The sequence below is a fragment of the Nothobranchius furzeri genome, chromosome 19, assembly GCF_043380555.1.
Source record: "Nothobranchius furzeri strain GRZ-AD chromosome 19, NfurGRZ-RIMD1, whole genome shotgun sequence".
NCBI lineage: Eukaryota > Metazoa > Chordata > Actinopteri > Cyprinodontiformes > Nothobranchiidae > Nothobranchius > Nothobranchius furzeri.
In genome coordinates this window covers 5,614,983-5,687,071 of record NC_091759.1, presented here as the reverse complement: position 1 = coordinate 5,687,071, position 72,089 = coordinate 5,614,983, and the positions used below count along the sequence as shown (strand labels likewise).

General features: G+C 42.0%; 2 protein-coding genes across 11 annotated transcripts; both read right to left on the bottom strand.

Annotated features, from left to right (window-relative positions):
• Positions 1-9,555: 9,555 nt before the first annotated feature.
• On the bottom strand, positions 9,556-11,587 carry LOC107394600 (cyclin-dependent kinases regulatory subunit 1). Its single transcript, XM_015973595.3, has 4 exons — positions 11,452-11,587; positions 11,200-11,270; positions 10,911-11,038; positions 9,556-10,258 (listed from the first exon to the last, which is right to left on the bottom strand). The coding sequence occupies exons 2-4, from the start codon at positions 11,256-11,258 to the stop codon at positions 10,209-10,211; spliced, it is 237 nt and encodes a 78-aa protein (XP_015829081.1). The 5' UTR covers positions 11,259-11,270; positions 11,452-11,587; the 3' UTR covers positions 9,556-10,208.
• Positions 11,588-16,489: 4,902 nt separating this feature from the next.
• Positions 16,490-69,953, bottom strand: ptk2aa (protein tyrosine kinase 2aa). Of its 10 annotated transcripts, XM_070547483.1 has the most exons (35): positions 69,634-69,953; positions 66,555-66,799; positions 65,093-65,262; positions 63,577-63,664; positions 61,826-61,905; positions 61,694-61,756; positions 54,422-54,476; positions 48,862-49,002; positions 48,652-48,729; positions 48,454-48,561; positions 48,109-48,226; positions 43,779-43,809; positions 43,000-43,064; positions 42,700-42,786; positions 40,366-40,383; positions 36,901-36,957; positions 35,733-35,753; positions 32,740-32,837; positions 31,614-31,698; positions 31,415-31,515; positions 31,214-31,329; positions 30,519-30,619; positions 30,219-30,308; positions 29,833-30,037; positions 29,645-29,756; positions 29,496-29,570; positions 28,552-28,629; positions 27,225-27,329; positions 25,904-25,966; positions 23,581-23,620; positions 23,397-23,491; positions 20,763-20,918; positions 20,598-20,678; positions 17,275-17,360; positions 16,490-17,199 (listed from the first exon to the last, which is right to left on the bottom strand). In XM_070547483.1, the coding sequence occupies exons 1-35, from the start codon at positions 69,755-69,757 to the stop codon at positions 17,073-17,075; spliced, it is 3,363 nt and encodes a 1,120-aa protein (XP_070403584.1). In that variant the 5' UTR covers positions 69,758-69,953; the 3' UTR covers positions 16,490-17,072. The 10 variants fall into 10 exon arrangements, with proteins under 10 accessions (XP_070403584.1, XP_054601083.1, XP_054601084.1 ...); XM_054745108.2 differs by lacking the exon at positions 42,700-42,786; XM_054745109.2 differs by lacking the exons at positions 35,733-35,753; positions 42,700-42,786.
• Between the last annotated feature and the right edge of the window lie 2,136 nt (positions 69,954-72,089).

The following is a 72,089-nucleotide window of genomic DNA, read 5'->3' as shown; positions in this document are numbered from 1 at the left end:
CATTTTGACCGTGTCACAGGTTCCATCAAACCTAGACAATTCCAAAAAAGGGAAAAGAGGTGGAGCTGAGGGTGGGGCTGTAAGGTTGGGATCAAATGACGACACCCGTCGAACTGAAGCAATGTAGCTACAAGCTAACCCAAAGCTAATGCGGAGGTGGGAGCTAAGCTAACAGATGTAGCTACCTAGCTACAACCGGAGCTAACTGTGTACAACACCGGAGCTTCTGAGTCAGAGATGAGCTGGGCTGACTGCTGGGTAAAACCGGGTGGAACACAGAGGTCTCCCGAGACCTCCACAAGCCGGCAGCCACGCAGCAGACAGGCGCCGCTGCAATCAGAGATGCGTCGAGCTGCCGCTGAGGGGAGGGGACCAGACCGTTAGTCGGAACCCAGCTCCACCAACATGTTATTTTTCAACCCATTTTCTAGAATGTAGCGTTATGTTAAATTCACTGGGTTTTACCCTATTACATTTAAATTTCATGGTTAAACAGTACATGTTAAAATCTCAGCTCAGCTAGTGCAAGAGCAGCAGTGACCTAAAATACATAAATATAATTTTACTTACCGAAAAAATGAAGTGGAGACTCCTTGGACGCTCTATTAGTGCAATTAACACCACAGCAAGTCATTTTGTCCAACAATTGCACAAATAAAATCCAAAAAGAACGCACAAACGCTACAACTAATGGTCTAAGTTGAGAGACTGAAAATCGCGGAACAGTTTTCAGGCGAGGCCGAGGCTCAGACTGATGCCTTTCCCCGGAGCTAGCTCTGTGGTCACGTGGGTCTGATGCTCATTAATTATTCAGAATTTTAGGCTTTTAATACACTTAAACAGAAGAGTGAGAAACAAATTCACCCCCCTCAGAGTTGTCATGAGTGTAAACTTGATCTATTAAACCAAAAACATGTTTTGGTACCAGGCTGTAAACATGTTTATTTCTGCTGTGAAATTGGTATTTTTAACATGGGAGTCAATGAGGATTTGCTCGCTTCTGACACCAGCCCCTAGTGGATGAGGGTGGAACTGCAATTTTTTCAACTTCCGTTTTGGCTTCATTTTCAGACCCTAATTAAGGGGGCTTGGTTTAAACTCAAATCTTCTGATTTAAGCAGCTTCTGCTTAGAGTTAGTTGAAATTTATGCCATATATATGTATTTCCTTAGCCAAGGGCGACTGCTGAAATCCAACTGCTGTTAACGGTTAACAATGAAAGATTCACCATTAAATATTCCGTATTTGTGTTTGCATTCTGTTTTGCTGCAATCACAGGGGCAAAAAATGTAATTAGTGTAGATTTCAAATGTCAGATCACACACAGGAGGCATCAGGCCTTATTAAACGTACCCACTAATTAGGTTATAAAAGGGTTCCTTTAATTTAGTCTGAAAATGTTCACAACATTCAAGCTTCACTAGGATTCTGCTTTAGGGGTAAAAGACAAATCTAAATGTTTTTACATGGATTTTCGTCACAGATCAGTGTTCTCCATTTATGTCTTCTTTGGAGGTTTAATTCTAATGTTTTCTGTGATTTTCTCTCATCAGAAAAGCTCAATATGAGATTCATTTAAAAAGGAATAATAAAAAAATACAACTGAATCAATGGTGTTGAGTAACGGATTTGGGGCGGATGTATAATTTAAGTGTCTGACTCTCATTTCACATTTCATGTTGTCATTTTTCCCCTTCGCAGGATTCATCTGGAACAAATTGCTAAATTATGTTAACTAAATTAAACATTAAGTTGGATGTGTTCATCAAGGAGCTGACAGCTTGTTGTTTTGCAGAATATTAACTTTTGCACTTTGAATGATTGGTACGATAAATTATTTATGCTGTTCTAAAATTCAATTTTAGAACACGATCCTCTAACGGAACAATTTTGTGCTCAAAGTTCTATTAGCTGCCTTTTTTAATATCGTTGTCTTCTTACTGTGCTGGAAGTGCAGACATAAACATGCTATCTAAACCAAAGCGCTTGTACTTCCTCTTTTGATCTTCGTTCTTCTTCCTTTAGACGATATTCTCGTCCCTATTTCTCCCACATCATCCCCAGCTTGGCTGTGTCTCTTTGTGCTTTGCCTTATTTATTTCTTCCTATCTCAGCCTAAAAGCTCACCTCCTCCTGTTTTCCTTTCTTTCTTTTAAAGGAGCACATCTTTACACCCTTTTCGATCACTGTTTATCTTTTAAATTATTCACAAACCTTTGCTAAACCTAATAACATTCTGGCGTTCTTTTGGACGTTTTTGTTGCTGAAGGAGGCACGCTGTTGGGATCTATTGGTCTCTGGCAGGGTAACGCCTTATTTGCACAGAGCTCCGTGAGTTAAGCAGCCTTTAATTCCCAAGAAAACCTCTGGAATCTGTTTAAAGAAAATCTTACCTGCAGATGTTTTGTTAAACCAAACTGTCTGGAAAATGGCTATTTTTAAAAAAAGGAACCAAAATGAAGCATTAGAGTAAATAAATGTAGGCCACTGTGCTTGAGGCTTTTGCTGCACAGATTAGTCCAAATGTTAAGTTCAGAACTGAGAAAATTTGATTTTTTATCATTTTTTAAGTTGTAGTTTAGTGAATGTGTAATATTTGTACTTGTTTACTATCGAATTCTGTGTAGCAGTTCACAAAATTGTCCTTTTTCATTTATGTTTCTCACCAAAGTCTATTCTAAATATTTCTATGAGTTTGAAATTTGACATATTTATTTATATGAACTCTGGTTGATGCTCCATACTCATTCACCATCTTGAAATACCGTAGCTGTTTAGGGACATAAAGGATATAATGCTGTAACGTCCAGAAAGGGTCAGTTTTCACCTATATATTGACCTACACAGTGACCAGTCATCTGCTGAGATAATTCCACTTTCTAGGAGGATTTTGTATTGTGTCTTCTAAAGCCCAGAAGATCCTGCAGTGCTTGTTGGCGTTCCATGAAGATAAAGATTGTCAGCCTGTGTCTCCAAACAAAGCTTTCCTCTGATAAGACTGCAGGATTCCACACGCTGCATGAAAAGTGAACTTTTACAACTCATAAGTTAAATAATCATTAAATAATCATATGGTTGAATGAACAGATGTTAAATGAATAATAATAATAATAATGTTTAAATAATCTGTGCCTAAATCAATGAAGGTAAAATGAATATTGTTCTGAAAATGATATTACATATTTTGATCAGTGCTGTGTGTACAACAAGTTACTCATTAGATATAAATTACGGTTAAGGTCACATCTCACATAAGTTTAAAGATTATTTATCCACAGAGTTAGAACATTTTTGTATCTGATGACGGTGTGGTTTCTGAGGGATGTTTGATAAACTTACAAACATGTCAAATTCTGATTCACCAGAGTCATAACATGGTGGATTAATAAAACAGGATTTACTTCCAGATTAACTCAGTTTCCAGCTGACTCCTCGATTCGGACAAATCGGAAAAGAAGCCTTTCTGAAACAACCTCCTTTGTCCTTAAGTCAAAACCTTGCCACGGAGCTGCAAGTGATTACAGACACGACAGCTTGTTCCAGAGCTACTGCAACCTCAGACTTCCTCTTGGATGCCTAATCTGCAGACCCGGGTTGTATCTCATGGAAGTTGAACTCAGAGGAAGCTGCTAATCTCTGAGGATCGTGGTTTCGACGTCCGGTGACCTCACCATTCTGACCGAAAACCTCCGGACCGCCAGGAGCAACTCATAAAAGGGTATCGTAGACCTGCACACTGGTGTCTGATGCTGTTTTATTAATAATCAACTCTAGTTTATAGCAGACCACAAAATTCTTTTACACCCACAATTCACAATCTCTTTCAGATACAAAGGTTCTGATAAACATCTACTTTGAACTCCTGGGGCAGAAGTAGCTCAGGTGGTAGAGCGGGTTGCCTCATGATCGGAGGGTCATGGGTTCGATTCCAGACCAGACCAGGCAGATGCCAGGCCAGGCAAGACACTTCACCCAACTTGCCTGTGTTAGTGGTGGTCAGAGGGGCCGACGACACCAAATGGCAGCCTCGCCTCTGTCAGACCTCCCCAGGGCGGCTGTGGCTACAAGTAGCTTACCATCACTAGCAGTGTGTGAATGTGAGTGTGTGAAAGCGTCTTTGGGTGTCTAGAAAAGCGCTATATAAGTTCAATGCATTATTATTATTATTATTATTACTTTACACCAGCATCACACATGCTTATTCATAGCTTGTCATGTATTATAATTAGTCTAGAAAATAAAGTTTATTTTAATCATATACGTGACTCAGTCTGAATTAATACGAAGTGTGTTTATGGTCACTGAATAAGCAAAAAATCCTAAATTCTTCTGGTTAAACATCCAAAGATCAATCAGATTGATATTTCATATCTATGTAGAATCATCACATCTTATTGGTCATAATTTAACCCCCAAATCTTATTGCACTACAATGCTTTCCTCTCTCTTATCCCCGGCTTTCTACTGCACACATGGACGTAATTTTGGGGGGGGGGACAGGGGGGACATGTCCCCCCCAATTTTTCCAAAGTCAAGTTTTGACCCCTGCACTTTTTACCATCCAAAAACAATATTACGCTATATTAAATTGACACTGGTTGAGCTCTAGGACCAAGCAGAAAACAACCGTTTGTGTTGAAGCCGGTTTCCCATTAGAGAATACTGTAAAGACCCCCCCCCCCACCACCACCACCACCACCACCGTGTCCCCCCCACTTCTAAAGTGAAAATTGCGTCCATGACTGCACATCAAAGCTTCATAGAACATACTACGCTGCAATTAGCCGCGGTTAGAGTGGATGAGTTCCTTTCCACCGGCAGCTAAGCGTGATGCTAAGCGCGCGCCCCAGAAGTGAGGGCACGCCATTATGCCTCGAGTCTATTTTGACGGGCTACGCTTCCCAAACGCGTCAAACTCCACAGTTAAAACTGAGTCAGACAGGAAGTTAAACACAAAAACAGTGTAGAACTTCTGGAATCTTTCGAAATAAATGTCACGCGCAGTACGTCATTTCCTGTGAACTAATGTAACCGATGTAAACAAAACAGGAAATAACCCACAGACATTTTTTCCTGCATGCTGCTGTCTTTCTTCTTGTTTATTATTGTGTGAGGCAGGGGCGCCTCCAGAAAATTGTGATGGGGTGGCCAGATGGGGCCAAAGAAATTTTTGGGGTGGCACCCTAAATTTTTCCTTGTGGAAACTCTGGGAGAATTTAGCCTGTGGCGATGTACTGCATTGCACCTTTATTCATTTTTATTTAAATAACAGTATGTGTCTAAAAAATTTAACTTAAATTTTACAAACGCAAATATTTTAGAAAAATACATTTCAGTTATTTAAAATGTTACCCCAATTTCAATTTAACATTTTATTTTTTTAAGGTTTATTCACCTGTCTTGCTGTGTTCACAAAAAAAACTATGGAGATAAAAACTTTTTTAAAATGGTGAACAACAGAAACATATGTGTATTTTTTTCTGATTATTTCTTTACTCATTAATTGTAATATTTGTATTTTGTTTTACAATTCTGTCTTGAATAAACAAGATTAATATATGGTTTGACTGAACATTTATGTGATTTGTTAATACTGGCTTTTCCTGGGGGGGGGGGGGGGGGCAGCAATTTTCCAGGGGTGACCATGGCCACCCCTGGCCACCCCTTGGGGGCGCCCTTGGTATGAGGACATCTGGAATTACATATGGTGTTGCAATTCTGCTGTGATTACGTGACATCACGGGATCAGCTGCGAGGAACACTTACGCTCCTGTTTCGCATCAGAATTGCTCCCATTTGGGAATAAGCTCACTGGTAGAACGCCGCTATTATGTTGCGCGACCACTTTCACGGCCAGTGGAACGCCGGGGTAACGCTGTGCGAATGTGGTGCCAGCTCTGTCCGCGGCAGCCTTGTTGGTTTGGGGAAATTCTGCTCGTTCCCCTTGGGTTGCATGCCCTGCTCTAAAGCCATGTGATCACTGGACTGAAAGCTGGATGTCATTAATAACTGTGGCGGTGCGCACAGCTGCGGGGGAGAGGGAGACAGTTGATGCAGCTATCACGTAAGGTGCAGCAGACGTGCGGCAGAAGTAGCAGCACCGGGGCGAGAAGACAGCAGCAGAGCTTTTTCTTTCAGAGAAAACAACAAACAAGGCATCCATTCATTCTAGAGACCACACTAGTTATTAAAATAACTGGTGAATGCCCTCTTTAACCAAAACCACGATGGGCAAAAGCAACAGTCACATGTCTGATGACAAATGAGGTTTCAGGATGAGGATGCATCCCCTACTGGTACACTTTGCACATGGATTTGCCTCACTGATTTACAGGTGCAACTAAAAAAATGTCAACTTTTGTCGCTCATTTACTGTACAGATTTATCATATATGACACAGGGAAATATAACGGCTGTATTTCTTGTAACTATGATGATTATGGCCTAAAGATAAGAAAACCCCAAATTCTCTGTCTCAAAACATGTCAAAACTCGGGTCAAGTCAGCTAATTAACTCAAAACATTTGCTAAGGTTTCCTGAACATCTGAATCAGGGTTCTCCAACCCTGGTGTTCAAGGGGCTCCTGTTAACCACCACTGATTCAAATCAGGTTTCTTAAAGCACAGAAATCTTAGCTGTTTCCACACACCTGTTTCACTGCATCTGGAGTTTTCAAACGAGCCTTTAGCGCAGGGGTAGTCAACTCTCTTCCCCGAGGGCTGGTATCCTGCATGTTATTGTTGTTTCCTTGCTCCATCACGCTTGATTCTCCACTTCAGCAGCTCATCAACCTCTGCAGAAGCCTGTTAATCACTTGCTGAATAAAATCAGGTGTGCTGAATCAAGGTAGCAGGGACACCGGCCCTCAGGGAAGGAAGTTCAAAACCCCTTCAGCTTGAATATGCGTGTGTGTCTCTAGAATTTCAAGGATTTTCTGCTTCATCTCACTTGATTTGAATATGTGGTGATTAACAGGCTTCTGCAGAGATTGACCTGTTGAGCAGGTAATTTAATCACTGAATCAGGTGTGTTCAGTGTCTTTGTGGACGCTTTCATCCTCTCCTGCATTGAGAGGGAAGCAACTCTGAAACCGAACCTGCAGCACAAAAGACTCTAAAACAAAGACTAAAAGGAAAGTTACTACTGTGCATTTACAATGAAATGCTAATTAAATCATTGGGGGGGGGGGGGGGTCTACATCAGGCTTTTAGAAGCTTTTTAAAAAAAAGAGGTCATTTTGAAAGATCTTGATTTTTGTGATTCAACAAAAATAATAAAAGCTGCTAAAAGAAAATTTGGTCAAAGCAGTCCTTTCACAATCATTTCGAGCCATATTTTATTGTCTTTTTTTCTTTCGGCATCAATTATGTCCTTTTCAACTGACATGGTCATTAAAAAAGTGAATTTTTACACTTTCACACAAATGCACATTTAATGGGGTGCACTGGAAAGGATCCTCGTCTGTTCTTTCCTTCCCTGGAGAACCCGACAGATGATGCTAGCTCATATTTGATTTGCTTCTGAGTTCCTCTGTCGTATTAAGATGATGTATTTAATATTTTTGAGCATAATGCGACCCTAAATGTCAACATACACCACAACGGTCGATTAGCTGCTTCTCTGATGATCTTTTCTCATTACAAACGTTGGTCTAATTTCACAGGGAGAGGCAGAGAGAATGCAGCCACCCTTGTGACGTTTAATAAACTATGAGTCTTAATACTGAAACCCTGATGCCTAATCAATATTGGAACGTAATTTCTGATTAGCTGTAATTTCTCTCGCTTATCATCTTGGTGCTAAAGAGTTGAACTTCACCGTAAGGATCAATGGTCATGAACAGGAGCATTCTGACAGAGTGAATGTAATGTAACCTGAAATGTAAATCCATTTCAGGTTATTATTCACCTCTAAGATCCCAACAGGAACCCGTTTTCAGCCGATACCTCTGCTCAGGCTTTCTCCACCTCAAGATGTTTTTTTTTATTATTATTTTTTTTTTGTTCCCTACCCACCACAGATCTCAGAAGGAGGTTCAGATTGCTGACCACCACAGCCCGGTGATTACCTCGGGAGCATTTTTCAGAAATTGTCAAAAATCTTCCTGTGATTTGAAAAGCATCATTTCTCCCTTTTAGCTGCGAATTACAAAGTTGTGCCTTTACTACCCACGGTGTCAGACTGTCACAATGCCTGCTTGTTTCTGTAAACACATTTTCCAAAAGAGCTCCAACATTTCCAGATGTGATTCAGACACACTGGTGATGCAGATTAAGACTAAATGTGGCTTTAAATGGAAACATTGTTTTTTATGTTGAATTAATTACTGCATTCATGCAACAACAACAAAATTACACTTTCATTTAGGGAAATTATTTCTTTTTTGTTGTGTTGCACTGCCCCCTACAGGTCAAATTTTAAAATGCTGCAGATTGTGTTTCAGATTTGCAACTGTTTGAATTTATAGGTAGCTTTTGGTTTGAGTGCTGCAAAGAACAAGCTGGTAATGGAATGATTTTCCTTGTGATCGCAGGGGAACTTTCACATCAGTGCAGCTGGAATGTAAAACCACTTCAGGATTGTTTTTTGTTCCCATCTGTTAAGTGAATTAGGGACAGACCGATATGCCGGTTGGCCTGTTTTATAAATAATAGAGCTGATTTATGTGGCCTAGGTAATTTGAATTAAACGTATTTTTATGTTCATGAAAACAAACATCTGCTTAATAAGCACTCTAAATAGACTTTTTTCACCAGTTTACTTAAAAGTCTGATTTGAATACTGAACAGAGCCTCAAACTAAGAATCTGCTAAATACAGATAAACAGATTCAGGTTTCAAAATATTGTGCATCCACGTTTTAGCACGTGAATGAGGCGGAAAACATTGTCCATCGGCTACATGAAGACCAACATCGGTCGACCTCTGACCTGAACCCCTTCACACAAACGTGCACCCTTAACCGTTCCTAAAACTGCTTCTGCATTTGGCTCGTTGTCCTTTCAGTCTGCTGCTGCTAGACTGGAACGGCCTTCAAAACAACCAAAAACTGGACTCACTCATCTCAAAGGCAGCTTTCCAAGCTGGAATCACAGAGCATGTTAAGGATACCTGCTGTTGTCACTATTTATCTTCTTTTACCTTCATTTTTGTGTGTATTCGTGTTACTTTTTTTTTCTTATTTATGCTGCTTTAAACTATTTTCTGGTATAGTCCTCTCTCCTTTTCATTCAAAAGGCCACAGTTGCAAATAGGTCTGTTCTTAATCTGTTTTGCCTGGTTAAATAAGGTTAAATAAGAATAAAAAAATAAATTAATGTTGCGTAAAGATTAAGGAAGTGTGAGACGTCAACCAGATTTTGCTTCACATTTAAATAAAACTTTGTTTTGTTTACATCAGTTCTCATTCCGTTTTACAGCATTTCTCCGGAAACCATTAAGCTTTACTCAACACCTACAAAGTATAATCGCACATGCATGCCCTATTATTCACAGCGGCCCTAAACCATACTTTAGAGACTCTGAAATCCAAGAAAGAACCAGCCAATCCATGCCTTTCCAGATTAAAAAAAACGTCTATTTATTTCAGAAAGGGCAACATAAATACTGAGCAGCTCATTAGTGCCTCCAGATCCTATGACAACTCTTTCGAGATGAAAAACTGGTTTAACAGAAATTAAATTAGTTGAAAAAGGACTCGGATGCAGATTCTCGTGAGCATGACAATATCATTAAATGCCTATTTTTACAGTGTCATTTAAATCAAGCAGCAACATGTCACTCAAAACCGCAGAGCAATGTTCCAGAGTCAAACCAAATTCACGATCCTCTGGTTTCGTTCTGGCGCGATGCACTAGAAGATTAACTCGTGTAGAACTTTCACTTCTCACATTTTCTATCACTCTAAAAAGTTGGAATTTTTTCTTTTTTATACACAAGTTCAGCAAGTGTGACAGGTGGGTTTGATCAAAAGTTTCTGGCAGACATATTTCCACAGACGTCCTTGCACCAAGACAAGGGTGGTCATTTCCTCAACGCGTACAACTCCACAACCATTGTTCGTAAATGTTAAAGTCCAGTCTCCAAGTCCAGGATGATCAGTCCAACGATCCCGTCACTACACCTTTGTCTGGCAGCGGAACATCTTCTGTGGTCAGCGGATCCAGGGCACACAAGGACTGATCTTTGCAGGACCTAGAGAACCTCCTTTATGATTTTGGGTTGGGTAGAGGGCGTCGGAATAACAAAATGTGTGGTTCTGGATGGGAAAAGGAGCAGAAACCATGTTAAAATAGCTCAAGGTAACTGATACAAAAAAAAAAGTTTTAGTTTCCAATTACGGTAGTCTTTTTTGATCAAACTTCTCTGGTGCAGGTTTCTCCACATCACTCTTTTTAAATGCATTTGAAACTACTCAAACAGGTATGAGTAGTTCATATGCATGCTCTTTAGTAGCATTCAGTAGTAAAAAGCCGTTCATTTGCACCAACTAGCAAGAATGTTTGAGGAGATTCTAGTTTCACCTCAACATTCTTGACCGAACAAGAATGTCACAATAAACTGTGAACACATTTAGCAAATAAGTTACTCATTAGACTTGAAGACAATTGGGAACAGAAATTATGCCATTTAATTAAGTTATGAGTCGATTTTAATCTAAATATTTTACTTAAATAACAACTTAGAAATTCTCTGCTCACAGAGTTTTACAAGAATATGTAACCCATAGGACTTATGTGCCAAGTTGTCAAAAAGCTGTGATCAGTGAATTATTTTTCATTATTTACCGGAAGTTCTGGATGTGGTACATTAATATTTTCAAAATGAAATCAAGAAATCCAGTATTATTGCAAAATACGTCCAAAAAAAGCTTTACTGTTCTGTGCAAAGCAGAGGTATGATCATTATACCTGGCTGATGGATCATGTAATGAACCCATCCTTGACTCTGCTGGACCCCGAGGTTCCTCCACTCCGTCTCCGTCATCAGATGGGTCTTGGGCACACGCTTAGCGATCTCTTTTGGTAGCATTACATGTCTGTACCAAAAGAAAGTTTAAGATCACTTTAAAGGAAAGCCAATTTGTTCACAACGCTTCGTTTAACGAGGCTGACAAATTTTTAAACCCACGCTGAATGTATCGTTTCTACAGCGTACAGAAATGCTAACGGCAAGTCGAGCTGTAGAAATAACACCCACCTGTATTCGTATTTGTCATCGTCATATTTGTCAGAGTAGTATATCTGTTTATGAGACATGATGTCGTAAACCTGATGAAAGACGTGCAACAGTTGGTTGACAGCCAGAATGAGAAACAAGTCAAATTCAGTTCAGCAAGTTCATGTTAGCAAGGGTGGCTAGTAGCTTAGCCGGCAACTGCCGTAACTTCACTAAAACAAAACAAATATTTAATTTGTCATGTAGCGAATATTTTTTAAAGTTTAAATTTACCTCACAAAAGTGCCAGGATATTTGGAAATGAACTATAAACTTGTCCAAAAGCTCGCGACCAACAACAGCAAGATGTTTCCTGTCCCTTTGTTTCCCTCGCTAATGTTTTCCAACCCACTTTTCATCGTTCAAAAAGTCTTGGCCTCATCCTATTGGCCCATTTGGCAGAACGACTTGCTTTATATTGGTCGGTCCCGAAAAACGGAAATGACGAAATTGTAGCCAACTTCTTCATTGGTGCGCTTGCGCTTACGTAACCTTAAGAAGAAGAAGAAGAAGAAAATATTTCTATAGCGCCACACAAGATAAAAATCACGAGGCGCTTCACAACAACAAAAAATGCAAAAATATAAAAAGAATTTAGAAAATGGTTAAAAATATATTTAAAATGAGCAAAAAATAGGCAATTGTAATTAAAAAACAAAATGTTAAGAAAGAGAGAGAGTGAGTAGGAAAGAGGGAAATCAGTGGATCCTGAGGAAGGTGGAATAGGTGGGGAGAGCAGAATAAAGAGAGAGTGGTGAAGAAGGTCATACAAAAGCCAGCGAGTGAGTCTTCAGCTGCTTTTTAAAGGAGACCACTGAGTCCACTGATCTCAGGCTCAGGGGAAGAGAGTTCCAGAGTCTGGGGGCCACAGCAGCAAATGATCTGTCACCTTTGACCTTTAGCCTGGTGCTGCACAACCAGTAGGCTTTGATCACTGGACCTCAGGGACCTGCTGGGGGTGTGGGGACTAAAGCCGGGCGTACACTGTGCGACTTTTTCACTCGTAGCACTCAGCTTCAGCTCAAACTGTACGACTTCCTCGCAGGGCAGATCTCACGAGTCATGTGCTCACACTGCACGACCCAGTTCTCGGATGCAACCTGACTGCTCACACTGTACGTCTGGTAGCAACACGTCGGCCCTAAAAATATGCTAAAAATAGCAGTTTTTACTCAACACGTCAGACTTTTTTGTCTTGCCTGTCCTTCGGGAGTGCTGCAGGAGGACACACAGGGATTTATGGGGGTTGGATGAGTAAAACGAAATAAGGAAAGTAAATCTGTGTTTTGTGATAGTTTAATTTGACATGAACACGACAAACACGCTTTCTTGACAATCTTTGTGAGTAAAAAAACGTGTAGAAACAAAAACGAACAGCATGTGTTATTAGGGAAATAGCGAGCGGCGTTGATGCAGGATTGCGCATGCGCCGTGAGAGGTTCTGATACTTTTTGGGTCGCAGCTGCTCGCAGCGCCGCTTCAACAGTGCGATACCCTCACGAGGGACGAGCGAAATTTTAAACATGCCAGAAGTCCGTGCGACCTCACGAAAGCTGATCGGCAGCTGGTCACGTGGTGTTAATCGCCTCTCGTAACCCCCTGTACACTACACGACCGCTCGGCGCAAAACTCGCCCCGATGTCGTGGATTCTCGCACGACTGGAAAATCGGCTCAAAAAAGTGAAAAAGTCGCACAGTGTACGCCCGGCTTAAGAAGATCACCAATGTAAGATGGTGCTTGTCCATGTAAGGCCCTATAAACCAGAACCAGGATCTTGAAATGAATCCTGAAGTTGACTGGCAGCCAGTGAAGCTGGAGGAGAAGCGAGGTGATGTGGGTGTGTTTGGAGGACTTGGTCAGAAGCCGAGCACAGGCATTCTGAACCACCTGTAGACGGTTCAGGGAGCTTCTGCTCAGACACGTGAAAAGAGAGTTACAGTAGTCTAAGCGTGAGGAGATGAAGGAGTGGATAACTGTCTCAAGTTCAGAGCAGGACAGAATGGGACTCAGCTGTGTCTTCTTCCAGCTCTTGGAGGGTGCAGATGCTTTTTCTTCCCCTCTCCTCCATATCTTATCCTCAAGGCCTTTGTCTGTCTGTGTGTGCTGGGTGCACGGCTGCTTCTGCATTTTTTCTGGAAACTGGAAACTGAAATTCACTAAAATGGATCTCGTCAGTTGGTCACTCAACGCGGTTGATAAAATTTTTTCAACGATGAGAACGGGAGAAGGGGCTCCCGGATGCTCCTCCAGGACAGACCAGCTGTCTGTGGAGGACTCTGAAGATGTGTGGATATTCATGGTGTTGGTTTCGGGTTTCCTGCTGATCGGCATTGGAGGCTACCTGGCTTACCGGAAAATTAATGAGCTGTCGAGGAATATTGGCCGTGTAACGTGATGAAGGAGGCATTTCTACCCTAACAGCTGTTTCCTTTTGACACAGTGTCGGTGTGCATGAAACAGCCTCAAGGTCATGCATTCGCTTCTAAACTGTTTACATTCCAGCATGAAGACAGAAGAAAGAAGAATGAACTCTTTTCTTTTAATTAATCAAATAACTCTATTTTAATAAAGCTAATCCATCAAAGTGTTAGTCAATAATAAGATGTGACCGACCTGTGAAATTGAAATATTAATTATTTTATTATGATCTTAGAAAATAAGTCTGTAACCTTAAATGTTCCAACAGGACACATTTCACGTAGTGTTAAAATGACATAACACATTCTTTCACTGATCCAATCAGAATTTTACAGATCTGACGGAGGCGTGCTTCTGACGGTGTTTGGTAATTTTCATTCGACAATAAACCATAACATCCGAGGTATAAAACTGCCACGTCAGCTCTAACGCCAGTTCAAGCGTTCCAGAGCAAGCGTCAGAGTGGCCAATCCGACCTTTAACTCTTCAACCGAAAGAACCTTGACAAGCTGAGAAAATCCAGTCGCTATAGCAACAAGCAACAACAACAGCTCCTTTCAGAATAAAAGCTCCACCGACCCAACTGAAGATCAAGATCAGAGACAGCAAGGAGGCAAACAGGAAGAAGCTGGAGAACAAACTACAGAGGAACAATATCAGAGATGTCTGGTCAGGGATGAAGAAGATCACAGGATTCAAGCAGAGGAAAGATTGCACTGATGGCAGCCTGGACACAGTCAATGAACTGAACAAGTTCTTCAATAGGTTCAGTTCAGGAACAAACCCAGCATCCTCCTTGCCTGTCCCACGCCAATCAGACATCCCGTCCTCCTCTGATCCAACATTTTCCTGTCACACACCAGCTCTTTTGTCCTCTAACGCAGTCATGGACTCTTCTGGTTCTAGAAATCTGTCTTCAACCAAATCAGGAGATGCTGCTGCCCCATTTAGCTCCCCCTCCCACCTGTCTGTCTCTAGAAGTCAGGTGAAGAGGCAGCTGGAGAGACTGAACAGGAACAAGGCTGCAGGTCCAGATGGTCTCAGCCCCAGGGTACTGAAGGCCTGTGCAGAGCAGCTCTGTGGGATTCTGCAGCACCTCTTCAACCTCAGCCTGGTCCAGGAGAAGGTTCCAGTCCTGTGGAAGACATCCTGCCTTGTTCCAGTTCCAAAGAAAACTCGCCCATCAGTCAATGACGACTACAGACCGGTTGCCCTGACATCCCACATCATGAAGGTCCTGGAGAGACTCCTGTTGGTCCACCTGAATAAGCAAACTAGAACATATCAGGACCCGCTGCAGTTTGCTTATCGCCATGGAGTTGGAGTTGAAGATGCCATCATCCTGCTGCTTCAACCAGTCCACTGTCATCTGGACAAAGCAGGCAGCACTGTGAGGGTCATGTTCTTTGACTTCTCCAGTGCATTTAACACAATCCAGCCTGATGTACTTTGCCAGAAACTCCAGAAGACACAGGTGGGGGCCTCAACTATCGCCTGGATTAAAGACTACCTGATAAACAGACCAGTTTGTGAGGCTGAAGAACTGCACATCAAACCAGGCGGTCAGTAACATTGGAGCACCACAGGGGACTGTACTCTCACCATTCCCTTTCACTCCGTACACCAAAGACTTCCAGTACAAATCAGAGACCTGTCATCTACAGAAATACTCAGATGACTCTGCAGTTGTTGGGTGTATCAGAGATGTACAGAGAGCTGGTGGAGCGCTTTGTGGCATGGTGTGGAAACAATCATCTGACCTTGAACGTGAACAAAACAAAGGAGATGATTTTAGACTTCAGAAGTGGCTTGGGCAACTAGTTAGGATGCCTTGCTGATGACGCTGGAGGTACTCTATGTAAAAGGCACCAAATGTGTTGACTCACTCAGGCAACACAATGGAAGCTAAAAGATGTGCACCAGCATCGCCACATCTGTGGTTTAAAATCCAAATCATCTCTGCATCATATATGATGATTTGAATCAAAATCTGGCATCATTTTGGCAGTTCCAGGAAACAGAATGTAACAATGATCATCTTCACGTAAAACAAAACCAAGCCACTATTTGAACACTACTAATAGTCAGAATTAAGGGTGACCACAAAAAGATCAGATCGACCACCATCACTAAAATAACATCTTACAAAACTGCAGCTATAGCTTCTTATTAATAACAGTGTTTTATTTGCTTGGTTTAGCAACTATACAGGCGTCTCCTTCCTGAGTATCCGGCTCACCACAGAGGAGAGGGTAGAGAGGAAGAGGCGAGAAAACAGATAAACATAAGGTGCCAGAAATTGGAAACAGACTTACAAATATATAAATAACTCCAGTGAAGGTAGGTAGAGAAACGGGGTAGAAAAACATGGTGACCACATCAATTCAATTTTATATATTAAAAAAAAAACATCCAAATGACTGTCAAACACACCTAATGATAATAATGGAGACATTTTTTAAAATAATCCTTCTGGCGCAAATGTTCCTTTTTTCAAGGCAACAAATAAAAACATGCAGATTAAATTAGATCTATTCTCTAAAACATCTATTAATGAAAAATACCGACTCTCATGCTTACTAATATATATATATATATATATATATATATATATATATATATATATAATGTTGCGTAAATCATGATAAAATTGTTGGTTTGTATATACCAACAGGTCCTTTTAGTTAATTACCAGTTATTTATTACCGCGGTCTAATTTAAATCCAGTCCTCAGGATTCTATCCCCTCCAACGTCTGTTTATGTTAACAACTCAGAAATGTGTTAAATATAGTTTTTATGTTTTTTTTTTACTATATAAATTAACTTAAAAAGGTTTCATCTGGTTGTTTTTCTTTTTTCTCAATTCTAGAATTCATCTCCTTTTGGATTCTCTTGCATCCTGACACAGAAGCGATCGTTAAAGGAGAAAAATAACATGGCATTGTGTGAATCGTTCATTTATGTTTGAATAAAGTTCAAGAGGAAGACTGAGAATCTAAAACTGAAAATGTCAATGCACAAACATCAATGTTGAAGATAAAAAAAAGCACATTTAAAAAAATTGTAAAATGATCTTCATCGTCCTCTTCAAACTGGACTTTCACTTCCAGTTACCGCGATGAAGAGTTTATTAATCTGTCGTGTCCTTCGAACGTGCCTCCAAAACCTGATTTTATCTGCATTCTTCAGATTGAAACCGAAGTCATGGATGACTTTTAAAAAAGAGGAAGGGAGATGCATACATCAGTAATAAAGTAGAAAATACAATAAATGTTTCCAAAAAGAGGAAAGGAAGCTGTGATTGTAGAACAGAGGGCTGATCGTTTCAGTCCATGCTTTCATCACAGACATCCAACGCTACGTCCAGGCAGCCATCCGTTTAAACCCTCTGAACCTGCCCTGAAGCAGGAGTCTTTGGCTTGATTGGATCTTAGACTAATGTGGGTGGATCTGGTTGATCATCTTGAGTCGTGATTGGTCGATGACGTCCAGCAGGTTCTTGGCGTCGACCGCCAAAGCGTGAGCTGCCATTAGCATCTGTTTCTTGTAGTCCTTTTGTAAACTGTCACCGGAAACGGACACGGTTAGTAAAGTACAGCTTGATTTCTTGTAACGATTCCACGCACACCGACGTTACCTCGTCATGACGTATTGCTGCGCTAGCTTCATTTTCGCAATCAACTCCGCCAGATCAGAATTCAGCAGCTTCTGGGCCATTTCGATCTGTAAGAAATCAAAATGGTAAGTGCTTATTTCTAAAAGCATAAAGTTCAAGTTTATTTGTGAAGTCCCTTCCAACCGCCAGTCAAGCAGGCCCAAGGTGCTGAACATAATGTAAAAACAACTCACACACAATCAATCAGCTTTATAATTAAATACAGAAATAAAACATTCAAACTAGGGATGGACAATATATCGGCTTCAGTACAGGTGTCGGCCGATGTTAGTCATTTTTTAACATATCGGTATTGGTTCAATAAATAAAACCGAGCCCATATTAACAACCGATAGTTTTTCTAGGGATGTCCCGATCAGGTTTTTTTGCCCTTGAGTCTGAGTCATTTGATTTTGAGAATCTGCCGATACAGAGTCCCGATCCGATACTTTCAATACATAAAAAAATAATAAAAAAGAAAAAGAAAAGGAAGAAACAGTTCCAGAATGTTCCTTATTTTTTATGTAATTACCTTTTTATTTGAATTTTTAACAACAGATCACTTCTGTGATGTAGCTTGATCAAGTAATAAATAACATAAATTCTTCACTTTTGGACTTCATTGCAAATATAAAAAGTCTAATATAAAAACAGATGGCACTTCAACTTAAAATACCTGGCAGGGGTCCATTGTGCCTCGGCCCCCAAAATGCTTAGATACGCCCCTGGGCATGGGATGGAGTTTTGAAGATGATCTGAATTGTATAACTATATAAATACTACATGCTGATAAGTTACTGATTTATACAGGTACAAACGTGTAGTGGGATAAATCTACCTACATTTTATTTTTGAAAGAACTTAGTTTTTTTCTTGGTTTGTATTTTCCTGTCTTCCTGTCCCGTCTGCCTCTGATCTTCCTGCATCTCCCAGTCCTCCAGAAGAAATCCTGCCTGCTTCCTTCTTTTTCACCTCACAAGTAACTTTTTAACTAGCAGATCAAATTGATCTATTGACCGCAAAAAAAGCGGAGTGTGCGCCGCGCCGCCCGGCTGAGCCAGTGACGAGCGCTGCAGCGCGAGCGCGTCCACACATCATGCTCAAATACAGACAGAACTTACCAGAGAGAAAATGAACGGACATGAATCACTGTGTGTTAATTGTATATTTTTGGTGACGCCACTTAGAAACTTAGAAAATGTTACTGTGGCCGTGTGCAGAACGCAGCTGGAGTTCATGAATAATCAGCGGTCTGCCTGCTGCTCTGCTCTAAAGAATCCCCGCTACGCTGAGTCCATGTAAATAATATAATTTAGGTAGAAACTGGATCTTCTTTGTGCTCCTTCTGGGTGTGTAAGGTCAGGGCAACAGGGGAGACTGACAACCTTTAAGGAGAACCAAGTTGCTCTCCTGTAATTTGAACCCAGTATCTGAGTCCGGATCGGGAAGTAAACCCCGAGTCCCGATCAGTCTGAAACCACGTGATTGGGGCCGATTTCCGATCATGTGATCGGATCGGGACATCCCTAATTTTTTCCATCTTGTCTCCTTTTGTTTGCCTGTTTCAGAGCGTGAGGGGGTGATGTGTAATTGTTTAGTCATGTGAACAGTGAAAGAAATCATCTCACAACCGTAAGTGTGTGTGTTGTGTGTACATAATAATGTAAATTCAGCTTTAATAATTTTGATTCTATACAAAATCTGCTGATTTTAGAAGCATTAATGTCAGTATATCGGTACCGGCAAATATCGGTTATCGGCCATAACAGTGATCTTAATATCGGATATCGGCCCAAAAATTTTATATCGGTGCATCACTAATTCAAAGATAAGAGTTAAAAGCAACAAAACAACAATGAAGATAAAAACATTAAAACATGAGGAGAAAAACTAAGAAATACATCTAAGATACGCCTTAAGCCTAGCTTTATAAGTGGGCAGCGATGTGGACCGTCTTGTTTCTAGTGGCAGTCGGTTCAAAAGCCGAGGAACCAGAACTGAAAGGGCACGATCACCTCTGGTCTTACGTTTTGACCTCGGTACCACTAGGAGGTCACCCTGAGCCGAATGTAGCGATCTTGAAGGGACATAACGGGATTATAAACACATCAGAGAATTTCAAATAAATACGTAAAACTTTAAAGAGTTGTAGAATTCAAAACCACATCCAGCATGTTATTGAATATAGGTAGTGTTGGACGTCTAATGTAGTACACCAAAAAGTCTGTCGTCTCCGACGTGACTTTCAATGCATATTAGTCATTTTTTAATGTCCATGGAGAAACGATGTTCTGAGAAAAGCTGCAATAACAACGTCAGTAAATTTACATTTCTCAACCCACTTCAACCTTGGTAATATATAAATATTGGTGGCACTATTGCTAACCGCAGAACAATGCAAGCTTTTGTTAAAGCCAGACTGATCGACTGCTAATGCTAGCATGAGCTATTGCAACTGTCTGGTTTGACTAGAGGAAAGTGCTAAAGACGACGTTGGAGCACACACTTAACATTCCAGGATGTACCGGGAATAATTAGCTTGCTTGTTGAGTTAACGGGATACGGAACATGGCTGTACACAGTTTCAAGCTTCAGGCAGCATCATCAAGTCATCAAGGTGAACTGGCTAATCCGCACGCAGCTCGTTTAACTCATTCACTGCCCATGACGACTAAAGTTGTCATTTGCATTTTTTTACTGTAAGGGCATGGGAACGAGCCCCCACACCGTGAGAACAAACATCCCAGCTCTAAAGCCAATCTTAATCCGCATACGTCACATGATCAAGAAGCAGAAAATCCATGTGTTAGGAGATCGTTTTGGGCCGCTGCTGTAAAAAAAGTGAGGCGTGAACAGGAAAAGCTTCTGCCAATCACAATTCGACAACGGATTATGAAAGAACGGATGACGCTCAAAACGCATGGATTCTTCCTGATGTAAGAGGTGAGTCTCCTCTTTGTTTTGGTAGTTTTGGCGTTGACATCATCATAGAGCGCAATGTTCTGTGACTCTTAAAAAAACAGTAAAAATGCTGAAAAACGCTGGCAGCGAAGGGCTTTACTGATCAGGAAGCAGCCAGCAGTGAATGAGTTAATATTCACATGCCAGCCAAGTGGGCGGGGCAAACCAGTCTTTGTAGAGTTATGGGGCTTCATGACAACATTGTGTTTGGTCATTTGTCAGGACTCCTGGGCCATTTTGAGCCCCATCAAAGTTTGATATGTTATATAGAGGCTCGAGGTTGTAAACAAGTTGTTCTTGGAAACATTGAAAGCTGATTTTAATATTCAACTGTAAGAGATTACCTCTCTGTGTGTGCTGGCGGGCAGAACGGGGATTGTTTCATCTACTGTTGCCAGTAGAGTCCTCAGCGCCAGACCCACTTCCTACAAAATAAAACACAAATTCTAATTAAAATGTGCTTAAAAAACAGTTTGAAAGAGTCCTTTCTTTAAAACTCTGCCTGTTACCTTGACCATGGGGACGTACTCCTCAGGTGCAGCAGGCTGAATCCTGTTGGACATCTCAATCACAGATTTAACCAGCCCCGTCACGTTCTCGTACACTTTGTCGTTGGAGCGATCCAGGTTGGCTGTGGGCGGCGGGCTGATCTCCTGAGGCTGCAACTGAAATGAGTTGGTCACATTGTCAGGTAAATGCATTCAAGGTGGCATTCTACAAAAATATCACATTTTATTTGAAAAGAAAAAAATTAACTGGAAACTAAATAATGGTGTTAGGGTTATTGAATGACGCAGCAGTGTCAGATTCAACGCTAGGTGACAGCACATGCAAAGACAGGACAGCTAACCACAAGAACTCTTTTAAATGTTCATGTTCATTTGCATTAGTTGTTAATCCTAGATGGTTTTTCTACAATGAGTGATGAGTTCAATAGTTAGTTCATGAGGCTCTTCTGTCATTGATTCCAGAACTGCGCTGCTCTGGGTGGCTGCATGTTGGAGTAGATCTGTTGACTATATGTAAGTTTAGCCTTTTCTTGGACATTTTTTCTTCTAGTTTCTTATTTTTCTGGACATTTTACTTTTCTGTTTCTGGTGCTGTGAAGCTTGGGGGATTTTCACTGCTATTTTTTCACTTTTTTCAAATTTTGAGCATTTTTTTATGATGCGTAACTATGGCAACAAGCTGGTTTACAATCGGGAGCAGCTGATTAACATTGGAAAGGCTGAAATAATACCTCAACTGAAGCCACAAATCCCAAATGAGCAAAAAACGCAAGAAGCGTGGGTGCAGAGAAGGAGCAAACCGGAGACGGAGAAAGAGGAAATTCAAACCATCTCTTCCATCGGTCATAATGGGCAATGTGAGATCATTGGCCAACAAGATGGAGAAACTCCAAGCCCTTTCAAGGACTCAGCCAGAGTTTCGACAGTGCAGTGTTATGTGTTTCGCTGTGACGTGGCTGAAGGACCATATCCCCGATTCCAGCGTCTCTCTGCCAGGATTCCTGACTGTACGAGCAGACAGAGATCTGAGCACAGGTGGGGGCCTCAACTATCGCCTGGATTAAAGACTACCTGACAAACAGACCACAGTTTGAGAGACTGAAGAACTGCATATCAAACCAGGCGATCAGTAACATTGGAGCACCACAGGGGACTGTACTCTCACCATTCCTTTTCACCCTGTACACCTCAGACTTCCAGTACAAATCAGAGACCTGTCATCTACAGAAATACTCAGATGACTCTGCAGTTGTCGGGTGTATCAGAGATGGACAGGAAGCTGAGTACAGAGAGCTGGTGGAGCGTTTTGTGGCATGGTGTGGAAACAATCATCTGACCTTGAATGTGAACAAAACAAAGGATGATTTTAGACTTCAGAAGAAACAGGGTGGAGTCAAACACTGTTTCCATCATGGGAGAAGAAGTGGAGGTGGTTGAGGAATACAAACACCTTGGAGTTCACCTGGACAACAGACTGGATTGGAGAAAGAACAGCAAAGCCGTTTACAAGAAGGGACACAGCAGACTGCACTTCTTGAGGACGCTTAGGTCCTTCAATGTCTGTAGCAAGATGCTGCAGATCTTCTACAAGTCTGTTGTTGAGAGTAATCTCTTCAGCCATCGTCTGTTGGGGTAGTAGCATCAGAAGCAGGGACCTGAAAAGGCTCAACAGCCTAATAACAAAGGCTGGTTCTGTTCTGGGGACGACTGTGGAACCGCTGGAGGAGATAATGCAAAGAAGGATTCTCCAGAGAATCAAGAAAATGATGGACAACCCTGAGCTTTCTCTTCACAAGACTGTCCGACAACAGAAGAGTGTCTTCAGTCAGAGGCTTCTTCAGTTTCGCTGCAACACCGACCGCTACTGGAGATCCTTCCTGCAGCAGCCATTGTAATATACAACAACTCTTTGATGACTTGATTATTATTATTATTCTGAGCTACTACAGCAATCAATTTCCCTCTGGGATTAATAAAGTATTTTTGAATTGAATTGAATTAACATTATGATTAAAGTTTTGGGACAACTAAATCATTTTTGTAAAGCGTAACTGACGCTAAACCAACAGAAACAGATAAAACCGCGCCTTTTCATGCAAAAATTAAAGAAATTAATTATTTTTTTCTACAACATATATCTAATGCTTTTAAGGCCTTCCTTTGCCAGAAATCCTCTTTCACAAACAAGAATTAAAAATAATATTTTAAATAAACATTCTTGTAAAAACAGCTCCTGATGATGAAAAGCAACAAAACTCACGAAGAGAAAAGCTGTTTGTGGATGGAGGAGACGGTCGCTAACAGCTAACAAGGTCTACGACGCTAACAGACACACACAGATCTGCTTACCCTCCACGGCTACGAGGAGTGTCACGTTGTGTTTTAGGTGGGGAGATTTGGAAAGTGTGACAACAGAACAGACGGATGTGTGACGGAAGATGAGAAAATGTGTTTGAAAGTGATGAAGGGGTGATGTTTAACAGCAGAGGGAGAAGAAGAGGGAGAGAAGAAGGGAAGAACATTATGAAGCAAACCAAACCAAAGCAAAGAGACCGAACACAACCCACAGCGTCCACGGTGGGAAAAGCCCCCAAACGAGAGGGAAATCAAACACATTCATGTGTTCATTTGTACCTTCACCCCCTCGTTGTAGCTGTCTACTGAACAGAGACTGGGCAGGTTGCCAGGAGCTCCAGGGCGGGGAGGCTTCTTAGGGGGGGCTACATGTTCTGCAGAAACATGAAGGTGCTTCTGTGTTAAAAGCACTTTTAGCAGCGATTCTGTGTTTCTGCGGGTTTTTACGGCTCGTTCCTCTCACCTGGTTTCCCCACAGGCTGGTAGATGTGTTGACTTCCACCCTGTCCAAAAATAAAAAAAAAATAATAAAAAAAGTCAACATAAAACTCCCAACATGGATGCAAACTCTGGCTAAAGCCCGAACCACGCTGTGCGTTTTTCGGCCGTCCTAGACGCAACTCTCATTGTGAACAGAATAGTGACAAGGACGGTGGACGTGGGGGTGGGGGTGTGAGTGTGTGGCCGTCAGGTGTGTCCAGCTCTGCTTATTGAGCACCTTTAAGACCAAAGCCAGCCTTATACACACAGTGGAAGCTACATGCAGGAACATGTGGACCTCTTTGGTTTGGAGTCCTGCTGGTGCTGTTTGGCTCACTGAAACCTTGGACCGTACAGTGTGCCACCTTTCTGGAGTCCTCAATGTTCGCACTTCCACCCTCGCACCCTTCAATTGTGCGATCCCGGCCAGGGATGTGACTGCACCGGGTTTCCCGATTATCAAAAGCGAAAGATGACTCCGCCCCTTTTACACCCTTGATTCACACTCTGCCCAAGTCTGCATCAATGTGGACTTCAGCCAAGGGTATTACCCACAATCCACTGATGCGTGAGAGGAAGGCGGAGCAATGGTCCAAGTGCCTTTTCTGAAAATATCATTTTAGGACGATTAATGATGTTTATTCATGCTCTGAATGTTTTAGACTAAGATTTAATGTGGACAGCAATGAACATAAATTTGGTCAAATAATTGTTTGAAATTTGTTAATAAATTTTTTTTAAGTAGCACAAACTGCGACCCGGCATGCTTTGTGGTCGATGGCACAGTGCTCCCTGTCCTCAGTACTACGCACTCAAACCCTTACGCCGGGGACACACCGGCCGCGGAAGCGCCGCGAAGCGAATCGCTCACGAAATTCGGCCGCTGCTCGCCGCTCCTCGGTTCAGATCAGACGCGCCCCAGTCGAGGCGCGCCTCGGCTCAGCTGTAGTTTTTCTTTTAAACACTTGGTGTCCTCCATTTCCTCTCTGCCTTTTCTCAGCTCTTTTCCTCTACGTTTGAGTGTTTGTGCGCGCGCGCGTGTGCGTGTGTGTGAAATAATATTATAAATAAATATTTTCCTTGAACGTGGACACACTGTGTGTGTGTGTGTGTGTGTGTGTGTGTGTGTGTGTGTGTGTGTGTGTGTGTGAACCTATGTTTCTGCCAGTTGAATCTCTTGGAACCCGCTCCAATTCTGCAGCTGTATCCTAGCAGTTTTTTCTGAAATGGGTACGTAAATAACCGTGTTTTTCGGGGGTCGTACAGCTCCTTGTGTTTCTCAACTTCCATAATTAATTTGAAGTCATCCATCTTAACTGCTTGCCTCAGACTTTCTGCCTCTCTGTCCTGTTTGCTCCGTGAAAAGACACCCAAAACCACACACCCCTTCACGCGGTCACACACGCACACAAGTTCGATGTGTGTGTGTTCGTGTGGTTTTTCTGCAGTGTCTGATTACGAACACATTTGACTATTGCGTAATTTTATTTTGAAATACTTTATTTTGTTAACGTTACCGGTCTGCCTCTTATGTCTAGGTTTGACTTCCTGCCAGAATTGACGCGATTCACCCGCGGCTCGCGAAAAAAATAGAGCCGACGCCGAAATGATCGCTGCATGGCGCGGGCTGGGGCGCCGGCGCGAGGCGATTCGCGGCGCTTCGGCGGCCCATGTGGTCTATAGAATAGCTTAACAAGGGCGCTGAATGAAGGCGGCCCCATTTTCGCGGCGCTTCCGCGGCCGGTGTGTCCCCGGCGTTATTACTGCGCACTTCCACCAAGTGCACTAAGACCGTAGAGCGAGTATTGGCATCGGGCCAGTGTGCGACAGCCAACAAACGCGATGCACTCTGGGCTTAAAAGAGTTAGAAAACACCCAAAACACACTCAGTTACTCCTACTAATAAAGAAATCTGTACATATTTTAGTTTCTTCATCTTATTACATGACATTAATTTTACCACACTTTAAATTATAACTTTTATTGCCTTAAATAAAACAAAATAACCCTTTTTTTGTGCTTTTTTCTTGACAACAAAGAGTTAAAGTGTAGAGGGAAGATCGGGCTTTTATTGTAAATACGCAGTTCTGGGTTTAACGTTCCCATGAGTTCTGTGGTTTGGCTGCTGGTATGTAGGCAGTGCCCTTCACGGCACACAAATACTTTCCTGCCTTTTACATCGTCTGCATTTTCTCCGTTTGTCTGTCAGCTGTGGTGAAACGATTCTTACTGTTTGGACCTGAGATTTCCTTCTAAACGCCAACCCTCCTAAATGTTAAGAGAGAAACGTCCGGTGAACGACTGACCGGTGCCTGGAGCGCGCCGTCCTCTCTGTCCATGCTGCCTCTGCTGTTTCTGGATTCGGCTTTCTGCAGAAAAAACACAGACGGAAAAAAAAACTGAGTGTGCACAACGATCATTCTGCTTCTCATTTAGACACAAATCTAGAAAGTTAAACGTGAAACTGAACCACAAGAAAACCTGTTTTCAAATCAAACTCTCCCTAAACGAAGTGTTCAAATTTGAGCTTTTTCCTCCTCCTGCTCTCCTTAAACCCCCAGCTCCCCTCCTCTCTCTCTGTCCCAGTACCGTTTTGGTGAAGCACGCCTTGAAGAGATGCATCCTGGGAGAACAGAAGCCGACAGATGTGATATTGAGGCCATCGAAAGAAGAGCAGAGACGAAGAAAACATCAAATGAAATGAAAACGAAGTCAGAAAGAGGAGTAACGTTTTTCCAGAGAAGGAAAAGCGGAACTGAACCACGATTCGACTCATATCTCTCCTCCCACTCTTTCCATCCCAGAGAATCTCCTTCTGACGGCCGACTCCTCGCCCAGTCCTCCCTCTCCACTGCTTCTGCCAATCCCACTTCCTTTCGCCCTCCCTCTGTCCTTGCCATTACACTTTCCCGTCTCGCTTTGGCCTGCTCTGAGTCCTACTGCAGCATTGTCGCTTTAGAAGTGGGGGGGGGGACACAGGGAGTGTGTGTGTGTGTGTGTGTGTGTGTGGGGGGGGGGGGGGATCTTTACAATATGCTCTAATGGGAAACAGGCTTCAACACAAATGGTTGTTTTCCACTTGGTGCTAGAGCTCAACCAGTGTCAGTTTAATATAGTGTAATATTGTTTTTGGATGGTAAAAAGTGCAGGGGTCAAAATTTGACTTTGGAAAAAGTGGGGGGGACATGTCCCCCCTGTCCCCCCCCCCAAAATTACGTCCATGTACTGCAGCCACTGATGAAGAGAAGGAACATAATCATTAATTATTTGTGTTCCTTTCTTTTAAAATCAACCCAAACATAAAAGAGTCATCAAAGACAGAGAGGAAGAGCCGGACCGGAGGGAGAAGAAAACAAGACTCCAGAGCAGCTTTTCTGGAAGGTTTGCGTGTCTGATGACATCAATCACGCTCGCACAACTGAGCCGGTTCAAAGAGCTAACAGAGACTCTGCTGCTCTTCTGGCAACAACCTTCAACCCTCCTGCTGGTTCTGTTGTACAAAAGCACAACGTCTGTCTTTCTTTGGTATTATGAGTTGTAACTCTACTTTTGGCCATTTGATGATTTAGCCATAGAAGAGTGTTTGGAGTAAAGGTCAGGTATTCTGGTGATCCTGCTGCTCATTACCATGAGGCTCTCCTCCTGCTCCAGCCACCGCCGATCTTCCTCCATCTGCTGCTGCTGCTTCATCAGTCTCTCCTCCATCAGAGCCTGGCCCACACATCCGCCCTCCTGCAGATACATCGACTCTTCAGCTACAGTTCATCGTCAAAAACGTGGGAACGTTTTTCTGTGATTCTGTTTAGATGTTAGAATTTAGAAAGACGGACAAGTCTGGGTGTGTGTGTGTGTGTGTTCTTGCATATGTGTATGCATGCCTCCAACATGCCTCCATCTAAAAGGCTAGGTTATCCAGTTATCTCTGTAGTTATGCTGCTATAGGCTTAGACTGCTGGAGGATACACTGACCACTTTCCACTCTACTACTTTCTTCTACAATCTGCTCTTTAACTGTATTATTTCCTGAAATTTCAGCTGTTAACTTTATTTTTCTCGGAGTGTTTTTCTCCTCAGAAGAAGCTACAATGATGTTCTGCTGAGCTGTGGTGGCCTCATGGAGGGGGCCATCGTCTAGCACACTGCTGCTAACCACTTAAACATTCTCCCTCTCCTGATAATAACTTTTTGCTTTCTTTGACAATGAATGTGCTACTACTAGTTTACCCGTTTGATTATAGATTCACTAGGATAAATACAATAACGTTTATCTCTCAACAAATAGAATATTTACTAAGAAATCACAATGTAACCATAGAAACACTACTTGGTATATATGTCGTATGTGTGTGTGTGTGTGTGTGTGTGCGCGTGTGTGTGTGTGTGTGTGTGTGTCTGCTCTGTCTTCTCCATCCCCAGTGAGTCGTGGAGGATGGCTGCTTATACTGAGCCAGGATCGTCTGGAGGTTTCCTCCTGTTAAAAGGGAGTTTTCCTCTCCACTGTCGCTACATGCTTGCTTAGTATGAGGATTGCTGTAAAGTGACTTGATGCAATTTGCTGGGTTCCTTATATAGGAAACTATTTACTGATTGGCTTAATGAACCGACATGTATTGGAATGTTTACCACGTGAAGTACCCTGAGACGACTCGTCGTGATTTGGCGCTATATATATAAACTTGAATTATGGTTTTGCACGTATGTGTGTTTTTGTGTGTATTTTTGCATTTGTGTGCGTGTGTGTGTGTGTGTGTATGTATTTTTGCATGTGTGTGTTTGTATATTTTTGCAAGTGTGTGTGAATGTATTTTTGCACGTGTGTGTTTGTATATTTTTGCAAGTGTGTGTGTATTTTTGCACGTGTGTTTGTATGTGTGTGTTTTTATTTTGGCGTGTGTGTAGTTTTTTAACGTGTTTGTGAATTTATGCATGTGCGTGTGTATTTTTACATGTGTACCTCCATGTTTGGGCTCCACAGGGCACTCTGTTCAGTTCTGAGATGATTCCAGGAATCAGTTCCTCCATGAGCCAAACGCTGAAGATTGAGAGACAAAAAAACAAAGAGATGACAAAGTAAAGCTTATTTTCTTTTAAAACAAAAAAGCAGTATTAGTTAAAGAGTTGTCATTCTTTACATCACACTGTCACAGACTTTTACATTCTAAATCAAAAGAAGTCCACCAAAAGGCTGTGTTTCCTTTCTGAACGCCCCTCTGACCCGATCCTTTAAAAAGCATCTGCCGTTTTCAGAAACAGGTTCCAAAAGTTAACAGATAACGTCTTAAAACATAAATAGTTACCTTAATCTGCTAAAGATTGTAATTAATGGGAAAGTCTAAACATGACCAAACGTTCCTCAATTATGAATTTAATAACAGATTAAATACCAAACTAATGAAAATAATACAAATTCTAATTCATAACTGTAAAAATAGGCCGACTCATATTTGAGTCAATATTTAGAATTCCCTTTTTTCTTTATAAGTGATAATAAATCATCAAACTCCATCAACACTGATTAGAACACAGAATAAATTTAGACATAAATAAAAACACATGCAGGTTTTAAAGAAGCAGCTCGGTGCAGTTAGCGCTGACGTGTGGTTTTGATCAGCGAGCGTCTGCGTGGCCATGAACGAGCAGCTTTCAGGACAACAGGAAATGCCTCGTGTCTACTCGGCTCATGGGAAGAAAGACGAGTGTGAACGTTCAGTCTCCCTGGTGTTTTTTGGTTCCTTCCTTCTCCACGTGACTCTTTAGGACGTTGACAGTCATGCATGAATCCAGAAAGAGCCACACTCGTTTTTATTCGTTCTGACAACCAGCAGTGCTGGAGTTTTTCAAAGGGTTTAGTATTTGTATGCGTGTGTGTGTGTGTGTGTGTGTGTGTGTTTGGCTTACCTGGACGTGGTTGTGGTGGGGGCTGGAGAAGAAGTCTTCACTGGATCGAGGACTGGGGTAACCAGGTCGACTCGGCTGCAGACGCAGACGGGTTAGCGTCAAATTTTCACAAAAGCTGCTAAAAGGTGGGAGATAGAAGCTGCTCTTACTTTAGGTGGAGCTTCATCAGAGCCTCCGGTGTCCCAGGAAACCGTGACCTGTCTCCTGATCTCCATGCGAAGCCTCTCCTCCTGTTGGACCTTCTCGTCCTCCAGTATGGTGCTGCAGATCAGAACGCTGACATGTTTAGAAGCAGAATCTATAAAAACCAAAACAAGCAGCAGAGTTTAGCCGTTACCTGAGCTGGGTTTTGAGCTCTGTGAATCGCGGCCTTTTACTCGGGTCGTACGACCAGCATTTGGTCATCAAGCTGTAGAGAGTAGGAGGACACTGGGGGGGCATGGCCAGTCGCTCGCCGTTCTCTATCCGACCAATCACGTCGTTGTTCTTCACGCCTTGGAAGGGCTTGATGCCGTACATCAGAATCTCCCACATGCACACCCCTACAGAGGGTGGTTATCAGACATTTATTATGCTAGCAGGTACGGCGCGCCGTGAGGGTCACATTAGTCTCAGAACAAAGTCAAAATTCCGGTCATGTCTTTATTCTTTAATTATCCACCTCCTTACCCGTTTAGTTCCTGGATTGGTTAAATAAAAATATCTCTCGTGAAAACGACTCACCGAACATCCACACGTCGCTGGCGGAGGTGAACCTTCTGAAGTTGATGGATTCAGGAGCCATCCATTTTATAGGAAGTTTACCTTTAGAGGCTTAAAAACAAACACAGATACAATAAAGTTCAAATAAAAAAGAAAAAAACATCGAAATTATTACTAATTTCTAGTGAATCTCAGCACTGATTTAACTGTTGTGACACGACGACACCAGCAGATGGCAGCAAAGTTCAACTCAGTTTATATAGAGGATAACCAGTATGCTGGGCTGGTTCATGTGTTTAAATATTTCTTGTGTGGCCTTACCTTTGTAATACGAGCTGTCCTCCATGTACCGAGACAGTCCAAAGTCTCCGAGCATCACACAGTCAACGGACGACACCAACACGTTACGCGCCGCGATGTCCCTGTGGCAAGCAAACAGCTGAAATCAGGACGTTTAACGTCCATCGCCTCTTTGTCTGCTTGAAACTGAAAGTTTTCTGGGATATATTTGAATCCAATTCCAAAAACAATCTGATAAAATTTTTTTATTATGAACGATCAGTTATAATATTTGTAAAAACATTAGACCAACTAAGTAAGTTTGTTAGAATGGAATCAAAATTCTTGGCTTGCTTGGGTGGAAAAAGCAAAATATGACTTAATAATAATAATATTTAATAATCTAATTTAGGGAGGTACGATATAGAAGCAGCATCAGAATCGGCTGATGTTAATCTTGGGTTTTCTTTGCGATCTGATTAATAAAACCAGCGATATTAACGACCCATATTTGTTTCCATGCAGTTTCTGTGTTTCAGGAGGGGGAGGGGTTGGTCATGTGACAATGATGGTGTTAAACTGAAGCAGAGCAGCAATGTAGCTGATGTGGTCATTTTTACACGGTATTGAAATGTTGTTGAACATAACAGCTGTATGAATATTGGATTTTGATATTGGCCCAAATTCCCACATCGGTGCATCCCTGATCTAAATCCAGTCCGTGTGAGAGTTCTTACCTGTGCACGAAGCGCTTGCTCTCCAGGTAGGCGAGCGCGGTGCTGAGCTGATAGGCGTACAGAATGAGTGTGGCAAGGTCGAGACTGTACTTCTTCACCTGCAGGAACGACCGCAACTAACAATGGAAAGATGAGACATAAACGTGAAGCAACACAAAACACTTTAGGAAGTAGGCGGATGAGATGGTGATGTGATGATACCTCTCCTAGAGTACAGAGCTCCATGATGATCCACACCGGGTTGTCTGTGATCACGCCAATCAGCTTTACGATGTGAGGGTGGTCGAACTGACGCATCGTTACTGTAAAACGATAACGTGTATCAAGACATTTAGCATTCATGACATATATGGCGCTCGCACACACACACACACACCCACCCACACACACACGGTCTTACAGGCTTCTTGCAGGAACTTTTCTCTGACGCTGTCTGTGGTGCAGTTTTTACAGGTTTTAATGGCGACAGATAGAGAGGGCTTGTCCTGTGTGACAGAAAACAAATATGAGGTTATCAAATCTCATTTCTGTTGACGCTGAGGTTATTTCTGTCCCTCGTTGCATCTTTGACGTTTCCCTTTCTTTCTGCTTGTGGACCTTTTTGCAGTAACTGACACTTTTTAAAACCAATAAACTGTAAGGACAAATGAGAAAGCTCGAGCAGAGCCCAGGACTAAACTGGATGTCCAGCAGACAAACAGAACCAAGGTATTTCCTTTACTGTTACAGAAAATGTGAGCGCTGCGTTCTGATGAGGACACTTCTGGCCCATTTAACATAGCTTCTTCTTTTCCATTAATCTAAAGGATGTTCCCGATTAAAGTAAGATAATCTTATCAGATAATCCTGCCATGTGTGGTGTCTTAAGAGTGCTCTTGTCTGCTCAAAAGGACAAGGAGACCTCTTTAATTATAAATCAGTGACTTTCAACATGTTGGACTGTCTTTATCCCAATTTCAAAGGCAACTAAGTATGTAGCATTTTGAGTTTGACATGTAGCCAATCAGAAAGCATCATGACAGGCTCCTCCTCCACCATGTTTGTTTATTACGAAGTCACGACCGGGGAGTGTTTGTGTGTGGTGTGTAGTTTTTGTTGTGTTGCTGGACATCACACACGTGGGGCCTCTCGTGTTTTGAAAATGGTCAGACAACTTTGAAATCCTGCCATGTGAAAAAACCTAAATGAACAGATCTACTTCTCCAAATTATGGCCGCAGGAACATTTTCCAGGCTTTCTAAACAGCTTTCAGACGACTGGTGTTTAGCACCATCTCGCTTCGTCCGGCATCGCGGGTCTCGGGTTCCGGCAAAGACGTCTCCTAGCTTGTTTGCCGATTCTCTACAGCAGCTTTCAGAGCTAGACCATATTAGCACATCAGATATCAGTGAAAAAGCAACTATCGGACATCCCTGGTAAAAATACAACTTCAAGTTAAGCATAAAATAAAATAATGGTCAGTAAAACATCTTTTTGAAGCCTTTGCATGTTTCTAAATCATCATTTGCATGTTTATTTCTACATACTGGGCTGTTGTAGACTCCTTGGTGAACATCTCCAAACTGGCCCTCCCCGATGCAGCGACCCAGCTCTATCCGGTCCCTCTGGATCTCATAGTCCCGCGCTGAGAGGGAGGACGACAAGAAAAAAAGAAGTAAAATCGATGAGATAAGCACACCAACCTGCTGCTTCGGACTCTCACACTTAACAGGGTTCGACTGCACCACATGATTGAGGATCAGAAGCCAAAACGCATCAAGTTTTCTGTTAAAAGAAGTTAAAAAATATTCCAAACATTCAGGCAGTGAGACGGTTGTCATGTATTTAGCTTAAACCAATGCTGCGAATAAGCACTGCATCCTTTTTGACCAATGTTTGCCAATTTATAATCAAATCTCTTTTAGCTAAACTAACATCCTGCAAAATTCAATTCAAACACACTTGACTTGAAGTGAAACAGCTGTAGAGGCTAGATGCTCATAAAAAGAGTAAATTCACAAACAGCTTCACTGCCTGATTGAACAGTGACCAAAACACATTCCTCTACAAAAGGATTTACAATTGTTTACCCGGACTGCAATGCAGTTTCAGGAAATTAACGATTGCTTCAGACATAAAAAGGACCCACAGAGAAGTGACACAACCATGATCATGAATCAGAAAAGGGGTTTAAGTAGAGGATGGTGCAACAAGACCAGAGCAAATAAACAAAACAAATGCTGTGACGAAATTTAGTTCAGCTCTGAAAAGAACCGGCGTTACTGATTTGTGATATTTACGGAGCATGTTGTTTTGTTTATGACTTGATGTTTCCTGTCAGGACTTCAGTTCCCCTGGATGATAAACAAAAACAATCACATGTGGACAAACTCATCATATGGATGAAAGGACTCGAGTTTTTCTTTGCCAGGCTCGAATAGAGGATGAAGGACTTTCCGCTCTAGCAGAGTGGCCGAGATCACAGCTAATCCTAGCCAGTGCTGATATTGTTAGCTTCTGGCTACATTTTTGAACGTCTTAGCTTAGTCTGATGCTGCCGCCGGTCCGGTCCTTCTCACAGCAGAGACATCCGAGTGTAGACGTCCGAGCTAGATTCAGCCAATCCCTGTAAATGAGCTTGTGTGGTGGGCTTCTTTAGGTTTTGCCGCCAACTTTGGTTTAAACTTCTGTTTAGTGCAGTCATAGGTTGTGAGGCGACGGGACATAAGATGAAGAAAAGGCGGGAATAAACCTGATGGCTAAACCATCTAGTTTCACAGAGCCGCTCACTTCCGGTCTTACCGGGCCTCTACTCTGGACGCCCAAGCGCTGCCTCACATCCAGGAAGCATACTGCGCACCAATTAATCGTCGATATAGCAGATGGATGTGTTTTCACCAGCCTCGCCTTTTGGAAACGTCCCAGAAGCGTAGGGACGAGTCGCTTATATTTCGGATCTTTTTTTTTTTTACACGCTATGCTTTCAGAGCGCGTCAACCTCAGCAGTTCAGATCGGGCTAGACAGGAAGTCAAACACAAAAGCGGCCTACAAAATCTGAAAACTGTCAAAATAAAAGACACATACATATTTCCTGTTGCTTAACTAGTTAAAAGTGTGGGTAATGCTTAACAATAAAAGTCCCTTTATTAACGTTACTTCATGCATTATTAAGCATTAATAAACTATTAACTAAAGTATTAACAATTGCTTAATCATATTATGTAATACATTACTAAGAAGACACACCCCCTGGCCCTTTGTCCTAACCTCAAGGAAACGTATTAGTTAAAAATATCGGAAAAGTGAATAAAGGGACCCTTTGTTTATTAATGCTTAATAATGCACAAAGTAACGTTAATAATTGGACCCTTATTGTAAAGTGTTACCAAAATACATCATTACATTTGAAACCTCCGTAGCCGAGGTAAACAGAACAGAAAATAACTTTTTGAATACGTGCTGCTGTCCTCTCCTTGCTTGTTACCAGGTGAACTGCCAGAATTACATGTAAACTTGCAATTCTGTGGTCATTCCGTGACCTTGCATCACAAGTTGCGTGGAGCGCTTTCACTGTCGTTTCACGTCTAAAATGTTCGCAGAGAGAAGGGAGTTTGAGGGTAAAACGTGACTAATAGATTACACGCCGCTTATGCGTCCAGCGGTAAGCCTGAATTTGGACAAAGAGGAACATAATAAAGGCCGACCAATATTGTTTTTTTCTGTGTAAGAGACATGGTCAGCCGATACGTACAGCCGATTTTCTTAGACAATATCTAAACATTTTCCACCTTATTTTCATGCAAAAATTTCACTAATAACATTAGTTGTTGCGCAAAATTTCTGAAGCTGAATCAGTTTTTGATCTCTGAATTTAACTTTGTGGACTGCTCAGTGTTAAAGTCAGACACCCAAATAAAGTTAATTTAGAGTATTGATTTAGCAGATGTTATTAGTGAACGTAAGAATATATTTAAATTACATTTTGCAACAGCGCCGGGCTGCCCGAGAATACTCCTGACTTTAAATATGCTTTACTAAGGACAAATATCGGCCGATACTGATGCACAAAATGATCAATTTCAGCCAGATACATCAGCCGATAAAGATATATGAAAAACGGTGAATATCGACTCAATATATCGGCCAACTGATATATCGGTCTACCCTTACAACATAAAGCTCAGAATGATGCCTAAAAATGAAAAGAGCCCGTTTTAAGCCCTGCCCCCTCCATGCAAATGAAGAAAAAATCTTCATAATCTTCTTCAGGTTTTGGTTCATTTATTTCGGCTGACTCCCGTGTCAGATTTATTAATAACTGAATGTTTTACAAGGCTGTATGGAACAAGCATGTAGCTGGTTGTGGCTCGAGAGCCACCAGTTGAAGACCACAGTAAAGCTCCATTTTATTCATGGGGCAAAAATGTGACGTTTTCCCTTCACAGTAAAATAGTGTCATAAAGGCCTGGAAAAGAAAAAACAACGACCAACAAACTCAGAACATTTCAGTCGAACTTAATGAGAGACGAGGAGTTTTACCTTCAACCACTCCATAGGCCACTGTGTTGGCGATGGGAAAGAGAGGATAGAAAGACAGATGAAGAGAAGGGGAGAGCCACACAGCCACTTTAATGTTAAAAGCTCAGAAACCACACACATACACTCTAAAAAATAAACCAAAACACTGCCACATACTAATTATTAGAAGTAGGACATCGTCAGACCTTTGTAGAGGTTATTTTACACAAATAGTGACACAAAGTCAAAGTGCTAAAATATCTGAAGACATTTTAATTAGAGGAAATCACAGAAAGGAAACCGAGACGCATCAAAAAAATAAATAAAAGGCAAAGCAGGATGAAGAAAGCAAGACGGGAAGAACGAAGTCCATTTTAAAAGTTAGCCGCATAACTAAATACATAAGTTAAAGTTAAAGTCCCATTAGTTGTCACACACACTGATGTGTGTGCGAAATTCGTTCTCCGCATTTGACCCATCCCCTGGGGGAGCGGTGAGCTGCAGACACAGCCGCGCTCGGGAACCATTTGGTGGTTTAACCCCCCAATCCAACCCCTTAATGCTGAGTGTCAAGCAGGGAGGCATTGGGTCCCATTTTTTCAAAGTCTTTGGTATGATCCAACCAGGAATCGAACCCTGATCTCCCAGTCTCAGGGCGGACACTCTACCACTAGGCCACTGAGCTGGTTAAAATAAGCTCCACAATAAAAGCACAAAGCTGGAGCAGAAGTTACCAACAGAACTATAGCACCAGCAAATGTGGCTGAATCTGACAGACGTCCCCCGTGTCCCAGAACCGCACCTGGATCCGGTTATTTGTAGCTTTCGATCAGTGTCTTTACCACGAAATAGGAAATAAGTGGCCTAAATCTGATAGCTGCTGCTGAACTGTGTGTGTGTGTGTGTGTGTGTGTGCGTGCGTGCGTGCGTACGTGTGTGTGTGTGTGTGTGTGTGTGTGTGTGTGTGTGTGTGTGTGTGTGCGTGCGTGCGTGCACCTCATGGAAATGACTCACACCACACTCTGATTATTAGGTAGCAGAAGGAAGCGAGAGTTGGCTCGAGGATGGCAGCGTTGGTCGGAGACGTAACAGTCAGGCTTATTTTTAGCAAATCCCATGCCGAAGCGGCAGCGGACGGGTTTTATGAACACTTTCTGTCGTGCAAAGTAGATTTAAACGAGTGACTTACTTGAGGGCATGGTGTAAGTGTCCTCTTCATCAACTATTTCTGCATAGTCATCCGTCTCTGCAACAACAGACACAAACAACCTGAAAATACTGGAACGAAACCAAAAATAAAGACCAAACACGAGATTTTAATATGCTGTCAGAATCTAAAATTTACAAAACAGTTTTAACTGCTTAAAGTAACACCCACGAAGCTCATCCCGCCGTCCACGCTGCCCTTTCTCACACACACACACTTGGCAGATAGTGTCAGCTGAGCATGTGTTGGGAATATCTGTCTGTACAAGAGCAGCTGGACTGCAGGGAGTTTGTGTGGTGGAGGAGGAGGAAGAGGAGGAGTGGAAGACGAGAAGAGATGGACACAGAGATGAGAGGGTGATCGAAAACCTACAAAAGTTGCATCGGGAAACAAAACAAAGCTGAAAACGAAGTGTACGGAAACCGTAATAGGATTAAATCTGTGAGGGGGAGAGAGGATGGACGAAGTTCATCCTCACCAGATGGTGGTGTTCAAAATAAAGTCAGTGCAAACTCAGCTGTTGGAAACAAGAGCCAAACATCTGCCGTCCTGAACATTCCTCTCACGGCTCTGCTCGGGATTGATCTGATTCTGTGGGAACGGGCCCGTGACTTTTAGAAGAAACAACCCTGCAGCTGTAAAGCTTGGACATATTACTGGTATTCAGGTGCAACAGGCGTCTGCAAAACGGATATAAACTACATTCTGTTTTAACCCCTTCACTTCCTGACGGAAATAAAAAATGCACCACCTGTACAGTAGCCGGCAGCATGCTAACGCTAACCGCTACCATGACCTTTGCACTCGGTTGGAACACTCTAGTCCCGCCCTTCACCTGGGCTGTAGAGCATGAAAATTTCTAACGTTTAAACTTATTTTTATTCAGATTTTAATATTCTTCAGCCCAGGTAAATCGTCAGCCTCTAAGCTAGAATCGCTGCATCTTTGGTTTACTGAACACAAATGAAGACTCTAGAAACCAGCTAGTAGCACCAAAACAAAGCTTTTAGTTTATTTAGTCATCGTCCGAACAGTGAAAAATGTAAATAATTAAAAAGCACAGAGTTGAGTTTGTGAGTAGAAAACACTGGGATGCACCTTGTTTGTCTTTGTGTCTTGTTAAAGGTGTGGGAAACTCACTTCACTCATTCACTACCAATGATGATTAAAGTAATCATTTGCATCTTTTTACTGTGTGGGCGTCGGAACGAGCCCCCGCACCGTGAGAACAAACATCTCAGCTCTGAAGCCGATCTTCATTCGCGTACGTCACGTGATCAGGAAGCAGAAAATCCATGTGTTAGGAGATCGTTTTGGGCCGCTGCTGTAAAAAAAGTGAGGCACGAACTGGAAAAGCTGCCGATCACAATTCAACAACGGATTATGAAAGAACGGATAACGCTCGAAACGCGCGGATTCTTCCTGATGTAAGAGGTGAGTCTCCGCTTTGTTTTGGTTGTTTTGGCGTCTACATCATCCTAGCGCGCAACGTTCTGTGACTCTTAAAAAACAGTAAAGACGGTGAGAAACGCTGGCAGCGACGGGCTTTACTGATCAGGAAACGGCTGGCAGTGAATGAGTTAATCAATACATTTGCAGTGTCTCTAGAAGGAATGAAGGCCTTGTAAGTCATACTCTGGGGAAAAAAAGCCCTGGTGAACCGTTTTCAGGAACTAGAAATATGCTACATCCTGATATTTGTACATCTTGCCTGTGATTGGCTAACAGCAACACGACTCTTCCACTGAATCTGTTTGCTGTGTAACACAAGTTTGAAGGAGTTCTGTTGTGTAGTGGAACTGCTAATGCTAACAGGTAAGCCTGATTTATGCTTCTCCGTCTGCGTCAGTGAGGAGACACGCAACGCCATTATCCGTCCTTGCGTAGGGCTCCGGCAGGCACGCAAGTACGTACGGAGTCGAACCCACTTTTTTAAACATCCGTCGAACGAGACGGATTACGCAAGCTTGTGATTGGTCAGGACGCCGCTGTTGTTTACAGCGCCGCCATTGCAAAGAGAGCCGAGGATAACTAGCGGCAGACACGGAGAAGCTTGAAGAATGCCTCGCGAAAAAACTCTAAAAATATAAACGTGTAATTCCCCCGTGACTGGAGGAGTGAAAAGATGTGCAGCAAGCGTTTTATTTGTGGACGGAAATGACAGGAAACGTGGGTTTAGAGGTGGGGAGCGCATGAAGCGGTGGGAGAATGAGAGACAAATATGTCCGTGTTAAAAGTCTCTTATATACACAAAAACACAATATAAACACACGATCTTGGACCGATACATGACAGGATACCACAGAACAGCGCTACGCCCTCTGTTGTCCTGCCGGGCAATTGCTTTGCAACACTCTCCAGGAGACGGAGAAGTAAAAGAGCAAAACGCTTCCGTCAGTCCGTGCGTGTCTGTCCCTTGCGGAGCTGACGGAGAAGCATAAACCAGGCTTAAGTTTCTACTAGCTGAGACGTTCTCTGCTGTTTCCTGGACGCTAAACCGACAACAGCCTTCCCCCTCGTGAGTCAAGATGGGTGAGTCCATGAATGTTAAGTGACAGTGACGTAGATCTGTCAGGCTTTTGAAATCCTAGAGCTTCACTGTATTTTCTATCAGAAGCTAATGCAGTAGATGGGTGTAGGAGACTATTTTCATGTGCAGCCTGCATGAAAAAGCCAGAGAGACCGATTATCATCAGAAATAACATTTAAAAAATGTTTTTTCAGTGTTCCACCTCTTTAAATTTCCAGTGGTTTGGTTCACTTGTTGATTTGAGACGCTGAACATGATGTGGTTATCAGATTTCTGGTATTGTTTTAAATATCTTTTTACATGATGTCAAATCTGTGAGTGTTACTTTTAAGATCGTTTCCACAGCTCATCGTTTCTTCAGGAGAATTAAAGGAGCTTTTCTCTGTTGTCTGTTTCAGTTTGTGTGTGATCTAACGAGCTCATTATGGCCGAGGAATGCGCTCGCTCTTTATTCCAGCAAACCTCTGAGCGTTTTAACCGTATGTGGCTTAAGTGGACCTGTTTCTGAAATGGGGAGAAAAAAAACATCTGCACAAGTTAGAAGAAAAACAAGAACTTCTGGATTTACAAATTCAGCTTTTTGTGTCATTCTTGTGGTTAAAAGCCGACGTATTTACACTCTGTGGTCATCCGCTTTCCAAACAATCAAGAGGAAAGATGAAAACAAATAAGCTACTGGCAAAGACCTCCAGGACGGCCCCCAAAAAATCACATTATGCTAACTTATTTTGCTTTAATTAAACCACATTTATATAAGAGCACAAAAGCACAAAGAGTCATTGTTTAACAAGCAGGAATGCAAGCATCAAGTTCAACCCACACACCAAAATACACACACAACCCTTTCCCAGGAGGGCGCAGTGTGCTGGTGGGGCGGGACAAGAGAGAAACGTTTATAAACAATAGTAGAACTTTACCATCCCCACTAAGGTCCTCTGCAAGGTCCAGGAGAGCATGCAGGAAACGGGACAGCAGAGAGACAAGAAGAGTGGAGGAGAAAAAAAAAGGAGAGGTTAGAACACGACAAGCTTTGAGACGATGCAGGATCTGCAAAGACTCCGCCAGCTGCTAGGTACAATCCAAACTCTCAGCTGTTCAAAGCAGGACAGATGATTAGAGGTTAAAGCAGGAAATGATTGGAGAATAAATAAAGTTATTCATGAGGATGGGTTAGGGTTAGGGTGGACGGCGGGATGACTAAAGTGCGGTCATTAAACAGCTCCGATCTACATTTCACAGCAGATCATCTCTACTCCAAAATTAGTTCCACGTTTCACGGTGAACTTGGTTGAACTTTTGACAAAGATCCTTCTGGACTTGATTCCCAGATGCACTTAAAGTGCCTCGTTTAGCTGCTGCTTGAAAATGATAGCGCTGCACATCTCTGTTCAGACTAGCTGCTAGCTCATCAATCCTAAGGAGATAAAATCTCTTTCAGCAAAACAGAAGTCATAGAGGATAATAATTATTTAGAACTACTAGACGGGACAGCCCAGAAAGAGTCTTTAAAAGGACATTAAAATCTGAACAAGAGAGCTTCAGCGCAATTTTAGAAAATACATAAACAAGAGAGTTTTACTAAAAGAGACGTTCTCGGTTAATTTTTTCCATTTAAGTTACTTATGTTTGTGTTAGGGAGATAGCAAAATATCGATACTCTGAAATAATGTTATATTTTGTGGGTTGATACTGAATTAATATTTATAGCAGATTTTACTGCTTCAAGTCTGACGGTCTGAGTGTTTTTGTTTCCTTTATTAGATTCCTCTATTCATATATTTTATATATATATATATATATATATATATATATACACACACATATATATCAGGGATGTGTATTTTTGAAATTCTGGCGATACGATACATATCATGATACAGGGGAGACGATACGATATATCACGATATATTGCGATACATTCAGTCAGACGTTACAAGCAATTTTTTTACTGAATCTATTGTAAGACTGTTCAATAAACAGTCAAATCTGATACGTAACATGTTTAACATGAGGTATCTGAACCATGATGGGAGGGATTTACATTTCAATGGTGGAAACAAAACCCATTGCACACTGCTGTCAACTAGCGGGTGGCGATTGAATTGCACAAAACGAAAAGAAAATACACAAATGTTTGCATGTAAATTCTTTCAAGAATTAGATGCACGACTTTTGAATATCGATGTAATAATCGCAGGAAATAATACCACGATATATTGCCATATCGATATTTCCGATACACGGCTTTTGAATATCAATATAATATTGCTGAAAAAAATCACGATATATTGCCTTATCGATATTTTCTTACATCCCTAATATATATATATATATATATGCATATATATATATGTATATATATATATATATGCATATATATATATATATATGTATATATATATATATATGCATATATATATATATATATATATATATATATATATGTATATATATATATATATATGTATATACATATATATATATACATATATATATATATATATGTATATACATATATATATATGTATATATATATATATATATATATATATATACACATATATATATATACATATATATATATGTATATATATATATATATGTATATATATATATGTATACACACACACACACACACACACACACACACACACACACACACACACATATATATGCGTGTGTGTGTGTGTGTACTGTGGTATACATCGTATGGTAGCACCAGATTCTTGCCGCTACACACCCCTACTTTGTGTATATAAGTGAAAATGTTTCAAAGACTGATTGACAGCAGAGAACACTTAACACAGTCAAGCTAATGTGGTCCAAGCAAATTCATCTGATAATAATAATAATAATCTTCCAAACCTTAGTGGAAACACTAAGCGATTATTGGAAGCAGGAGGTTAAAAAAGTTACCAATATAAAGAAAAACTATCATTTACTTATAGCAAGAACACTATGATTAAATTACAGAGCAAATAGGAAAAATAGGCCAATTCAGTAGAAAAAGAGACAATTGTGATGTAGCAGATTAAATTGTTTAACCCACAAAGTCATAATTCTGAACCCGATACAGCTGAAATGACTTTGGTTTCTGCACCACAAAAACAAGAAAGGAAACAGAAATCCTCTTTTCATACGTCTAGTTCCAGTCCAGGAACCACGACGGTCCAACAGGAATTTTCACTCCGCCACATCACTATCTAGCGGACATGCTGCTGTACTAGCTGTCCAATAGGAGCCATGGATACCACTGGGTGGTGAATCTGAACAGAAGATGAAGGGGAGGAGGAGACGCCGCGCCTTGGTTGGTTTAGGAACTGTGGATGTCATTAGATCTGCAGCCAATAAGGTGGGAACGGAAACCACAGGGTGAGCGGAAAAGACCAAGAGTGAACGGATGCGAGGAATAAGAGAAGAAAAGATGTAAACAAACTTTATTAGGAGAGATTGGGAAGAGAAAGAGCTGGAAGTATCCACAGCTTGAACCAAAGAGGCTAAGAGGTTCATTTAGCTTCTGAACCTGTCGATAAGAGATCATTTAGTCTTACCTGAGACTGAGATCGCTCTGACTCCCTTCCGAACGGCTTCTAGCTTCTTCTCAGTATTAGACAGTCTGAACAGAAGGAGAAAAAAAAGGACTAAAGTTCATAAACCCAAGAAAACTACAAGAAATCCACATTTCCAAATGAGATCCCACCAACACACGGTGCTCACATCTACACGCGCTCAAACGGAGAGACGAAACAAAGACTGCTCATTGGCTTGACTGTCTTCCTTCCCGTGGTTTCTGTTTCTGTGTCCGCTGAGCTCTACGACAAACTTTACACCACAGACTAGAACAAGCAGAGAGCGGAGCCAGAGAGGAGGAGACTAGCCGTGTTTAAAAAACCCCAAAGTGGAAAATATTTGGCTCCTAAAGCCATCTCCTTATTAGAGCAGAAACAGAGGAGGGGGGGGTTAAAGAGAGAAACCTGTTGATATGTAAACAACTAAGATGTGCTGAGGCATTGTGGGAAATAAAATCCAAATACTGTTTTATTATGAATACGACACATCCAGCTTTTTTCCACTTTGCTTAATTTGCAGGTCTTTTGTTTCGCTTAGAAGCAACAAGAAGCAGAAAATAAATCAAATGTTTTCAGACACCAATCTCTTCAAAGATTTAGGTTTTTGTTCGAGGGAATTTATCCTAAATTTATCCTGGAAAAGTGACAAAACCACAATAAATGACCTATTTTGGCTTCTAAGGAACACTTGAGAATAAAATAATCAGTCGATCATAAAACGCATGGTGGTTTTAGGTGTCATGAAAGGTTTTTCTACTTACTTTGGAATGGAAGGCAGAGCTCTCTCTCCCTCTAGAGGTGAAAGGAAAAAACACAAACCGACCATGAATCAGTCTCGTTGGAAGGAAAAGAAAAGTTAATAAAATATATAAATACAACTAAGTAAATTACTGTTTAATACGTACACAACATTAATTGGAATTTAGATTTTTCTAATTAGGAATTTTTGTTTTTAATGTGACTTTAAAGGAAAACATAAAACAGACATTGTTTAAAGTTTATTGGCATCTTTTCTGAATATTCTGATTAAACAGTTTTCAATACTGTGAACATTATATTAGAAAAATTCCATTCAAAACACAACATTTAAACCCCCTGAATGAATGAGTTAGATTTTATTCGCTGCAGCTGAAAAATGCAAGAGTTTACAGTGAGTTTTATTCTGATAAAATCAACGAGAACGATGTTTGAAAACCTCTGAATGCTCTTCAATGTGACACGTTTCGTAATAGTATGTAACGTCCACTAATGGTCAGTTTTTAACTACAGATTGACCTACGTGCCACCAGTCATCTAAAGACATAAATTCCATTCTCTAACGTGGATTTTATATTCTGCCTTTCACTAAGCCCAGAAGGTTCTGCAGCTCTGAACACATGATAACGTATTGTCAACTTCATGTTCCCTTCTCAAGGTCCTTCTGTGCCAAGCCTGTCTGCTGACGTAGGCCGTCCTGCACAGAAGAAAGGACTGAACTGTTATAATAGCGAGTGAACAAATGTTATATGAATAAATCATAATGTTTTGATTAATCTGTGCTTAAATTAATCAGGTTGATTAATCTGTGCTTAAATTACTGTGGTTGAAATGAAACATTTTGATATTATCTATCAATCAATCAAAGCTTTATTTATAAAGCGCCTTCCGCGACCCTGTTGGGAAGCCCAAGGCACTGAACACGGTACATGAGAGAAACAGGTAAAAACATTAAAGTAGAAAACAAATGGGTAAAACAAGAGATAAAGAGACAGATGAAAGCAGGGAATTAAAATCAACATAAATGAAGGCCGAACTCAAACACATTCAGGGAATGCCAAGCGGAGGAGGTGCGTTTTTAGGTGACTCTTAAAGAGCAAGTCACCCCCAAACCAACTTTTTTTTGCTGATAAACGACATGAACGAGTGTCTAATCGAGCTGCAGACATGTGTAGTCAATAATTTGGCACTTCAGTGCATTTTAGTTAAATTTTAAATATTCTGCCTAAAAATGTCAGTGCTGCGCCGTCATCAGGTAAACACTGCACTGTATTTGAATTTAAATCTGCCACCGCTATTGGCTAAGAGGTATGCTATGATGTAAACTGGTACATTATGATGTCACAATGCCATTGTAAGCCTGTGTGTTTGTGTATTTGTTAGCAGCTCCGCCCTCTCGGTCTGCCAGGCAACAGCATTTGTTGCATTTTTCAAACATTAAGTGGGAGTGAAGTAAGTCTCTTGTAGGGGGTGACTTGCTCTTTAAAGGCTGGCAGAGACGGGGACAGCCTGACTGAGGGTGGCAACTGGTTCCAGAGTGACGGGGCTAGCACTGAGAAAGCCCGGTCCTCACGAGTACGACACCTAGAACGAGGGACAGCGAGCAGGCCTTGGTCAGAGGAGTGCAGAGCGTGTGATGGGGAATGTCTGTTCAGCAGTGTGGCTACATAGGTGGGAGCACCACCCTGGAAGAAATTGTAAACAAAGACGAGTAGTTCAAAGTCTGAACGATAACAGACCGGAAGCCAGTGCAAGGAATCCAGAACCGGACTGATGTGGTCCCGTTTCCTGGTCCCAGCCAGAAACCTGGCTGCTCTGTTCTGCAGTAATGTTAGTTTAACAAGTGAATCACTATTTTCTTACAGCTCACACACTCAGACACGTGACGACGACACGGTTAAGCTAATATCCTGACACATTGCTTTCTGTTCCACGAATTCGAACTCCTGTATCTGACGCAATGCGTGATGTTCTGAGGTTTGCTTGTTAACACCCCTTAACATGGCACGTCCCAGTTGGCCAAGAAATCATAATATGAGAATTTTAAAACAGAGCTCACTTGACGGTGAGTCAGTTCTAGAGCAAGCTACGGACACCGTAGCGAACCCTCTTTAACCCAGAGCAATTTTTGACAAGCTGTCAAAAACCCTGCTAAAAGCTGCCTACAGCTGACACAGCAAAACGGTTCCTTCAGCTACTCAGAAACAACTGTTCTAGACGCAAACAATTTCATCTATCTGTTGTGACTCGGAACCATCTCTGGACTGGAGAGTCGGTGCTGCAGTTCATCTACCAAACCTCGGTGCCCAGCGGTCATCCAACCTCCCTGACCTCCTGATCCGCGAAGACGGTCTCCAAAGAAAGGGTGAGGTAGACACGCAGATTTCGTCTGATGCCGGTTTTGATAAGAACCAACTTCATAGCTTAATGCAAACCAAATTCTTTTACCCAGAACTCAGTTCTTCTGGATGCAAGGTTCTGATAACCTCATATTCACACATACAGTGCGCTTACATGCAGCCAGTAACCCTTTAAAAACCCGAATATTCACAATAACCCGGTTCCGCAGGTCCATGTAAACGCCGCCAAAAACCCGGATATGCTCATAACCGGGTTTTTAAAAACCCGGTTACTACACCTGGGGTAACCCTCTTCTAACCCGAATGTTTGGTCGTGTAAACGCATATCGGGATATCCCCATCAAAGCGTGTGTTCTGCGCATGCTCTGTTCGCAAGGAATCTTGGTCTTTTGAGTAGCGAGACGTCTTGTATGCGCCAGAACACCGGAAGTAAACAACAAGTTGGGAGTAACATGGCGAGTCGCGGCACAGCACCACACTTTTGGAGTGACGAGGAAACCTGTCTTCATCGGTCTGGTGAAAAGTAAGAACATTATGTCTTTTGTTGACGGCCGAAAGTACAGAGACAGCGAAATATGACGCATATTGCGTCAGAACGTAGTCCATACGTCCTGACGCTACCTCAACGTCCGCATTTAAATCGGGTTATGCAAGTTAGGGGTAACACTTTCTATTTATGCTTGTAAACGGGGTATTCTGATCAACTCAGAAACCCGAATACCGACCTTAACCCGATCATAATCAGGATATTGGCTGCATGTAAACGTAGTCATAGTCACCATACATCACATCCCATCCTCTTAGATTCATCCATCACAGTAGCCTTGGTAAACTTGTCTTGTTTTTAATTTGTTTAGAAGATAAATTTCTTATCTTTAATAAAGCTGACTCTGTCTGAATTGAGACGAAGTGTGTTTGATCCCTGAAAAAGCAAAGAATCCTAGAATCTTCTGATTAAACATCCCAAGACCAGGCAGGTTGATATTCTATATTTATATAGAGTATCACAGCTTATTGGTCATAAGTAAAGGTAATATATTAAGCTTTAAAGCAACAGCATTTACCTCTCTACAAGTATAAAAAATACAAATTGAACCTTACATTTTCTTACAAATCAAAGCTCTGGTTACATATTTTAATGGGAGACTAGGCAGTTTTGGCTCGCTTTTAGCTCCCCCTAGTGTCCATTTGTATAACTGAATCAAAACCGCTGTACGTTTGTCTTTTTAACACCTTAATCTATCAGCTGAAATGTCTCCCCAGCATTCCTAAGTGTCTACAGGAGTGATTCCTCACTAAACTAAACAGATCAGCTGTGTTCATGATCTAAAACATGCAGGAAACATGCTGGAACCAGACTGCAGCGCCAGGTGTGTCAGTAAGTCCAACAGAGGAATAATCTGGCCACAGGGGGCGATACAGGCTGGGTGGCCTTTTATTAACGCTCTAAACTCTCATTTTGGCACATACTGGCTCAAGAAAATGATTTAAATATATGAAAAATTTGCATAGTGTCTTTAACCCTTTGATGCATAATGGTCACTACAGTGGACAGGTACTCAAAATTGTTATTTATTTGTTTTTGCTATCAAGCACAGCTGTTAAAGACTTTATTGCATTTGAGCCTCTCCATTTGGACTTCAGTAAGCCAAGCCAACATATTTCATGCTCAGAATGCACACTGTCCACTGAGGTGGACATGTAATAAATTATTTGTAAATTATAAAATTTAGCAAAAAAGTATTTGTTGAAATTTGTTTCATTCACACCTAAAGATGAATGAAAAAAATTGTTAAAAAAATCATGGTTGAAGATTTCATAATTCATGCATCAAAGGGTTCAATTTAACACCACAACATAAATTCCTCTCACTTTGTTAGCGGACTCAAAGGCGGAACAGCCAGTCAGAACACCGTACTGGCTCTAGTCCACCAATATTCTGTCAAACCAGAAGTAAACAAGGTAATGTCTTCACCTTTCTGGACTCTGACAATGAATGAGTGGGTCTCCATGGAAACGAGGCGACAGTAGCCGTCAATCAAGTCGGCTAAGTTCTCCGCTGTGGTGAGGGATGCAGTCGTAACAGTGAGAGGCTGCACACACACACACACACACACACACACACACACACACGTTTGTAAAACACCCACCGGTGGCCAGGATGATTGCATTAAATGCAACAAAGGGAAAACTTTAGGTCTGTTTTTCAAAAATGTTCTTAAAGATCTTAAATAAATCAAAAGACCCAAGTCAGATCAATAACTTTGTTATTGATTAAAACACCAAACATCAGACAGGAAGTGCAGCAGAGCGGGAGTACCTCAGCAGCTCCGGCTACATTCAGCTGCAGCATGCCCTTCCTGTCCTTCTCCTCCATGGCCGAGTACTGGATGGACTGGACTTGGTTAAAATTAGCTAAATGTGTGGGCTGGAAACAGAATGAAACAGCAGGTTGAATATGTTTGTGATTACTAGAATTCCAACAACATGTGTTTGTTGTGCAGCAGTAGAAACTCACGGTCGATCCCTTATCTGTGAGGTAACTGATCCCTTCTTCAGGCCCGATGGCCAGCTCTACCTGGATCACCCAGCTGGACTGTAGGGGGAAAGACGGGATATGAGTTAAACAGCCAAGGGGACACCTCAGGAGATGCATGCAGGTCCTGAAGCCACCACAGGGGGTCAACCTCCCACCGTCAAAAGCACAGAGAGAATGGAGGAGACCTACCCCGAGGGCACATTTGAAGAACTCCTTGTCATAGCGGTAGATCGGGGCAAGTGTCTCCAGGAACTTCAGGATGCACTGCTCATCGTTGAGATTAGCTACCTGCTTGAAGGTCTGCTGGATCAGCTTACGAAGCGTTTTAGCCTGGAAGTGAAGGGAAACGAGGAGAAGGAGCCGTAGGATTAAACACAAATGAAGGTGTTCTCTGATAAGCAGATCTCAGGTCAGATCAATAACTAAACTACAGTTCATACTTCACAGGATCGTCTTTACTGATCTCACCGCACACATTTAACAGCTTCAAACCTCAAATTATTTCAAAGTGCTGTAAATCTCTACAGAGCAGACAGATGGGGTGAAATCTATCAAATACATTAATGCCATCCAATCCTGCCTGTTCTTCGTCACTCCCAAACACGCCTAGTTTAGATTTAAAAAACCACGCCTGTATGGAGAACCCCCCACGATCAGCAGCTCTCTGTGTCTGTAGATTAAATCAGAGATTAAAGGAGATTTATTTAGTGTTTTTATTAAAAAATAAAACCTGTTACAGTAGTGTGATGTTATCATAGAACACCCTCGCCACGAGAGGAAAAACAAAAGGGAGGACAGCTAACCTAAGCTGCTACTACTGTAGCACCTTCACAATAAGAGCACACACACACACACAAACACACACACACACACACACACACACACGTATAAAACAGTTTCATAATCCGGTTGTCCAATAGAATTTTATTAAAACAATATATTTAAAGAACTGGTTTATAAACTTCAGATGTTTTGAGACTCGTTTGTGTTTCAGGGCTGCAGCTGGTGGCACCTTTGGCTCACAGCGAGAAGGTTGCAGGATTAAATTCCCGTTCTCCCCGTGCATGTGTGTGTGTGTCCTCCCACAGCCAGGAGAGAGTAGAGAGCATCTCGGCGAGGAGAAGCTTACCACAGAGCAGAACTTGTGTTATTTATGGAGTTAAAACATCAACGATGCAAAGCAAATGGAGTCAGAGGTAGAGTTGTGTTGCTGTTAGCTAATCAGAGGCAAGATGTCCGAATATCGCGAATAATTACGAGTAAGACTCCAAATCCTGCTGTTTTCTCCATTGTTTTTTAAGTGGAGGACAGATTGACCAAAGTGTCTGACGCCATCTTCTCCCTTTGTTTCTTTTGGACATCCCGCGAGATGTCAGCGTTTCGCCCTTTAGAGCTCCCTCATTATTATGAGATATTAAACACCTAATGACAAGAAATACTCTCGTTAAAACGACTAAGAAAATGTCTACGGTAATTAGCGATGGGTACCGAATTCGGTACTTTTTAAGGTACCGACCGAATTCCATAGTCCCGACCGAGCACCGATTCAACTTCATTTGAAACAGTGCCTCGTTTCGGTACCCATCCTTCATAACGAGAACTTGCCTAGACAGCTGTGCATGCGCAAGAGCGTAATGTCGTCAGTCCCTGTGAGCGAGTTGTAAACAGAGCAGCATGGTAGAAAGAACGAACGCTAAAGCTTGGGTCCACTTCACTAAATGTGATGGGTAACTGGGTGATGATGAAACCAGCGACAACGATCTAAGTGAGACATCCTCATCTTAATCTGCTCCGGTAGGTAAAGAAAATGTTTAAGAGAATGTTAGCTTGATATGTTAGCTTCCGTTCCGCTAATTGTGCGTTCGCTTTCTCCTCGGAACACCGAATTTCCGAACAGAAGAACATGAACACACTCTAAAGTTTGGCTTCACTTTACTAAATGCGACGGGTGATTGGGTGAAGATGAAACTAGCGACAACGTGTGAGGCATCATCGTTTTAATCTGCTCCAGCAGCTAAATAAACTGTTTAAGATAACGTTAGCTTGATATGTTAGCTTCCATTGCCACCATTGTTATCAGCAATTGGTACGTTCGCTTTCTCCTCGGAAATTCTAACTTCCCAGTAGGAAAAATCAAATGAAAAAAGAGGGCAAAAGGAATGAAGATACACAGTAAATTTAGTTCACAGTAAAGATGTTTGCTTCAGTTTAATTATCAGCTTATAAAACTACAAGGACGATGTTAAAATACAAACAGTTGCATGTTATTTATCGTGATATTTATCAAATATGGTTATATATCGAGAAAAATATATATATATTTAATTATAAAAGAGAATTAAAATAATAAACACTCAAAAGTATTGAAAATTGGTACCGTTAAGTACCGGTATTGATTCCTAGGTACCGGGAACTAGTACCAAATCGATTCAAATGTCAAAGGTACCCATCCCTAATGGTAAAATTTATATCGCGCTTTAACAAGAAACCCATTATGACAAGATACTGGCGATGTGTATTGGTGAAATGTTTGCGATACGATACGTATTGCGATACAGGGAGATGATACGATGTATCATGATAATGTGTGTGTGTGTGTGTGTGGGGGGGGGCCTCGGTGCCCATCTCCAGCGGTCAATGGGCATTCAGGCAGGGTACACCTGGACAGAGAGCCAGTCCATCGCAGGGAAATATCCAATAAACAGTCCAAACTGATACATGTTTAACATGAGGTATCTGAACCATAATAGAGGGATTTACATTTCAATGGTGGAAACAAAACCCATTGCACTCTGCTGCCAACCAGCGGTTGGCGTTTGAATTGCACCAAAACAAAGGAAAATACACAAATGTTTGCATGTAAATTCTTCCAACAATTATATACACAGCTTTTAAATATCCATATTATATCGCTGGAAAAAAATCACGATATAATGCAATTTCGATTTTTTCTTACATCCCTACAAGATTCTGCTCCTAAATGTTGTCTCGGACAGACAGCGATAGGCTTCCATAGGCCCTGGAATATCCCACTGTCAACGTTTTTCCTAAACATTTTGATTTTATTCTCAACATTCTCTGCTGGCTTTTATTTTTATTGTCTCCAATGTGGCACTAATGCTCCTTGGTTCAATATGAAGAGGTCCCAGTTTGACAACAATCAGACCAGCTGGATTAACTTGTGGATGACAGGTGACAGATTTTGTCTTTCAATTGTTTATTTCTACACTTTATTTCAGCATCACAGAGTCCTGCTGCCAGCTGTGCAGTCGCTAAGCCTGTGGGACCACACACACACACACACACACACACACACTACACACTACACATCCCATGTGAATACAACAGCGATGGATCAGAAAACACTCAAGATTACTAAGTAAATGTGTACTCCAAACAGGACTGATGCTTTCATTCCCAGGATTCCAACACACACCCTTCCTGAGAGGAAGTAGAGCAGCTGACTATCAGCCTCCCCATCAACAGGCTGACAATCGCTATGGCAACAAGCTGACCAGATGTGACACATCGTTTAATCCTCCCTTCAAGAACTCAGATTCTAACCCAACAACAGAACATACTTATTCATAAGTTTAAAGGAATTAAAGTAGTGATAATTTTTCCAAAGTTGAACATTCTGCCTTTATTTCCACGTTACTAATACGTCTCATCTCGTATCCTGTGGGTGTTACCTACCTAAAATAGGATTAGTATTTATACTAAAAAAAAAAAGTAAAGTTTCTTGTGTTGTTCTGGTCAAGAGAGGCAGGTGGTAAAAAAAAATACAATACAACAATGTGCTCATCGTCTGACAGGCGAGATGAGCTTGCCACAACGCTGACCTCCAAAGGTCAGCTCCACTAAACCTGCTGGACGGCCTGTCAATGGGAATGAACACACTTTACTCTATATAACAGCTAACATAAGTCACCGTTTACGACCACCGCCATCTGCTCTGTGTGTGTGTGTGTGTGTGTGTGTGTGTGTGTGTGTGTGTGTGTGTGTGTGTGTGTGTGTGTGAGTCCATTGAGGGAGAATAATCCCATTAAATGACCACCGTTCTGTTTCAGCAGACAGAAACATAAATGACAGCTGTGCTCTCTGTCTGACACACACACACACACACACACACACACACACAAACACACACACACACACACACACACACACACACACACACACACACACACACACACACACACACACACACACACATACAGAGCAGAAACGAACCATCTAATTAACCCTACATGACTGCATCGGCGTCTCAAACTGACAACAGAATCATCAAAGCAGCTGATTCCATCAGATGTTTATAGGATAAAATGACAGATTTTTCTCTTGATTATCTGTTTTTATTAAACACACATTTTATTGCCTCCTAATTATTTTTTCATAGTTTTGGATGTTTGACATATATGTACCTCCTGCCTTTCTACAAGAGAAGTCAGCAGGGAGGGAAAGACAGGAGGAGAGGAGTGTCAACACCTCCTCCTCCCTTCTCATTGGGAAGAAGAGTGGGTTTAACTGTGACCTGTGGGTCACACACACACACACACACACACACACACACACACACACACACACACACACACACACACGCACGCACGCACGCACACACACACACAGCAGAGCATCTGCCTGCACGCCTTTTCGGGTCACTGAGACTTTTAATTCTCTCAAACACACACACACACACACACACACACACACACACACACACACACACACACACACACACACAAATTCAAATACACACACTTGCGACGAGAACTACCTCATAAACACGTGCCGTAAATTTATCACTGACAAGCCTAATTATGCAAACACACACACACACAGATGCACACAAACAAAGCTGCACAAAAAGGGTCGACTTGCTTTATTTATTTGGTTCCGCCTGACTTCTTTTTGCACGTTTCAATAAAAACTTTCACTTTTGGCTGATATTTGCATCAGTGTGACTTCACATCAGATGTTTTGTTGTACTGCTGGTGATTTAATGCTCCAGGCCACTTCAGGCCTGAGGTAACACATGTTGAAGTCTGGCTTTAAGAGACCTATCCGCCCATCAAAGCGCCGTGGTAACGGAGTGAGCAGATGGAGCGCTGCGACGCCAGCTGCTGAGTGTCATCAGCACCCTAACCCTTTAGTCCCAACACAGGAAAACAAGCTGTTGGCCGTAAACATCTGAGCTAAGGGTGTGTTCGATTTTCCTCGGAAGTCGGAACTAGGAATGACGTCACACCCGAGTTAACAGCGTTCTGATTGCCGGAGACGGAGAAGTCGGGATTCCAATATGGCGACGCCCTCGAAAACTGCTGTTTTGTTAGCTCTCAACGAGCACAGACGACTCATAAACACACATAAAGCTCATCTTCAAAAGATATTCGAAGAGAGACAAAGACGATCTAAAACTTTTAGATTGTTCAGCTTGGAGTTGCAGGCGCTACATATAACATAGATTTTAGATGCACTCTTATAAGTGAGTCTTGTAAAGTAAACACATTTCAATCAAAACTACTGTTGTTGATATGGAGAGCTGCCATTTTGGATCTCGAAGTCGGGGTTGTGAAAATTTTCCGAGTTTCCGACTGGGAGATCCAACGTGTGTGTGTGTGTGGGGGGGGGGGGTTCATTTGATTTCCGAGTTCGAACGCACAATCATTCTTACACAAACGGTTCAAAACAAAAGGACTCCACTTGTCCTCGTGTGGTCTCATCATCATCATCATCATCATCGGCTTACCTTTACAGAGTCCAGGAGATCTTTAGGGAAAAACCGCCTCAAACCAACATCTTTCCTGAAAAGAGAGCAAAAACAAGATAGAGATCAGAATGGTTGTCATGCTGTAATTACACAGGAATGTTAGTTTAGAAGCACTCCTCTTGTTCATCTGATCTTGCCAAGAACTTTACCTCTCCTAAGGTATTACTAACAGTTTCAGACCAATACGTAAAGAAAAGGGCATCACTGCTGAGGACAGGACTGAACCCGTCCTCCCTTATTAGATGTGTGGAAGTAAAAACATAAAAGGCAGGAAGAGGACAGAGGCAGGCAGGTGGTAGAGATGAGCAGAGTTCCAACAGGAAGTGAGCTAATGACTCGTGTTCCTCTGAGGAGAAGAGGACTGGGAGAGGGGGACATGTAAAGGGCTATGGGGAGTTGCGTCATCTTTTCTACTTCATGTTCCTCCAACAAAGGTCCCACTTCAAATCCATATGACAGCATCATAAAGTCATTTGACTTAAGATCAACATGTTAAAAATCCGGGACACCCACTTAATCCCACGACTGAAGCCTAATTTAGGAAATTAAAGAACATTTTATAATGTGAATCCAGCTTTTATATTTTTTTAGTTCAGTTTTATTAATAAACTGATGAGTGGTTAGTGCCTAAATTTGAATGGGAATGCTAAAAACATCTAAACAGGGAGGAAGTAAGCTAATGTTAGCGTTAGCAGACTGGACTTCTATTGAGTGTTCAGAGGAAAGTGATGCATTTCTTCTTTAAAGTGACAGTGTGTATTTTCCCTGGAGACAGGGGGCAGTGCATACCTAAATGATTGAAAGCAAGCATTACTATTGTGCACAAGTAAGACCTAACCAATGGATTAGGCCATTAGGATCAAAAATCCCTGGGAGTACAACCTCCAGCTAAATAACAAGAACATCAGACAACCTTTCATCACAAACAACGAGTGAAGAGGTAAATGTGTTTTGTCCTCTCGGGCTTCCGTGTTAAACAGGCCACCACGCTCGGCAAGTTTAAGAGCCAGCTGAAAACACACTTTTATTCTTTAGCTTTTATTCAAGAAGAGCCTCGTTAACGGATGGCTTTGCAATTTTTTGATGCCCCAACTAGATTTTATCTACATGTTTTTGTTGGTTTTTAAATGGTTTTATATGTTTTTATTTGTTTATGTTTATTTCTGCTGTGCAGCTCTTTGCTTGGTCTTTGGGCCATGTGAAGGCGCTATATAAATAAAGTTTAGTAGTAGTAGAAGAAGGAAACATGGCATCCAACATGACTTAAATCCACTCCATGTATTTTAGACCAGATTTTTATGGTTACACGTTACGAAACTGCCAATATTTTTCATCAACTGGGCATCTTTTAATTCATTTACAAGAGAGAAAAACTCTATTTTTTACTAACCATGGATTTGATAAACTGGTCATTCAATGTGATCGAGGTTACATTCTCCTGGTGAGTGAACGCTGGCTGCCGCTGCTCACCGGTTGTTAGTTGTTTGTACATTACTTTTATAAATTTTTATACATTTTTACGCTATTTTGTGCTATTTTGGATGCCTACCTGAACTGTTATTCAAACCTTTTCGAAAACCTTCCCATCTGACTGAAATAACTGCCTGTCTGAGGGGCCTAAACGCGCTCGCTCAGCCTCAACAGTCTAAGATGTGGATCCACGGCTTATGGGTGTGGTCCGTGCTCACCTGGGTCGTCTTGTCCATCTTCCACTACCCAGTGATTGCTCTTCTTCAATATTCTGCTCACAAACTTTTATGGCTGCGCTTTTCCCTGCCGGTTCCTCCACCAGCGGCCCTGCATCTCCATCCAGACATCGCCTTCCAGCCACGCCGCAGAAACATTCATCGAGGATCCCGACGAAGTTTCTGTGTCCAAGAGTCTGGTGCAGCCAGCTCCTTCTGGTCCAAAACCCGCCGTCCTTCCCATACAAAGACCCGAACTGCCAACCACCGCATGCTAGCCCACCTAGCCAGGTCGGCTGAGCATACGATCAAACACGACAACTCCACCATCAACTTCGGCCTACTGAACATTTGCTCTCTTACGGGAAAAGGGCATCTCGTCCACGATCTCCTTTCTGACCATAAACTCGACTTTCTCTGCTTGAATGAAACTTGGCAACACCCTAATAATGACTTTATTTCACTCAGTAACTCCACTCCGCCTGAGTTTTAAACCGCGGGAGTCAGGGAGGGGTGGAGGTCTCGCGATAATTCACCGGAAGCAGTGGAAAGTCTCTCCAGTCTCTGCTCCATCCTTCCACTCATTTGAATACAGCGCATTACAACTCCCTGGATCCACTCCTGTCATCATATGTACTGTCTACCGCCCACCTAAGCCGAATAAGGACTGCTTAAATGACTTTACTGCTCTCCTCACTCACCTTTCCACACTCTCTCCCAATCTGATAATCACTGGTGACTTTAACATTCACATGGATGAAAATAATCTTCTTACCAGAGTCTTTCCTTCCTGTTTAGATAGTTTTGGACTCAAACTGCATATCAACTTCCCCACTCACTCCAAAGGCCATATTCTGGATCTGGTCTGCTGTTCGGGTATTACCCCGGCCCAATGCATAGCCAGTTCTTTTCCTCTTTCAGATCATAAGTTAATCACGTTTAATGTAACTATAAAGGCCTCTAAAACCCATATCCCTCGCAATATTGTTTTTAGAAAAATCAACAATATAAATCTTGATGCATTCTCCTCTGCAATATCTGATCTACAGCCTGCTCACATTACCTCATCCGAGGATCTTGTTTTTAACTATAATTTTAATCTAAATAACATTCTCAATACTTTTGCCCCAATTAAGCAAAGATCTGTCTCATTTAACCGCTCAGCACCTTGGTTTAACTACGACCTTTGCTGTCTTAAATCCGAAGGACGCAGATTGGAACGTTTGTCTAAGAAAACCGGCCTCACTATCCATAAAGATCTATATAAGAATCACTTATTGCATTATAAAGACTCCATTCACACAGCTAAATCGGTTTACTATTCTAATTTAATCAGCTCGAGTGAAGTGGAAAGCTTTGCTTGGTCCTTGGGCCATGTGAAGGCACTATATAAAGTTTTTTTAGTTTTTTAGTTTTTTCTCTGTTTTTTTTCTGTTCTCCAAAATTACAAAGCCTCCTGATTTATTGCTTAACAGTATGGTTTCCTCTGACTATTGCAACTCCCTCATGTCCTTCTTCACATCCAAAATCTCAAATATTCGCCAACAACTCCATGCTACTAGTGATCCTGTTTCAGAAGTTGAACCCATCCTTACAACTCCAAGTCATTTATTCTCAAGTTTCAGTCTCCCCTCTGCAACTGAGATATCAAATTTAATCAGGGAATCCAAATAATCCACCTGTCTGCTTGACCCTCTCCCCACAGTGCTACTTAAAGCCTGTCTTCCATCGGTTCCTCTCATATCTACAATCATTTACTCTTCCCTCAGTACCGGAGTTGTTCCTGCAGCATTAAAAACTGCCTGTATTACTCCGATTCTCAAAAAGCCCGGTGCGGATCCCACCAACTTTGATAATCTTCGTCCAATATCTAAATTACCATTTATTTCCAAAATCCTTGAAAAAGTTGTTGCTTCTCAGCTTCACTCTTATCTCAATTCTCATAATCTATATGAACAATTCCAATCTGGTTTAAGACCACAACACAGCACGGAGACAGCACTAGGAAAAATCACAAATGATCTACTAATGGCAGCAGACTCAGGCCATCTCTCCATTCCGGCTTTACTAGATCTAAGTGCTGCATTTGACACCATTTCTCACAGCATACTTCTCAAAAGATTAGCATCTATCGGCATTAGTCACACATCCCTAGCCTGGTTCACCTCATACATATTGGATCGTACTCAGTTCATTCAACTTCAATCTCACTCTTCTAGTTCTTCCCCGGTTACTGCAGGAGTTCCCCAAGGCTCAGTTCTAGGCCCTATTTTATTCATCATCTATTTGCTCCCCCTTGGTTACATTTTCCGCAAATACAACGTTGATTTTCACTGTTATGCTGATGACACCCAGCTGTACATTTCCTCCAATCCAAATGCATCCCTTCCACCAATCTCCCTCTCTAACTGTCTATCTGAAATTAGATATTGGCTCTCTCAGAACCTACTTAAACTAAACAGCAATAAAACGGAACTCCTACTCATTGGCACCGCTTCTGTTTTAAAAAATTCTCCCAACTCAATATTGACGACTCCACAGTTCACCCATCCTTACAGGTAAAAAGTCTTGGTGTCATACTAGATGGTACACTTTCATTCCAATCTCACAATAACCATGTTATTCGAGTCGCATATTACCATCTTCGCAATATCAACAGACTCCGTCCTTTGCTCACGCCTCATGCTGCTGCAATCCTCGTTCATAGTCTCATCACCTCTCGCATCGACTATTGTAACTCCCTTCTATTTGGTCTCTCAACTAAATCCCTTCATAAACTCCAACTTCTCCAGAACTCTGCAGCACGCATCATTACTGGGACCCCCTCAAGAAATCACATCACTCCTGTTCTTAAAAACCTACACTGGTTGCCAATAGAAACCAGGATCATATACAAGATCCTACTACTTACATTTAAATCTGTACATAGCATGGCTCCACTTTAGCTATGTAATTTACTAACTATTGCAACCACTTCCCGATCTCTTAGATCCTCATCTGCACTTCATCTGGTTCAACCTCGAGCTCGCCTTACCACCATGGGGAGCAGAGCTTTCAGTTGCTCTGCTCCACGGCTCTGGAACTCACTTCCCTCTGCCATTAGAAATACGGACTCTTTTCCATTATTCAAGGCACACCTCAAAACCCACTTATTCAAACAAGTTTATTCCCTTTAGACCTAGACTTTAGAATTGTTTCAAATTTTTATGTATCTTGTTTGTTTTTATTGCTCTATCTAACCTCTGTTGTTTTTTGCTTTTATCTTTGTAAGGTGACCTTGGGTTTGAGAAAGGCGCCCTCAAATAAAATGTATTATTATTATTATATTATTATAAGATTTTTTCAACAATGAGAACGGAGCAGGGGCTCCCACATGTCTACAGGGGACACAAACGGTGGGATATATTTTGGATTCCTGGAAGGAGTGGAAGATCATATGCCTCTCCCAGCTGTCCACTGAGGACATCAAAGACGTGTGGCTATTTGGTCTGATGATCACTGGATTTCTCCTGATTGGAGTGGGAGGATATCTGGTTTTCTGGAAATTTGGGAGGACGGGAGCGATTGGAGGGCGACCCGCACCCGTGGAAAGCACCGTCCGTGTGGAGACTTCTCAGACTGGGACGTTACTCGAGGTGAATCGTAAGCTGGACAATGTTCTAGCTGCGATACCGGTATTAGTGTGCAAAATGGATGTCATCTCGGAGAGTCACCGGACGGTATGGAGCAGTTTAAAACCCAAAATTGGCTTCACTGAAGGACTGGAAATGATCAGTTTAAAGACTGAAGGCAGAGAGGAAAATTATCTCAGCCTGACCCAAACAAATTCTTGTTATCTGAATCTGACGCCCTGGTAGCCTTGAGCTGCAAGCAAATAAAACCCCCATGAAGGAATGCAGACAGATGCTGTGAAAACCTGACCCCCCCCCCACCCCCCCCACCCCCCCGATTGGTAAACTTCAGCCTGGCGAGGTCAACAGCTGGAGGAGTCAATGTGCTCTTCGCTTTTCCCAAGATCTCCCTCCCACCTGTGACTGTACAGTAGATGAGCACCTTAGATGGCTGCTCTCGCTGGGGGAAACAGGATTCCCCCCCCCCCCCCCCCCCCCCAGAGGGTAACTCTAAAGTGCCTTTTTTTCCTTCCCTCCACCTGAACCAATCCTCATGTAACCCTCTTGTCTATTAAGGTAGCGCGACTCTGGTTGCGAATGACCACACTCATCAATTCTTGTCATGTGTCTTGCCTATGTATGTCTGATGTCTGAATTGTGTGTACTGAAACTCTAATTTCCCTCTGGGATTAATAAAAGATTGATTGATTGACTGATTGATTGAACATTTTGATGGATAATTCCAGAGATTAATGGTAAAAACTCCATATCTTTAATACATCTGCTGTAGAAATGCCTCGTAAGTCGTTCTCCGACAAAAAAAGCTCAGATGCTCCAGTTTGAGGACGTAGACCTCAGCCGGAGGAGAAAGTTGCCTCTGATTGGCTAACGGCAACATGACTCTACCACAGACTCAGTTTGCTGTGCAACGTTGATGAAGTTCTGCTGTGTGGTGTGGATGCTAATGCTAACAGTTAGCTTCTACTAGCTAAGGTTTCCTGCATGATAAACCAACAACAGCCTTCCTTGTTGCAAGTCCTGATGAAGACTGGTTCTGTTCCAGGGACGACTATGGAACCACTGGAGATGATGGTGCAAAGATCATTTCTCCCTAAAACCAATAAAATGATCAACAACCATTAGGATCAGCTGATTATTTAACCGTTGTTCTCTTGCTTGTTGATACTACTGAGATGCCAGGGTTTCACCTCCTCACAGAGGGTAACAGAGGTCTCCTTTTTGTAATTTCTATAAAGATCTAAATGACTGGTATCATACATTAGCTAAAGCCAGAAGTGAAATTCTGACTCAACAGAAGCAGAGCAGCCCCCTCATGGCCAACGGTCGGTTTGAAGTATCAGAGCCCTCATAGCACTTTCCCTCGTCTCTCACAATGGTTTAAAATATGTGTGACTCGACATCTTTTTCCAATCAGCAGAGAGGGAGTTAGAGAAAAGAGCAGCAGCACAAGAAGAAAGACAGACTAAAACACAGGAAGTGAGGGAAGGACTGAGAGAAAACAAAATTCCAGGATAGAGACATTCTTCTCAGTTAATTGGAAAGCTCGTTAAGTCAGAGTTCAAACAGGCCGGAGTACAAGAGGGTGTCTCATTAGAATCAGACCATGTCCGATATGAGCCCCATTTAAACCTCCACTCACTGACCATCTTTGTCATAAGAGCCCAAACGAGGCGACACAATAATAAAAAGAAAACTGGAGTTTAAAAGTTTCCTCTTTAATGCTTCATGTAACAGTCGGACGACAACTGTCCTGAAGTGATTTTCTAATTTTTAATTACCTTGAATCTACAACCAGCTTCCTAAAGGTTTAGGGCAAGGAACATGAAACCAGCTAGAAGCTCAGGCTTTTTTATTTTGTTTGTTTGGTTTATCGCTTGTCTTGGTAAAGAGCCAGAGTCTGCCGCTTTGTGCTGAGTCATGAAGATAATACTCACTCCAGAAGCTCGTAGTTGGATTTCTTGTCTAGCGCGTTTCCTCTCATCTCTTTAAAGAACCTCCTGGAAGAAAAACAAGTATTTTATGTTGGGGTTTTTTCCATTTTAGTAATTTGCACATGAAAAACCTACCTGATTTCTAAACAGCCCAACTTGAGAGCTACATCTTGTTCCACCTTGTCCCCATACTGTGTCATGTAGTCATTTTTCACCTGGAAGACAACGCAAACAAAAACTGAATTTTAACATTCATTTATTGTCCTCCAAAAAGCTAACTGTCAACATGAGCTTCAGGCTGGTTGTGGAGGCAGGGGTCTAGAAAAAAACGAGGAAACGCAAAGAACTGCAACCTGTGGATATCTGCCATTCGAAGTCAAGAGATTCCCAATTCATCCTGGAATGGGAGTGGTGCTCCAATATTCTTCTTTGTTATTTTCCTCTCGTCTAACAAGGATGTTAGCAATAGCTCAGGCTAGTATTAGCAGTAACTTGGGCTAGAGTTAGCAGTAGCTCGACCTAATATTAGCAGTGGCTTGGGCTATCGTTAGCAGTAACTCGGGCTAGAGTTAGCTGTAGCTCAATTTAATATTAGCAGTAGCTTGGGCTAGTGTTAGCAGTAGCTCGGACAAGGGTTAGCATTAGCTAAGTCTAGCATAGCAGTTGTCTGAGCTAGCGTTACCAGTAGCTCGGGCTAGAGTTAGAAGTAACTTGAGCTACCATTAGCAGTAGCTCAGGCTAGCATTAGCAGTTACTTGGGCTAGAGTTAGCTGTAGCTCAGGCAAGGGTTAGCAGTAGCTCAGACTAGTGTAAGCAACAGCTCAGGATATCGTTAGCAGTCACTCGGGCTAGAGTTAGCCGTAGCTCGATTTAATATTAGCAGTAGCTTGGGCTAGTGTTAGCAGTAACTCGGACAAGGGTTAGCATTAGCTCAGGCTAGCATTAGCAATTGTCTGAGCTGGCATTAACAGTAGCTCAGGCTAGCATTAGCAGTAGCTCAGGCTAGCATTAGCAGTTATTTGGGCTAGAGTTAGCAGTAGCTCAGGCAAGGGTTAGCAGTAGCTCAGACTAGTGTAAGCAAGCTGGCATTAACAGTAGCTCAGGCTAGCATTAGCAGTAGCTTGGGCTACCGTGACCAGCGTTTATATATTGCAGACGCTGAAGTGGGTTGGGACAGGCAAATGTAAGGGGTGTGTCTAATGTGTTAAATCAGCTTGTTTCAAAATGAAACTGTTTCCCCATGGCCATTACAAAATTACTAATTTACAAAGGAAAGCCGGTGAGAGACGACACAGGCTTTTCGGTATGCTACATTAGACACTCCAAGCTATCTATAGACCCGTTGATGTGTGATGTCACATTCTCAAGATCCCGCCCCAGCTTCTGGCTGGGGGTGTCATGGCGATTCTTCAACATTGACCCGCAAAACGCAAAAGAGATCCAGTTACATCTTTGTTGCTTCAACAATGTAAAGTCCAGGCATGTTAGTCAAATAATTGTGGATATCCTCGTACCAACGGCCAGTTCTGTTGTCCCCACAGCTCCTTAGCTATTTCAAATGGATCTGGAAGCTTTGCGCTAAACACTGATAGCTTTGAGATGTAACTTTTTGATCATCTGCACAAAGATGTGTTAGATGACCTTAAAATTGTAATATCTAAATCCTACGGTTTTATTAGTTAGCTTAAATCGCTGGGATACAGCTCTGGATAATGGTTGAAGAGGGTCTTTTTGTCCTCCAGCATCGTGTGGGTGTGCACTTTTACCCGGATGTAAACCGTAACATTCAAGAGGTCTATAATAACAGCAAGTTAAATGTGATTTTAAGATCTAAAGCCACTGCAAAACAAACATTTGGGTGCTGTCAGGTGTGGTGTGCATAGTACCTGATGGTAGAAGTAGTTGAGTGTAGGTTTATCTTCTGTGAACTGCTGCACAAAGCCTTTTGGCAGATAGCGGATCCTTAACTCATACCTAAAAACAAAAGGATCAAGACAGTTATCACACTAGCCAAAGCTAAGCTCTACTGCCTGGACAGATCTAGTGGTGGACAGCTTTGCACTAAATTCTTAAAATGTACCATGTGTCTCTAATTAATATGTAAACTAGCGATGGTCCAAACTCATGCATAATGTGAAAGCACAGTTTGGAGGGGGGCAGAAGGTTTTTAAACACACAGAAAAACAGAAATCTTACAGAAAATGTGTGTTTCTAAACGTCACTGAATGCTAATGAGGCCACTGGTGGTAAAATCAGTCTATTAGAGACCGACTCAGACATACAGGGGTGTTGACTTAGTCAGACATCTGGTTCTCTCTCTTCCTTTTTGTGTCTATGATGAAGTTTTCCACCTCACAATAGCGTTAGCACCAAGACTGACACAATAAATTCACAAGCCTTTACATTTTTACTACGCACGCACACACACACACACACACACACACACACACACACACACACACACACACACACACACATGCAGAAAACAGACAGGTTCCACTATTTCTGAGGTGGTTTGTTTAACAAAACAGGGACTTGCAAAAAAGTCAGGTAAAATCAGGAAATTGTTCATCAACCATTTTTTAGAGACAACTTTTATCTTCTGGTGTCTCAGGGCATACGCAGGGACTTATAGCAATGCAACTGCAACAAATACGGCAAACTTTTGTATTTTGTGATTCAAATGAAAAGAAATCCATTTTACGAATAAAACTTTAACCAAAGATAAAGTTTATTCAAATCTGCCAACGTAAATGACCAAAAAACTCTTTTACTGAGTCAGTCAAGCTGTTAACGTTTAACGTCTTGACCAGTTGTTCGGTTTTCCTTTTTTTTTTTTTAATCAAACTTTCCATTTCCTATGGGTCTTTTTCTTTCTGCCAAAAATCTGCAAATTGACACATCTCTGTTTTCGCCGGAGCTGTACTGCTTTGCTCAACATCCACAGAAATAGGCGCGATACCTCACATCAGCGACGACACGTACGTAGCGTCTTTGTTACATTCGTTCTGTGTTCCATTTTTTTAGGTTCTTTTCTATACACAAAGTAGCAGAGCTTGTTTTTACAATGGCGATGCTCTGACGAGGGCGAATGCAGTAGTAGAAACTTTCCAAAAGCTTTCCAACTCTGTGTGTACGAACCAAAGATGTGGTCTGGGTAAAAAAAAAAGATTCAACCAAGTTTTGTTTATCTCAACCTTTCAATAATAAAAACAGAATGTCACTGCCTTACTGTGGGTTGGGGGGAGATTATTCCAGGGCATGTTTGAACATTGAAAGCATAAATTATATTGTATAGATCCTTTAGCATTTGTTACAGAATATAAATCTTATGAATGTTCTAAAAGACGACCAGATGGACCAACTCTGTTGTTCTAAGTGTCCAGACGGCTGATGTTTTACCTCCACTCCTCATTGGGCCGTGCTTGTTCATATTTCTCTCTGATGTGGGACACGCCCATATCTGGGTGGAGCCAGTGCACCTGGTGTCGGCTTTGGCAACAAGTGAGACGAAGGCCAAAACACGACGTCCAGCGAACTTTGTGGATGTCCAGAATCTTCTGGATGATCCCCTGCATTAAAAAAAAAACAAAGGTTGAAAACTGAGATTCTGTTTTGACTGCTTGCAAACACGATGTTCCCAGCCAAACATCATACATTCACAATAATGATCAAAGAACCATGTGTGTTGCCACGTAAAAAGCAGGGGCTTTGACCCAGTTACTGAAGAAGAAAGGGTGGAATAAGGCCGTGACGTATCCTGAATGAAGACTAACAGTTTGAGTTGTGTACAAATATAGGTCCTTCGGTTAAGCGTACACCTAAAAAAATGTCAACAATGCAGCGGGGTGTAAAATGAAGCTTAGAAGGTCCAGGGCAGGGACGGCCGTCAACACCAAATGTTAGTGTAGATGTTCAGTTCAAAATGTTAACCTTGGCTTTCCAACGGATGTGTGGCGATGCACAACATTGCAGCTAATGGCCACCGCTAAAGAAGATCGATTTGTTTCCACCAGGTGCGTAGAAAATCTATGCCCCATGTCTATTTTTCACCTGCCGCATCTCCAAAAAGAAAGCTCCAAGCTCAGCCGTTCAGATCATGCCAGAAAGGAAATCGTACATGGGAGAAGTATGAAGCGTCTTGGCAAATTTCAAAATAAAAGTCACATGCAGATTTCCTGTTGCTTCACTATAAAAATCATCCATTACCTGTGGCAGTCCCTTGGCCGTGCACAAAATAAACTAAAGATCTTTTGGATACCTGTCGCCATTTTTCTTCTTGCCTGAGCTGGTGAAATGGTAAATGGCCTGTATTTGATATAGAGCCTTCTAGAGTCCCAGAACCCCCCTCCCCCCCTCCCCCAGGTGCTTTACAACACAATCAGTAATTCACACACACATTCACACCCTGGTGGTGATGAGCTACCATGTAGCCACAGCTGCCCAGGGGCTCACTGACAGGTGCCACAGTCCCTCCAACTATCACCAGCACAACAACAGCGACAGACTGAGCAGGACTCGTACCAGCAACCCACCAATTACAGGGCAGACACTTAACTCCTCTGCCACCGTCATGTGATTATGCGATATTGCAAATCTCCTGCGATTTCGCTATCTCGCCGGACCAGATGCCAGAAACACTTTTCAAACAGAAAAGCTTCAATGAGCCTCGACATCGCCTGAAACTCTACTAGTGAAACTGTCCTACAGATACTTCTAAGGCTGGACCCCCCAAGAGGCCTTTTAGACATCTTCATGTAACTAAAGATGGTTTTATAAAGCTTTTAGAATCCGGTGATATCTTTTAGCTGCATAAAATCCAATCCAACCTTTCAAAAGATAAACGAGGAATCCGTTGTCTCACCCTGACATCCGTTGCGTCTCCATATCTGATGTTGGAAGACCAGAAGCTTTGTTCAGTGTTGATCTCAGAGTGGTGGAAGACCTTCAGAACCCTGTCCACGGAGCCAGCCATGGTTCGGTCCGATACCCCCAAACTGAGCTGGGTTTTGGGGCCTCCCAGGAGGGGGTTGTTCAGGTTGGAGTCCAGGTAGGCTGTTGCCATGGTTTTCCCTGCTGATACCGCCGCTGCTAGGTGTCTGTCATATTCTGCAGGGCAAATTAAAAGACAGTCCTACATTAACTTCATTTAAATCAGCGACTCGCCATGAAATTAATGTTAGATAATAATTTCTTGTGATTGTGTGAAACAAAACTCTACAGTAATAACATCTGAACACTTCATGTTTTCTAAAATCTACATAATCAACTATTTTACTTTTACTTAGGGTTTTATTTGATTATTTTGTAATCAGTCGTAGGGCTGCACAATATATCGCAAATATATCGTTATTGCGATATCAGCAAGCGTAATATGCATATCGCAAAGAACAGATAAATATCGTAATGAATGGTCAGCTTAAATGTTTGCTACACATAATGCATTCTGTCAAACAGATGTTTTTTTAACAAATCAAATAGAGCTCGTCACCCTTTTGACCAATTGGGTGGGTTTTCATAGGTTAGATGCCCGCCCCCGAGGCGGACGACACTTAATTTTGATGGTTAGCAAAAACCTGAGTTAGCTTAGTTCTGCTCTTTCTGCTGATTCTGCTTTTCCTGGGATCCACTGATTGCCTTTTCAAGTTCATTTTCTTTTTCCCTTTTCTCACATCTTTTGCTTTTCTCATTTTTATGATTTAGTTTAGCCATTTTTTAAGTGTCTTTGTTTTTGATTTTCTTTTGTTCCTGAATTAAGTTTTTATTTATCGCAAGTCATATCGTCATCACAATATTAATCACTGTTATCGCGTACTGCAGGTTTTCCTAATATCGTGCAGCCCTAGTCAGTATACCCACTACTTTGGGTGAGGGAAGCGACATGCAAAAACATTTCAAGCTCAAATCTTTTATTGTCATACAAACAAAAGTTGCAATAAGCTAGATTTTTGCGTCAGGTCCCATTTTCCGTCCAAGACTAGACTTTTATAGTGTTACTCAGACACAGACCAAATTTTATGCATCTGATGGAAATGTGACAACTTAAACAGCATTTTCTAAACTTAATATGAAAGGTTTAAGCTTTGGGATTAGTGATACTGGTTTTGAGGGTTGATCCCAATTTCTAATTCCTCTGACCTGCTCTTATCAACAGAGTACATTTTGTAATTTCTGATTAAAATGACAACTAAGGTATTGGTAGAGTGGATTAGTGATTAGCAATAACAAGAATGGAGTAGGAAGTTTCAAGATTTTAATTGCTGCTTGGCAAAGGTGCCTTTCAGAATAAAAAACAAACAAAAATCTGTTTCTAATTGCCCTGAAAGTATGTAAGTAACCACTAACTGGTTGAAAGTATTCCAAAGCACTTAAAGTGCCTGTATCATGGTATTTCTCACCTTCCAGAACAAAGATGGCCACAATATATGATAAAATATTACTGCGGGCACTGTTGAGATGTCTTTTTTACTAAATTTAAGTTATTTTCGTGATTCGTCCTTCAACCCGGAAATGAGAGGCTTGGATTAAACTCCGCCTCCTCTCATTTGAGTTCCACAATAGTGCACAGTTGCATATCCGGAGACTGCAGATTCACACTATCATGTCCCACTCAGCAATTTCATGAGAAAACAATAAAATTTGGTCTTAAAGAGCAAGTCACCCCCTACCAGAGTCTTAATCCACTCCCACTTCCTGTTAGAAAAATGCAACAAAAGCTGTTGCCTGGCAGACCGAGAGGGCGGAGCCGCTAACAAATTCACACACACAGACTCACAACGGCATTGTGATATCATAATGAACCAGCTAACGTCATAGTGTACTGCTTAGCCAATAGCAATGGCAGATTAACATTCAAATGCAGTGCAGAGTTTTTACCTGAAGAGGGCGAAACACTGAGTTTTACGCAGAATATTTAAATTTTAACTAAGATGCACTTACGTGCCAAATTATTGACTGCATGTGTCTACAGCACGATTAGACACTCAGTTATATAGTTTATCGGCAAAAAAATGTTGGTTTGGGGGTGACTTGCTCTTTAAGCTCTAACAAGTGTATTTTGCGTGACACAGGACCTGTAAAAACAAACAGGTTTTGCCCTGGACTGTGAAAATAATCACTCAAATTTGCCCAACTAAAGGACTCTTAACTCCGGCAATGACTCAGCTAAATTTACAACAACCACAAAGTTGCTTTCATATCCCACCAGTCCTGGTTTTTATCTCGGTGTGACCTTTAGTGGTGACCTTCCCTTTTCTCCCTGCTGTTAGTTAAAGACAGCTACACCTCTAACGCCGCGCAATCAAATCCTCCTTGGTTCTTTTTTCCACTGAGCGCTTCCTGCGCCGTCTGACGCAAACTTTGTACAGTGAGTATCTATCCTCCATGTGTTTTTGTTTGTGAGATAAAACACAATGAACAATAAGATACCAGAAAGAGAAATAAAGAGAGAAGGGAAGTCAGGGTCAAGTCTCATTATGTAAGCATCCGTGTCTATAAAACAGAGAGACAATGCACCGCCAGCTGCCATTTTGTCCTGAATAACAGGCTCTGACATTGACACACTTCCTGTAATTTCATCTGAAAATGAACTAAGAGAGCAACGTTTGTAAGAAGGTGCGTCGGTGCGCTGTGGTCCACTTCAAAACAAAACAGGTTTTGTTTTTCTGCTTCCAGTTTTTCTTCTTCATTAAATGAGAACTGATATGTTTAAGCAGATAATGACACCTGAGAGGGGTGGAGGGTACACACACACACGTATATACAAACACACACTCTCTGCAAACCAATGGTCTTGGCTGTATACCAAGTCAGTTCCCATGGAGTCAGATGTCACTATGCAGAGTGGTTTTAGGTTTCTTCTGTCTGAGATTGTGTGTGTGTGTGTGTGTGTGTGTGCGCGCGTGCGCGTGTGTGTGTGTGTGTTAAGGAGATGTCATTCATACCTCTGTTCCAGCACATGGGGAAAGGGCTGCAGCCACTCATCGCCATGGAAATGCATGTCTGCCCTTTCCTGTGCCTGTCTGCACCAAGGACAGAGAGGCAGCTAGCGGCTTCGCAGCCTCTCATCTCACACTCTGAACTTCTCGTGTGTGTGGGGGACGAGTAAATAAACACAGCAAGATCCAGACACAACTCAGAGAAAATGCTTACATAATCCAAACACTAATTTGCGCGAAGCTCAGTAAGACAAAAAAAAACCATCTCACGCGACTGTTTTTGCAAAGAATCACTTCCAAAGGGATGGAATCCTCAGAAGACCCGGTTTTCAGTGTTGTAGGGTGAAAATCCTCCGATACACAATAAAGATAATCCCTCTGTGAAAAGTTTCTGCTTGTCCTCCGGGTCATCTCCCGTTATCCAAAGTTCCAAAAGCCAAAACAGAAAATTCCTTCTTGTCCCTTTTTCGTCCACTCCTGAGTCTCTCCTCAGCAGTTCCTCTCTGATGAGGACAGTTCATTTGTTTTAAGCCCGCAATCTGCTCCGTGCCCACCCTCCATAGTTGCAGAGTTGCCGTGGAAAGTGTCAAGCAACTGTTGCTCAGGAGAGAATTTGGGTTATTCCTTTCAGCAAAGTCTTCCAGCGAGAGCTCGAAGACAAATCCGGCTCATTCCGCGCTGATCCAGAGGACTTTAACAGAGAGACAACCATGTCTCACTCAGATAGAAATAAGAAAACTCTGCTATTGTCTTCAGTCGGAAACAGAAAGTGAGAGGACGGAGCGAGCCAGGTAAACAAAGGAAGCGGGGACAGCGATTGTTTGGAAGTAAATGAGAGGAAACGAGGACAGAGCGACGCAAGTTACCCGGAGCGGGGGCTGCTACAGGAGCAGGAGGAGCTAGCTACTATTAATATGCTAATTCACCTTTCTTCATTCAATAAAAAACCCCTCCCTCTTCTGCTCACACAGCTGATCTCAGAACTGCACTTTGAAGAGACAAAACAAACTTTTATCTTAAATCTGAGAGAAAACCTGCATCCCTGCCATCTCTAAATGTACGCAGAGTCCTCCCAAATCATAGAAATCATCTAATCTATAAACCGTGATTAACATCACTAAACCATGCGTAGCTGTTGCATCATACATGAACCCTTTCTTAACTGAGACATGACAAAAGACCACCTTCCCCATTCACTTCTGATGGATTTCTATGAACTAAAGCTAAATCAATCTAATGAAACAAGCAAAAAGAGGCTTCGATCTGAACCCCAGCTTTGTTTGGAGTGTGTACGAGCAGCAGTTTCAGACGGGTCTACCTCCAAACAACAAGGTACCGGTCTTATACTGTACAATCAAGGCTATTTAGTCAACAGGGTTTAGCGTTTCCATCACAGAATAACTGGAATATTTCTGCAAAACACGGAAACACAAGAACACGCATCCTTAAAATTAGGACTTCAACAACCTTCGGCAGAGCAAAAAGCCTGTGTGTGTGTGTGTGTGTGTGCACGTGTGTGCACGTGGGTTTCCTATATTGTGCTCCAATCCAGGCATTCCCTATTGTTATGAAAATCTAGTGGGAGCAGGTGTGTGTGTGTGTGTGTGTGTGTGTGTGTGTGTGTGTGTGTGTGTGTGTGTGTGTGTGTGTGTGTGTGTGTGTGTGTGTGTGTGTGTGTGTGTGTGTGTGTGTTCATTGAGGGCCTTTTGTCTGAGGGCCGGATGTTTTCATGAATGGGAAGAGCTTTTCTGGGACTGAGCCAAAAGTCTTGGGACCGTTTTGTGAACAGAATTATTTTAGCACAGAATCTAAACACAGAGAGTAAACCTGCTGTGATGCCATTAAACCAAAAAGAAGGAAATCACGTTTGATGTCATATATGATGTTGTTCCTCTCCACTGCCAGGATTAAAGCCATGAAAAACACACCGCTGCACTTCTGGAACAATGCTGTGGGTAAATAAGCTGTTGGGTCACATGTAAGCGTCATATTTATGAAACTGCATCGCTGCAGTGCTTTTATTTTGAAATTTGACAGCGATTTTACACTGAAAGCGTGTGTGATTTCCTGTCTAGCCCTAGGTTCGCTGCACAAATTAACGCATCCCAGAAGCGGCACGCGGCGAAAATAGAACCCAGTCCTATCTGTAGCGGCGCGGCTGTAGTGCGGCGTGCTGCTTCTGGGACACGCCTGGTGATGGTCGCGTTGCTACTGGTTTGAAACGGTCCATAGACTATAATGGATTCTATTTGATACAGTGACATTCCACACCGCTGATGCTTTCAGTGTGAAACCGGGATTAGAGGCAACGTGGTCTTATTGATTTGAATAATTCACGTCGATCTAGACTGAATAATAAAATTATTAAAACATAAAAGCTGTTTAAACTTAAACATCCTCCCAGTGAGCCACTCTTCCTTTGTTATGTTCGTAATTCCTCACAGCTGGCACTGACTATTGTT

What these genes read in the sequence shown, in the direction of transcription:
- ptk2aa (XM_070547483.1), bottom strand. Translation starts at nt 69,757, where the DNA reads ATGAGAGGCTGCGAAGCCGCTAGCTGCCTCTCTGTCCTTGGTGCAGAC. An exon ending in TCAACTACTTCTACCATCAG is followed by an intron (nt 61,906 to 63,576) that starts GTACTATGCACA and finishes GTTGTCTTCCAG; the next exon opens with GTGAAAAATGACTACATGAC. An exon ending in ATCTCCTGGACTCTGTAAAG is followed by an intron (nt 49,003 to 54,421) that starts GTAAGCCGATGA and finishes CTTCACTTCCAG; the next exon opens with GCTAAAACGCTTCGTAAGCT.
- LOC107394600 (XM_015973595.3), bottom strand. Translation starts at nt 11,258, where the DNA reads ATGTCTCATAAACAGATATACTACTCTGACAAATATGACGATGACAAA. An exon ending in GATGACAAATACGAATACAG is followed by an intron (nt 11,039 to 11,199) that starts GTGGGTGTTATT and finishes CTTTTGGTACAG; the next exon opens with ACATGTAATGCTACCAAAAG. An exon ending in TTACATGATCCATCAGCCAG is followed by an intron (nt 10,259 to 10,910) that starts GTATAATGATCA and finishes TTTCCCATCCAG; the next exon opens with AACCACACATTTTGTTATTC.